At 37.2% G+C, this 70,155-nt stretch overlaps 8 protein-coding genes across 15 annotated transcripts; 4 read left to right on the forward strand and 4 right to left on the reverse strand.

Moving 5' to 3' along the window:
* The first annotated feature begins 16,747 nt into the window (after window positions 1-16,747).
* On the forward strand, window positions 16,748-19,777 carry LOC121796207 (histone deacetylase HDT2-like). Its single transcript, XM_042194992.1, has 8 exons — window positions 16,748-16,888; window positions 17,527-17,597; window positions 18,179-18,395; window positions 18,704-18,781; window positions 18,865-19,040; window positions 19,117-19,261; window positions 19,392-19,503; window positions 19,596-19,777. The coding sequence occupies exons 1-8, from the start codon at window positions 16,876-16,878 to the stop codon at window positions 19,642-19,644; spliced, it is 861 nt and encodes a 286-aa protein (XP_042050926.1). The 5' UTR covers window positions 16,748-16,875; the 3' UTR covers window positions 19,645-19,777.
* Window positions 19,778-21,890: 2,113 nt separating this feature from the next.
* LOC121796215 (60S acidic ribosomal protein P2A-like) lies at window positions 21,891-23,248 on the reverse strand. The gene is made up of 4 exons (XM_042195002.1): window positions 23,131-23,248; window positions 22,953-23,052; window positions 22,153-22,382; window positions 21,891-22,023 (listed from the first exon to the last, which is right to left on the reverse strand). Exons 2-4 carry the CDS (start codon window positions 23,038-23,040, stop codon window positions 21,997-21,999), a joined length of 345 nt encoding a protein of 114 aa, XP_042050936.1. The 5' UTR covers window positions 23,041-23,052; window positions 23,131-23,248; the 3' UTR covers window positions 21,891-21,996.
* A 1,880-nt stretch (window positions 23,249-25,128) lies between these two features.
* On the forward strand, window positions 25,129-26,841 carry LOC121796224. Of its 3 annotated transcripts, none has more exons than XM_042195019.1 (6): window positions 25,129-25,323; window positions 25,495-25,644; window positions 25,735-25,808; window positions 25,910-26,134; window positions 26,345-26,428; window positions 26,557-26,841. In XM_042195019.1, the coding sequence occupies exons 1-4, from the start codon at window positions 25,317-25,319 to the stop codon at window positions 26,045-26,047; spliced, it is 369 nt and encodes a 122-aa protein (XP_042050953.1). In that variant the 5' UTR covers window positions 25,129-25,316; the 3' UTR covers window positions 26,048-26,134; window positions 26,345-26,428; window positions 26,557-26,841. The 3 variants fall into 3 exon arrangements, with proteins under 3 accessions (XP_042050953.1, XP_042050961.1, XP_042050948.1); XM_042195027.1 differs by having other exon boundaries at window positions 25,910-26,039; XM_042195014.1 differs by having other exon boundaries at window positions 25,735-26,841.
* A 1,201-nt stretch (window positions 26,842-28,042) lies between these two features.
* LOC121743140 (alcohol-forming fatty acyl-CoA reductase-like) lies at window positions 28,043-30,568 on the reverse strand. Its single transcript, XM_042136346.1, has 10 exons — window positions 30,379-30,568; window positions 30,194-30,297; window positions 29,900-30,102; window positions 29,721-29,821; window positions 29,442-29,634; window positions 29,190-29,351; window positions 29,004-29,085; window positions 28,665-28,931; window positions 28,451-28,578; window positions 28,043-28,376 (listed from the first exon to the last, which is right to left on the reverse strand). Exons 1-10 carry the CDS (start codon window positions 30,455-30,457, stop codon window positions 28,226-28,228), a joined length of 1,470 nt encoding a protein of 489 aa, XP_041992280.1. The 5' UTR covers window positions 30,458-30,568; the 3' UTR covers window positions 28,043-28,225.
* A 2,372-nt stretch (window positions 30,569-32,940) lies between these two features.
* Window positions 32,941-39,394, reverse strand: LOC121743125 (protein HIRA-like). 3 transcript variants are annotated; one of them, XM_042136327.1, is made up of 11 exons: window positions 38,909-39,394; window positions 38,043-38,318; window positions 37,639-37,890; window positions 37,432-37,547; window positions 37,150-37,359; window positions 36,050-37,037; window positions 35,424-35,625; window positions 35,075-35,315; window positions 34,595-34,717; window positions 34,161-34,275; window positions 32,941-33,735 (listed from the first exon to the last, which is right to left on the reverse strand). In XM_042136327.1, the coding sequence occupies exons 1-11, from the start codon at window positions 39,014-39,016 to the stop codon at window positions 33,295-33,297; spliced, it is 3,072 nt and encodes a 1,023-aa protein (XP_041992261.1). In that variant the 5' UTR covers window positions 39,017-39,394; the 3' UTR covers window positions 32,941-33,294. The 3 variants fall into 3 exon arrangements, with proteins under 3 accessions (XP_041992261.1, XP_041992252.1, XP_041992267.1); XM_042136318.1 differs by having other exon boundaries at window positions 37,150-37,547; XM_042136333.1 differs by lacking the exon at window positions 38,909-39,394 and having other exon boundaries at window positions 37,150-37,547; window positions 37,639-37,893; window positions 38,043-38,179.
* A 7,294-nt stretch (window positions 39,395-46,688) lies between these two features.
* On the forward strand, window positions 46,689-49,628 carry LOC121743142 (pentatricopeptide repeat-containing protein At2g27610). Its single transcript, XM_042136361.1, has one exon. It carries the CDS (start codon window positions 46,850-46,852, stop codon window positions 49,466-49,468), a length of 2,619 nt encoding a protein of 872 aa, XP_041992295.1. The 5' UTR covers window positions 46,689-46,849; the 3' UTR covers window positions 49,469-49,628.
* A 16-nt stretch (window positions 49,629-49,644) lies between these two features.
* On the reverse strand, window positions 49,645-54,290 carry LOC121743151 (protein SUPPRESSOR OF K(+) TRANSPORT GROWTH DEFECT 1-like). Of its 4 annotated transcripts, none has more exons than XM_042136381.1 (10): window positions 53,042-54,290; window positions 52,349-52,454; window positions 51,954-52,152; window positions 51,401-51,469; window positions 51,238-51,312; window positions 51,048-51,146; window positions 50,771-50,920; window positions 50,450-50,577; window positions 50,218-50,368; window positions 49,645-50,015 (listed from the first exon to the last, which is right to left on the reverse strand). In XM_042136381.1, the coding sequence occupies exons 1-8, from the start codon at window positions 53,511-53,513 to the stop codon at window positions 50,551-50,553; spliced, it is 1,197 nt and encodes a 398-aa protein (XP_041992315.1). In that variant the 5' UTR covers window positions 53,514-54,290; the 3' UTR covers window positions 49,645-50,015; window positions 50,218-50,368; window positions 50,450-50,550. The 4 variants fall into 4 exon arrangements, with proteins under 4 accessions (XP_041992315.1, XP_041992306.1, XP_041992323.1 ...); XM_042136372.1 differs by having other exon boundaries at window positions 50,218-50,373; XM_042136389.1 differs by having other exon boundaries at window positions 50,218-50,324; window positions 50,409-50,577.
* LOC121743177 (protein-lysine N-methyltransferase EFM3-like) lies at window positions 54,269-56,426 on the forward strand. The gene is made up of 2 exons (XM_042136407.1): window positions 54,269-54,402; window positions 55,219-56,426. The coding sequence occupies exon 2, from the start codon at window positions 55,499-55,501 to the stop codon at window positions 56,093-56,095; it is 597 nt and encodes a 198-aa protein (XP_041992341.1). The 5' UTR covers window positions 54,269-54,402; window positions 55,219-55,498; the 3' UTR covers window positions 56,096-56,426.
* Window positions 56,427-70,155: the final 13,729 nt, after the last annotated feature.

Genomic DNA, 70,155 nt, shown 5'->3' on the forward strand with positions numbered 1-70,155 from the left:
CTCAACATAAGTACTATGTAACAACAAACGTAATAGTTGGTGAAGCTCGAGAACTAGTACTTTCCTAGAAACTAGTTTTCTGAGTTTAGAATTACTATGATAAATGTAAGTAGACCAAGTCACCTCTCTCGTTCGTAGAAGGGTCAAAATAGATACAAAAATGGTAGGTAACTGTTACGGACGTTCTCCGTAACGAGGCCGGATGGCTAACTTCTCGGAGAGATAAGGTGATCGAACCTTCGACGTGCTCGAAGGAAAGCTCACGAATTGCTGATTTTCGGACGTTCTCCGATGAACAACAATTTGGAAACGAAATATGATATTCTTGTTACTCAAGACAAGTTTGTGGAAAATAATATATTCATTGAATGATTAGAATGATAACAAGCTCTCCTATTTATAATACTAGAATACTACTACTCTAACTTAATGAACAAGAAACAAATATCTAAACAAATATGGGAAAGATATGGTGAATAAGGGAAAACTAAATAATTAGAAGATCCTAAGAGATATGATAGATATGATCGTATCAACTCCCCCACGGTTGAAATCCACCTTGTCCTCAAGGTGGAAACCACAAAGCAACGACGAGAGTTGAAAGCAAAAGCTTTGGCGAGGCGTCTCCTCCTGGATCAAACACATATCGAACAACTGAATATCTCCCTTTATCACCTCCATAAAAAATCAACAAAGGAGACCCACTGTGGTCAGAAAAATTCCATGCCAAAACAAAAAGCTTGTCAACGCTTCCAAGAATGCTCAAACATGACGTGTCATTGCGCGGAGGGATCAACCTCGCATCGGTGTCGAGCGATGTTGATCGAGGATTCAGACGTGTAGCATCCCTAACATGCAAATCCCCATAGATAAAGGCAATCTCTTTCAAATGTATTGGAAAGGACGGTGCAACTTTATTTCCAACTAATGCACACAGATAAGCACCACCATTTTCACTAAAACAATTCTCAACAACATCGTGAGATGTCATTCGAGCAGCATCGAGAGATGCGACGACCTTCTTAACTTCATCAGTGGAATCGTCCTCCTCTACATCGTCTAACAATGCCTCTTCCTCCTTCTCTTTACTCATATCGGGGCTGCGCGGTGGGTAAATTTCCGCAAAAGATGAAACTTGTTGGTCGTCGAGTCTGCCATCTCTACCTTCCCTAGATCCCCGATTCTCACTAGGCAAGCAACGATCCATGAGTTTCCTTGCTACCGTCTCTAATATGGAGTTCTCTGAATCACAATGCTCCTCCTCTAATATGGAGTCCTCTAAATCACAAGGCTCTGCATCTAATATGGAGTCCTTTGAATCACAAAGCCTCTCGTCGCCGTCTAGTGTTGGCGAATGCGTGTGAGTAACGACCTCTCCATAACATCTGCCATCATCTACCTCCCTCCGCAAGCAATGCGGCAGTGGTGGCTGTGGCAAAGGTCGGAAGTTTACAAACCCACGGTCAAGGGGATCCACATGTGTTGGTGGTTCATGTGACGAGTATTCCTGCTGTTTCGGCGGGTCCCAACAGGTGGGCTGACCGTAAGTCGGTGCCCCGTAGGGTGTGGTTGATTCCCGCTGCGGCTGCCACCTTCTCGGCGGATCCCAGCAATTAGGTAGGGGCTGTTCATATGCCGAGTACCCACGGAGAGTGTGTTGTCCCTGTGTCTCCCGACAGGTAGGCTGAATGGACGCACATGTGTTGTGCTGTCGTCGATAGGGATCCGGCTGTTCATAGGGGGGAAATCTCATTGGGTTTCGGCGACCAGGGTGGTGCGACATCCGGCGAGCAGGTAGCGGCTCATATGCTGCCCGGCCGAACTGTTGCCGATGGCGCGGAGGGTCCCAGGGAGGCAGCGAATAGTACGGCAGGTCTTGAGCCGGCTGTGGAGGTGGCTCCGGCCGCGGACGAGTGCGAATCTCTCTGCGAAAATCGTAGGACGCCTGCTGTGCATACGTTGCTTTAGACGCAAGCAAGTTTGTCCTACGCCGTTCGATTTTGTCACAACGTGTTTCCAACCTGGTGATAGCGGCATCCAATTGATCGAATAGGTGTTCATAACGCCCCAATCCGGTGTAGTTGCGTGACATGATGACGTTGAACGGCGGCGGTGAAGCTCGGTAGTGGGAGGTGATCGGGGCAGGTCCTGTGACTGTTTTTTTTTTTTTTTGGGAATATGGATGAACTAAGACGGGGGATGAGCACGGGATGAAAGCACCAGTTGTTACGGACGTTCTCCGTAACGAGGCCGGATGGCTAACTTCTCGGAGAGATAAGGTGATCGAACCTTCGACGTGCTCGAAGGAAAGCTCACGAATTGCTGATTTTCGGACGTTCTCCGATGAACAACAATTTGGAAACGAAATATGATATTCTTGTTACTCAAGACAAGTTTGTGGAAAATAATATATTCATTGAATGATTAGAATGATAACAAGCTCTCCTATTTATAATACTAGAATACTACTACTCTAACTTAATGAACAAGAAACAAATATCTAAACAAATATGGGAAAGATATGGTGAATAAGGGAAAACTAAATAATTAGAAGATCCTAAGAGATATGATAGATATGATCGTATCAGTAACCAAGACATAACTTTCTTGTCTTTGACTTCAGATGCGATGGGGAATATAACCACCCAAATATTCCATACACATTTGTCCAAGTACACGATTTAAAATCTTAATATGACACAAAAAATTCGAGTAATATTGTCACGTTTAAAACTCTAGATGAATAGTATTGTATTTATACTACGAAAGTCCAAATCATAGGAAAAGGATAGAGATAGCTCAGTTTTGATATTTCAGGTCGCATTATAATTTCTCACTTTGATTAAAACGCCCTAAATTGTATTGGACTAGGCTTTGAAATTGATGAGCCCAGAAATTTCTGACATATTTTGGGCCCGATTCCAGCTGCAAAGAGACCCATTCTATTCCAAAAGCGGGGAGCAAACATATTTCAATTCAATCTTTGCTATAGTAGTACAGTTGGGGATGTTCGGTTGGCAAAATTAAATCTCATGATTAAATATGTATCATGTTTGGTTCATAAGATTGAACCCTTATGGATAGTCTCATGATAATTAGTCATAGTCTCCCCCTCCAACTAAAATAATCTCACTACTTAATCTTAAATGGATAGTCTCGTGATATTAGTCATGACAACCGAACGCCACCTAAGGGGTTGTTCGGTTTGCAAGATTGTATCCGGGATTAAATTTGTAGTATGTTTGGTTCAAAAGATTCAATCTCATAACTCAATCCTAGATGGATAATCATGGGATAATCAGTCATAGCTAACCCTCTATGACTAAAATAATCTCGCAACTTAATCTTAGATTATATCTTGATACTATTTTATTTTAGAAACCGAACACCACCTAAATATTATGGAGTAAATTACTTTGGTAATAAAAAAATGAAAATTATTGATATTTAAAAATAAAAATAAAAATAAAATTAAATGGGTAAGATTTTGTTTTATTTTACAGGTGATATGGCCCCCGACAACAACCTGACCATATTAACTATCAGAGCACCCTGCTATCGTCGCCTTCTAGTGGAGCCACGCCCAAACGTGGGCTCGACATGGTCATTCCTCTTCTTCCCACTTTTGCTCAAGCTTCGTCTCTTCTTGCTTCTGCCACCACCGCTCTTGTAGCCGAGCCAGAGGAACGTAGTCCAGTGACATCTACGCCATCCCTTCCCACTTTTGCCTCCTTCCATCTACGCCACCACCGTCTGAAACCTCAAAATCGGAGACGAAAAAGAGATGGAGAAATTAAAAACCCTTCAAAATCTAAGTTCAATTTCTCTTCTTTTCCTTTTCAAGTGCGAGAGCTTGTTTATGAGCAAGTTTGGTGTGACCATAAAGTATTATTCACCGGGAACTTTCCATTGATTTTCCGCCTCGTCCGCCCTCGCCCTCCATGTTGCCGCCTTCCTCCCCCTCACCCTCCACTCCCTTTCCAGTTTCCATGGCGCTTCTCTCCGCCACTATCTTCGCTGGGATCCTTGCTGTAGCGGTGCTCCTGCTCCCATGTACACCACCCCCTTCGAGTGCCTCCTTCGCTTCCCCTCGGCGTGCACCCCTCCAACTGCGTCTTCTTTTGGTCCTATATCTATTACCTCCCACGTTTCCTCGCGCTCCGCACCTTCATCCCCATCTTCCGATATCGCCGCCTCTCTGGCTTGAATTCTCCCGATTCTTCTAGGTGGAGACTATATATTCCGATCACATTCTTCCAAATAATTTAAATATTCTAATTAAAACTGCTAATCAAGTAAAAACTCACTTAATTAGCTTTGACAGTTGATTTTTAACGGCTCCGTCCAAAATGGATTAAATCTGGACCGTTTTCATTTATTCGGGATTCAATAAGTCAAAAGATAATATTTTGAACCAAAATCGTAAAATCAATATATATTTAGGACCAAAAATGGTCTTCAGTCTAAATAAAATGAATTTTGTTCTATGGTTTTAGTGTGAAGAATAATTGTATGATTCCTAAGCTTAAACTTATGGTAAAATACATTTATAATCAACCGTAACGTTTAATATATGTAATCAGTAGAGTCATATTACTGTATTTTTGATTGGCTGTGCTATACTATGATTTTTTGTGATCGGGAGTGGACTGTTAATGTTGGGCCACACGGTTTACTGTCAGCCCGTTGCGGCTGTACCGCGCCTGGGCTGTCAAGCTGATTTAATATAATCCCACCGTCTCATTTTAACGTACTCCCTCCGTCCCCGATTAATTGTCACTCTTTTTCATTTTAGTCCGTCCTTCAATAATTGTCACGCTTCATTTTTAGAGATGAAAAGTAAAATATGACCATAGATGAAGCAACAACCAGGATTTTAATTGATGAGATTCTGGGCATATCGCCTATTTGTGTGTGTATCCACAACGCCAATGCGGTAAAATTGGAAAAGAAATAATTGGAAAAGGCTATACGTAGCCATTAAATGAATATTTAAAGACGAAAACCGAAACAAAAGGAAAGTGGAAAACTACTTTGAATCCGGTGTGCTTCAATACAGACAGGCGACAGCCATTCTCTCTAATCGGTCAAAATTACTGCAACAATCCCTCTAATTCCTAGCGATCTGATTAAGGCGATGAACTGAAGATTCTCAAAATATTAGATTTGTTTGGGTTGATTGTTAATTAGATTAATCAATTCACCCTCAATGGCGTCGCTCAAAGATATGAATTTCAACGCCACCGCCTCTTTTCGGGGACTTTCCAAGGCGCAAATGTCATTCCGAAGTAATCTCGCCCGCCGCCATGATGAAGGTTTAGGAGGCGAAAGTTTGGCCGTCGTGAAAATATTGGAGAGAAGGGGATTATTGAATATCGACTTAAACGTCGCGCCGCCCGAGGCTGCTGATTTCGATTTGGCGGCGGAACACGGAAATGAACCGGAAACTCCGCCGCCAGCCGATGCTTCCGCAAAAAAAGGCGGGGTGAATTTCAATGAGGAGATGAAGGGGAGAAAGAGGCGTTGGGTTGCGCTGCTCGGAGTTGCAGAGAGTGCGCTGCGCGAGAAAAAGGAAGAAGAAATCAGGAACAGGGAGAGGATTTTGGTGGAGGAGCGGTGTGGCGGCGGTGGTGCGATCGACGAGGGGGAGGGCGGTGGCGATGCCGTGGAAGTACAGTGACTCGGTGCTGGGGTCGGGAATTGCTTCGTCATAGCAGAAACAGAAAATCTGCCACCGTGTTTTGTACAAACCGGAAGTCCAGGTGATTGTGCCACACCATATTTTACTGCGCAGGAAACTTCGTTTGATTTCCATAAACAACATTGGTGTTTAAAAGCGTCCTAATCTGGATTAATTTTGAATTTTTAAAGAATGTTTATTGATTGTTCAATTTGGTTTGTGTCGCTTGATTCCGTCATCAATGGGAATTTTTTTTGGTGGGTATGATTAATAACGATTTAACTCGATTATAAATATCCCACAAAGTTCACTCCCTCATTTCTTAATTTGGGATGATTATATCGATACATTTAATTTTATTTTTTTACCGTGCAACATGACATGCTTATTTTACTTAAGAAAAGGTTAGAATTCTAATTCTATCCTACTAGCCATAAGACACGTCCAAATCCATTTAAATGAGTTAAGCGGTTTAGTGAGGGCTGGCATTGAGAAAATCGGGTTTCTAGGCGAGTTTGCCTTTAAAATAAAGAAAATGTACTCATTTTGTTATCTATTCCATATATGGGAAAAACGACAATGAAACTGACGTATCTATAAGTAAAAACGCCAATGGTACTGGCGTGTCTATACGTAAAGACGCCAACACAGTTGGCGTTTAACAATGCCTTCGTATTTTGCTCGTATTTTCTTCAAATACAGTTAAGTTAAAACACGCCAACTAGGTTAGGGTATTACGTGATAAAACGCCAACAAAGTTGACGTGTTTAATAGTTATAGACGCCTATGGAATTGGCGTGTTTAAGTTATTCTCCAAGGTATACGCGCCAGTGCGATTGGCGTGTTTCATAAAACCGCCAGTCCTGTAGGCGTGTTTTAAAAAACGCCAACTCTGCCGGCGAGTCTTTACAGAATGTTGCATTCCGTCGTGGGAAAAAGGCCAAAAATTCTCCCAAGGTATACACACCATTGCGATTGGCGTGTTTTCCTAAAAAACGCCAACCATGTTGGCATGTTTCAAAAAACGCCAACTCCGTCGGCGAGTCTATATAGAATGTTGTCTTCCGTCATGGAAAAAAAGAACAAGAATTCTCCAAGTTATACACGTCATTGAGATTGGCGTTTTTGGTCACACTATATAACACGCCAAATTTGACGGCGTCTTTGGTCAGACTAGTTGAATGAAATTGCAAGTTTCCGTTTTTCATCCCGATAAATAAGTATAACAAGAGGATGTATCAAATTATCAACATAAATAAGTTTAAAAAGAGGATGTATCAAATTACTAATATAAAGAGTTCAACTCAATGAAAAAACACGAATATCAATTGCATCATCAAATACAAATAGTTGGGGTTTAGTTTAATCATCTCGTCGTTTCCGCATAAACAAGCCTTGTATCCCCTTCCCAATTCTGGATGTAGATCTTGGGATCCTAGAGGGAGGAGTATCTTGAACAACAGCGTTCTCTAGATCCACCCCAAAAAAATCATCTCGCACAGACGACCGCGGTGGAGAAGCGTGGACATCACTGAGGCCAATATCTTCTCCTGTACCACCGGTGTGGCTGACAGAATGTCGGCCTCGAACTGCAAATCTAGGTGGAGGTGGATCCACAAAATCGTCATCGAAGTCATGTACTAATTGAGATGACGACTCTCCGCAGGAAGTTTTCTTCTTGGTTCGTCGTTTTCCCTTTTGCCTTACGGGGACGTCCATGCCCATTGCAGAGCGCTGTGAAGGACGGTAGTCCATCAGCTCAGCCTCACCGGATATCTGCAGTCCATCTTCAACCATCCTTGAAATGGTTTCCAAAGCCGGATGTTCTGACATATCTTGGCCACTTAGAAAGTGGCGTATGTTGTGAAGTGTCTCCACCTACAATTTTCAAAGTTAATTACATATTATAATATGAATTGAAATAATTAATATTTTTTGCAACTTACCGCGAAGTTATGAGAAGATGCCGTTTCGTGGAAGCCCTCTTCAGCATGCACGCCAGGTTTGGTTAAATACACCACAGTTATTTGGCGAAACCAATTCATATATTCATCGGTTGCAGTAGGCTCCATTGAGTACTCCAAATCACTCCACACCATGTTCTCTCTATTATCCCAAGCCTGTATATGAATGGCGTGCCACTCTGCCCAATTCCGGCCAGATTTGCCGCGTCGATCTTGTTTCGCAAAATCAGTTCCATGGAACCGGTCGACAAGCGGGATATACGGTTGGACAATCCCAAATTGTCACAACACTCGCTGTGGACAATGTGGCTCAACCATATTCCAGCAAATAAGCGTTGTGATCGACGTCCATATAGGACGACCGACAACACAAACATCCGGTAGATTTCGCGTGTCATACGGCATCCAAATAAACTACATATGAAACAAATTTAGTCAAAACAAATTCAATCAAAACAGCAAACAAACAACAATTTAGGTTACGTAAATTACTTAATTGGCGTGCATTCTGGAGAACTGATCTCTAAAAGTTTCAATGCAATGTTCGGGTGCTCTTACATAAGAGGCCGGACCAGTCCATCTACAAAAATTAAATTATGAGTGAATAACAGGGAAATTAATAAAAAATATGCTTAAAAAAGTAATTAGTGAACAACTTACGCAACTGCACGTGGTACGTAGTCTATGGACACGGGATTTAGCAACTTCGGTCTAATAATTGGGATTCTCTCCCAAGCCCACAGCTGTAACAAAGTAACAGCTCCCCCGACATCGGTCCTCTTACCGAGTGCAGCTTCACATAGATTGTGGTACAAGCATGCAACAGTCGCACCACCCCAGCTATATCTACCACATTGTTCTACATCCATAAAAAATTGAAGGTAGAAGAATGGAATTTTATTACCGGAGGCGTTCGGGATCAATAGACCACCAAGTAACAGCAGACAATACACACGAGCATGTTGATTGTATATGTAGTGGTCTTGTTCATCACCACCCAACTCAACCCTTAGTTGATTAGATAAGTTTGTCTACTTCCATGTCATTTCTTTCAAATCAACTGCATCTGGAATAAAGCCAAGAAAATTCAGACAAACTTCCTTCCAATAGTTGACATCCTTAGTGGGGATGTAACCCGTCAGAGCATCACCGTCAGTTTTGAGGCCCCATAAGACCTCCACGTCTTCTAAGGTCACAGTCGCTTCATCGACTGGAAAGTGAAACGTGTGAGTCTCTGGCCTCCAACGTTCAATCAATGCGGTGATAAGATGGTGGCCAATGTCTTTCGGTTTACCACACCTTAACATCCCGCCGAACCCCATCCCGTCTATAACCGCCAAAACACGAGGATGTATGGGAACATCCTATATGATTCCTTCGTATCTTCTGCAGCGTACGTCTTCTGATAGCACCCCTGCTCATAAGTTATTAGAGGCGTGTTGTCTCTGCAGATATAATACGGAGGGGTCCTCAGGACCACACAAGAGTGTTCGACGAGCACTTAAAGATGATGTCATAGTTCACCTACACAGCATTCACAATTCAAATGAAACTATTTCAATACTTGGATACTATTTAAGTCAATATCACAAAATGGAATACCAATGTCAAATAATGCATAATACAGAAATACACAAATTCCCCTCCACAACATTACACAACATTATAACTCAAATCACCTACACATAATTAATAATTCTAACTAAACAACATACATCAAGCTAAACACCACTTTAAAACCCATATAAACCAAATCAAATTGCCCAAATTTTAAGCTAAAACAACACTACGATTTAGGTGATAAAATTGCTCAAATTTTAATCAAACATAAACCCTAACTAAACACCAACATCTCAACTATTAATCCACAATAATGCTAATCAAGCCAATATGCTAACAAATATTTCAACTCAACTCACAACCCATTACAAACCCTATCTAACTATCCAACAATTACTCTAATAATGTAAAAGATAAGCATACTAACCGAAAAGTATACGAAAATGGGGAAGAATAGCACCAATTGATGGACGGAGAGCGAAATCACGGAGAAGAGGGCGAAATCGCGACGAAGAGGCGCTGCTTTGGATGAAATCGCGAGCTGTGTGGTGTGAGTTTCACGATTTGGGGGAGGATGGTTGATATATTGTTTTGTAAAAACCCGCCAACCAAATTGGCGTTTTTCAATTGAGTCACGCCATCGACGTTGGCGTTTTATTATAAAACACGCCACCGAAGTTGGCGTTTCTGTGTTCATAAACACGCCATCTAAGTTGGCATGTTATTTTAAAACACGCCATCTAAGTTGGCGTGTTATTTTAAAACATGCCATCGAAGTTGGCGTTTCTACTTTAAACACGCCCTCCACATTGGCGTGTTTTAACAAATACTGTATTTCACTACAATACGACGCCATACGGTTCTTAATTGTAAAACGCCAATGCGGGTGACGTCTTCACTTATAAACACGCCAATGTGGGCGGCGTTTTTCCCATATGTGGAATAGATAACAAAATGGGTACATTTACGTTATTTTAAACGTAAAGTTCCCTATAAACGTGTTTTTCCCGGCTGGCAGTCCACCTAATTAATACTACTACTAATAACATTAGTCTGGCTGAGTCGTACTCCCCGTCCCTGTCCCACTACAATTGAGGCGCTTCTTTTCCACTGTTGTTTGCGAAGATGATAATAAATAATTAGAGTGGATAGAAAGTAAAATAAGATAGAGAATAATATAGAAGAGAATTGTATATACATTATTCTCTTATTTACTTTACTTTCTCTCCACCCTAACTATTTATTATATCATTTTTGCAAAACAAAGCCCGAAATAGTAACGCCTTACTTGTAGTGGGACAGAGAGAATATTATTTTTTGGGATGTCTTTCCGTCACAAATAAAATGACGCTTTTTTTAGCACGTACCGTATTTTGGAAAAATATTACTCCCTCTGTCCCACAAGTAAAGTCCTATTTTGTCATTTCGATCCGTCCCACAATATGAGTCATATTTCACTTTTACCATAAATGATAAGTAGGTCCCACATTCCACCAACTTATTCCACTCACATTTTATTATAAAAGTAATAGTATATATAAGTGAGACTCATATTTCACTAACTTATTCAACCCACTTTTCTTTATATTTTTTAAGACTCGTGTCATAACTAAATAGGACTCCTATTGCGGGACGAATGGAGTAATAAACAGTTAAAGTGGAGAGAAAGTAATATAAGACATAGAATAATATAGAGGAGAGTCTCTTCTACATTATTTTATCTCCACTTTAACAATTTATTATCATTTTTTCAAAACAAGTACGAAAAAAAATTTGTCATCTTAGCTAGAACATATATAGTAGAAAATAAAAAAAACAATTCACTGTCTATTTATTGGGATTATGATATATTCCCTCTATCCTTAAAAATTAGATTAACTTATAAATGACACATGTTTTAATGTACAATCGTAAAGTCAGAGAGAGGGAAAAAAGTTGTGGAAAGAGTGTTAGTGGATTGTGTGGTCCATATATAAATGATGTGTATGATTATTACTATATGTTGAAAACTTTCTATATTTAGACTTTGTCTAATTTTGGAGGATGGTTCAAAATGATAAACTAGTCTATTTTTTTTAGGACGAATGAAATATAAGTTTGTTTGATGATTTTTTTTTTAAAATCAACTCATCGAGAATATAGATCAAATGGTTTTGCATAATAACCGACCAAAATATTTCTATAATATCACGTTCATTGTATGAAGATTAATTATCATCTCAAATATTATTTGTATTTATTAAAAAATAATTAAAATTTGAAATGGTGTGATACGCATATAATTCTCGTTGCTTGTTTCATGAACAACGAAGAACCAACTAAGAATATGGCGAAATACTTGATAAGGGTGGATGAATGACGCCATAAACGGGAGAAGGAATCGTCTAATAAGTCGTAGATGGAATGATTAACAATATAAATGAGTGTGAAATTTTGTTTGATAAATTGGATAAAAGCCTCAATGAACTGAAAGTTTAAGAGATAATACATAATAATATTAGTTGTGACTTTTTGGTCCAACAATAGAATCTTAATATAGGCAAAAACAATCTTTAACATAATGACAAATAAAACTTAAAAAAATAAACTAGAATGAAATAAACTAAAAGAGAAAGTTTAATTAGTAGAAGAAAATAATATAAAACTCAATTAATATTGGTCTAACAACTTTTCATTTACTTATTCTTAGAAAACTCTAATTTATAAACGAAATACTATAAATTAAAGCTAATTAATTATAACCATATATGCATCAATTTTATGTGCCACATACAACACATGTTTAATTATATAAAACAAGCTATAATGGCCAGTGTTATTAATAAGATTATTGAAAATTCTCATTCCGATTTAGCTAAGAATGGGTGGGTAGGTACGGTATACCTTACCGAAACCATCATACCGTATACCTTACCGAAAATTCGGTATGAGAAAAAAATCATATTTTTACCTTACCAAAATTTTCGGTATACCGAACTTCGGTATACCTTATTTTCGGTATGACGAAGTTCAATACCGATACCATACCTCATTTTCGGTATGCCATACCTAAATTCGGTATACCATACTTTTGCGGTATACCAGAGTTTTACGGTATATCGGACTACGATATGACATACCAAAATCTCATTATCTTGCAGATAATTCTAAATACAAAAACAATGAAAATAATATTTCAAAGTACTTAGAAAATATCTAATTTGATAAAACTCAAATATATTCAAATAATGTTAAAAAAAAACTGCAACAATTAAACTCCACGCAATTACACCATGTTCAATCATGTCACGAACTTAAGTAATAGTATCTTAATATCATCTTCATTTCTTGTAGCCTCCATTGTCCTTCAATTTCTCATCATAAACCTGCATTTGTGAAGTTTTAAACAATTTTCAGTAAACTAAATTATTAACTCAATAAACCATATGAAATAATGCATATATATATTACTTGCCACAATCTAAATAGACTTGGATGCATCAATAATAAACAAACCACATAGACACAACTCTTTTTTAAAAATGAACATTAAAATCATGATTCACAATTTTTAACTATAGCGAATAAAATTACATAGATCCAATTTAAGAAATGACAAGTTAAAGAGCTTTAACATGTATACATATTTAGTAAAGATTAAACTTTGACCTCCGTTCATCTTCTTGGCTCAAGTTCATCAATTAGAAGATAAAAGTGGATCCCCTAGCAACTGTTCATCTTCTTGGCTCAAGTTTGCATCTACAAAAAACATGAATGTGTTTTATATATATATATATAAGACAAAAAAAAATAATATAGTATATTAAAGAAACACTTACTCTTTTCAATATCTTCAATTTCTCGGTACAAACCAAGATCATCGTCAGTTGGATCCTTATATAAGCTGAAATCATCTGCCTTGAGCCAATCATTGGTACACACCAATGCCTCCACCATTCTTGGACTCAAACTGGTTCTAAAAGGATCCACAACCCTTTTACCCAAGCTAAAAGCAGATTCACTAGCAACTGTTGAGCTTGGAATTGCAAAGATATCCTTTGCGATGAGTGAAAGGATTGGATACTTAGTTCCATTTACTTTCCACCAGTCCAAAAGATTAAAAGAAATATTAGACCGCTGCTCCATCTCATCGGCAAGGTACTTATCTACTTCGTTGGATATTTGTTTAAGCTGGTCTTGAGAAACTTCTTCTTGCACTCCATTATAAATGTCATCAAAAAGATGCAAACCACATTGGTCAATGGTGTCATTATCGTCCGCATGTTCAAGGAGCGGCCTCTAGGTGGACAACGTATCATTCACTCCTTTATACTCTACCCACAAAGTTATCAAATCATTTTTGAATTGGTCACATAACTCTTGAAGCTCTTGTTCATCCACTCTGCTCTTGACTGTTAATTTCTTAACGCTAACTTTTAGCGTTTTAAGCTTGTTCCTCGGATCTAGGACATTGGCAATAAAAATCAATGGATTCATTTTATTCCAATCCCCCCAATATTTGTCAAATTTGACCTTCATTGCTTTTGTAACCTTTGAAAGAGTCGGATCCGAATCATCATGACACTTTTTCTCGATCTCAATTTGTAGAGCAAACATTGAAAGTGAAATCAAATGAGATGTGAGAGTTTTTGATGCACTTAACTCAAAAGTAGCATCATAGAAATTTTTGAGGAAGTGTACAAATGCTTTTGCATTATCCCAATCCTCTGCAATTGGATGCCCCATCCTTTCTTTACCATTTTCATCTTTCTCGCGAAAGTATTTCATAAATGGAACCCATTCTTCGGCCATCCTTTCAAATACCATTCTATACTTCAATACAATGTCAAGCATTTTTATAGGTTGAATTCCACGGTTTCCACCTAGTTTTCACATCCATGAGTACCGTTGACACACTAAAAAACTTGGCTAATATCGCAAACTCCCTAAATTTGCTCAATCTAGAAGGAGAAGAATGAAGAAACACAACTGCATTCCTAATAGACTTGATTGAATAATTGAGCTCTTTCAAGCTATCCTTAACAATCAAGTTCAGTATATGACAAGCACATCTCAAGTGCAAATATTTCCCATCAAACATCAAAGTTTTTTTAATTCTCATTCTTCTTTTCAAGTAATCAATCGCACTGTCATTGGAAGATGCATTATCAACTACAATCGAAAATACTTTTTCTATCCCCATTCTCTCAAACAAATCTCAATCATCTTGCCAATTTCTTCCCCTACATGACTTGTAATTTTTGTAAAGTTAATTATACTCTTGTGCAACATCCAATCACTATCTAAAAAGTGAGCTGTAATAACCATATAATTTATGTTTTGAATCGAAGTCCAAGTATCAGTGGTAATACTCACCCTTAATCTATTAAGCACATTTTGAATCTTCTTCTTCTCCTCTAAAAATAAGGTATAAACCGTACCTGCAACTTTCTTTCTGTCAGGAATTCGAAATCTAGGTTGTGCTTCATGCAGCAGAGCAACAAATCCCTTCCCCTCAACAGCTCGAAAGGATAATTCATTTATAATAACATATTCAGTGAGCTTCAGTTCACACTTTTTCTGATTAAAAGTGTGAGCAACTATTTGACTCCGTTGCCCCATAGTCTCATTCGTCAACATAGTTTGACCTTTCTCACAACAGCCATCATATAGTGGATACTTCTTACACCTCTTCACTAAATGATTTTTCAATCCACTAGTACTCCCACTAACAACTGGTATTTCGGTTTTGTAATAGTTGCATTTCCATATTTGTTGTGTCGTGCCATTACTCAATTTCCTTGTTGCTTTTACGCAGTGATCCCAATATGGGCTTCTGCTTTTTCTTGTAGGAGGCAGAAGAGATTTTTCTACCGAATCTTCTATTGCTCGCTTTCGACTTGTACCATCATCATTTGTTGAATTATCGAGTGTCTTTGGTGGTTCAGAAGCAGGTGGATTTGAAAGCGGATTGGGAGATTCAAATTCCATCTTGATAAAATAACAACAAACAATAAAGTTTTAATTAAACTATGATCGGTAACTAAACTTAACTATGAGAAATAATTACCTAAATTAAATGATGAGAAATATGAACAATATGGCCTACTGATGCAATTTTTGATACATGAAATACATGTATCATTCATTAATGAATTTTTTTCTACTATTTATTCTATTCTTCATATTAGCAGAAGAGAAAGAATGATAATGAGATATTTGTATAGGATGATAATGAGATGTTTGTATTGATAGAAATAAATACAAATAAGAAACGTATTTTATCATCCACAGAACATATAATATAAATCCAATGTCACCACTAAAAGTTGGAATAAGAAAAAAGTAAAATAATTACTCCATGTTTCTATTGTAGCGCCAACTGTTAATATTAAATTTTGAATACAATTTTTATTTCTCTTTTTATTCGCAGCTATGATTCATATTCATGTAATCCATGTATTGAAGAATGCAGATTAGGCAACTGCTTAATATCTACGAAGAGAAAATAGTCTCAATTATGGGCAGTTTATTCATAATGCACAAAAATTTAAATAAACAAACTACAATCTTTAAAAGAAAAGATATGAGACCTTGACTGACAAGAGCGGGAAGGGTCGGCAACAGCGAGTTGTGAAGATGGATCCATGATGGAAGGTCCCAACTCCGAAGAACGAAAGGAGTAAGGCTCTCTTGTAGCGTGAATGTGAATATGTGATTGCAGGAGGAAGATGGTAGATTAGGGTTTAATGGTTGTGAATATAATATGCGTAGTACTTATATTTAACTAAAATCATATATTTGTTTGAAACTAATTGATTCAAGGATATCAAGTTTTCCTAATTGATTTATTTGATTTTATATTTACATGATTAGCCGTCAACTCTAATGACACAAGATTTGATTTCTACATGTAAATATTTATTTGTTTGGTAAAAGTATATATTTACTTGATATAATTTGGCATATATATATATATATATATATTGATATAAGTATATACCGAATTATGGCATATACCATATTTTCGATATATACCTAAAATTATGGTATATATCGTATTTTCGGTATACCCCGATATATGAAAATTCATACATTTACCGTACCGAAATAAAATATCATATCTTACCGAAAATCCAGTATTTTCGGTAATTTTTCGGTACGATAAGGGCGATATTTCAGTATTTTTACTCAGTCGCTAAGATAAATGAAGGAGATCATTCAAAAAAAGAAAGAAAGAAATCTTATTTTAATAATGATCCATCTTGACAATTTATGAGTTTACACATGAATATATACTCGATGAGTTATTAACAAAATGTGAGTAATCAAATATTAATCATATTTTACAATATTAATATCATAACAATAGTATAATTAAGTTTAATTGATACTCCTATTTTGGTAAATAATGCTGTGTTCTTAAGCTCGCATCTAACGGTATTTTACAAAGCGATATTCAATTTTTAGTGGGCCTGTCATAAAAAGCCCAATATTCAACAAGTCATAATTAATAAAAAAAGGAAAAAAAAATACAGCTACACGCCTACACATACATTCCATTCACAATTCACAACCCTAATATCCCTTTGCTGCCTATAAAACCCTCCCTAAACCCTCTCTTCTTCCTCACCGCTATCATATCTTCAGTTTCCTAATACTTTTACGTTCTTCAAATTTTAATAAATAACAATGGAGTTTTGGGGTAAGTTTCGCTTGCAGTGTCCTATCTTCTCTATAATTATACTTTCGATGGATCCATCAGCTTTCTTTTATGTTTGTATTTATGTTTAATTTTGTTTGAAATTATTTTACTATACTTGTTTTATTTCTGTTACGCTGTTTGTATTTGTATTTGTATTTGTATCTGTATTTGTATTTTTGTATTTGTGTTTGTGTTATTTTTATTTTTTTCTGTGTAAAGCTTGATTTTTGGGTTTTACTTCTATCACGGTCATGTTTGTATTTATGTTTAATTTTTGAAATCATGTTATTTTTTCAAGAAATCCCAATTTTTGGGCGACGCTATATTTATGTTATATATATTTGTTTGTGTTTGTTTTGTTTTATTTTTTCTGTGTAAAGTTAGAGTTTTTGGGTTCAGTTCTATCATGTTATAGCCAGGGTAGAACTGTTATTATGTTTGTTTTTTGGAGTTAGAGGTATGTTTCGGTCCTTATTTTAAGATTTTGTGTTAACAGCTATGTTTGGGAATATTTTATTGATCGTATATTGCATTAACTCTAGTGAAAGTGTTCCCTTTTGAAAATATTTGGACACAATTTTGTTGGATTTTAATTTTTTTATTTGTGTTCTAATTGTAACTATGATTATGTTGTTTAGGAGTTGAAGTTAAGGCTGGCGAGAAACTCAAGGTTGAACCTGAGTTGGGAAAGTTGATTCATATTTCACAAGTAAGAAAATTGTACTATATACTATGATTATGTGTATAGTTCAAGGTTGATCTTTTATTCTATATTTATCATTTTAATGTTCATTTATCTGCAATGTGTTGAGGAAAGAAAATTAGTAATTGCCTCGTGTATATATGTATAGTTCAAGATTTACCTTTATATTTATCATTTTAATGTTCATTTATACCCCTTAATGGGTGAGGTAAGAAAATTAGTAATTGCCTTGTGTATATATGTATAGTTCAAGATTTGCGTTTTATTGTAGTATCTTTATCATTTTAATGTTCATTTATAAGCTGCCATGGAGGAGCTAAAAAATTAGTAACTGCACTATGTATAATTTACCTTTATATTTATCATTTTAATGTTCATTTATAGGCCTCAATGGGTGAGCTAAGAAAGTTAATAATTGCTTGATGTATATATGTATAGTTCAAGATTTACCTTTTATTGAATAGTTATCATTTTAATGTTCATTTGTAGGCCTCAATGGGAGAGCTATGAAATTAGTAGTAATTGCTCTATGTATACATTTATAGTTTCAGATTTACCATATTTATCATTTTAATGTTCTTATATAGGCTGCAATGGGCGAGGTAAAAGATGTTAAAGGCGCCAAAAATGTTCATCTGCGTATGAAAATTGATGATAAGGATTTCATCATTGGATCCCTTGCTGCTGAGAATCGACCACAAGTGATGTTTGATCTGGTCTTTGAGAAGGAATTTGAACTTTCCCATGACTTGAAGAGTGGCAGCGTCTACTTTATTGGTTACATTGCTGATGATCCCGTATCAGGTGCAGTATGATATTAGTTTTTTAAGTACTCCCTCCGTCTCATAATAGATGTCACACTTTCCTTTTTAGATTGTCCCACAAAAGATGTCACATTTCCTTTTTGGAAAAAGTTCGCTCTCATATTAATATAAATATATTATTTTCTCTTTCTACTTAACACACTAAACAGCACATCCTAAAATCCTGTGACGTCTACTATGGGGCGGAGTGTGACATCTACTATGGGAAGGAGGGAGTATTAATTCTCTCTTAAAATATGTCATGTTTGTGTCTACAATGTCGTTACTGTTGGTTCTTTGATTTTGTAGAAGGTGAAGATTATTCTGAATTCGATGATGAATCTGATGATGAGGAATTGCCGATTGAAGCTCCTGCTAAGGAAAATGGTATTGTACTATCTTTTTGAATGACCTTTGTGGCTTCTTATGAATCTATTTCATTTCAACTCAATTGGTTTTTCTTCATATAGGTACCGCAATGGCTAAAGCTCTGGATACAAAGCCTGCTGGAAAAGCAAAGAAAGAAGAGAAGAAAGAGGAGAAGGTAGAATTGAAAGTGGAGGAAGAGAATGCTAGTGATGATGATGATGATGATGAAGATGATAGTGATGCTGACAAGGCCCTTGATGATAGTGACCTCTCTGGCGTATGTCCTTATCCTTACTAGTATGTTTTTGTATTAATGCTTGATTTGCTCATACATTTTGGTTTCTGGCATTCAGGATTCTGACGATGAAGAAGACGATGAAGACTCAAGTGAGGAAGATTCGCCACCAAAGGCAAACCTGTCCAACAAGAAGAGACCTGCACCCGTCGAGAAAGCTCCTGCAGCCAAGAAAGTTAAAGCAGCCACTCCTGATACACCAGGTTTGCTTTCAACTTATTTACATAATTTCTTCTTGTGCAATGCGTGCTGAGTGTTGCATCAAAGTTTCTTGATTGTCATGTAAATATGAGGGTATCTGAAAACATACATTTGTTGATTGCCTTTTTGTAGGTAAAAAGGGCAAGACTGCTACTCCTATCCCTGCAAAATCTGCTGGAAAAACCCCTAACAAACAGAGCCCAAAATCTGGAGGCCAAGCTAATGGCAACAAATCATTTAACAAGTAAGTTTACTGAGGAAAACACTCTATTTCTTATTTGAGATAATGTTATTTTTGTTGCTGAGTACTTATGTTGGTTTCTCAATAATTTGCAGAAACTTCTCTTCTGGGAAGAAAGGGAAGGGTAAGTTCGGAGGCAAATGAAGCAGTCAATGCATTTTGAACAATTATTTTGCTACTTTATTATATGAGGGGAATGGTTGGATGTCTGCTAGATCGTGATTTGATCTAATTTTTGGGAAATTTACCTTTTTTTATTTATTATTATTTTGATTCATCCGTGTTTTATATTATCTCATCTTTACTTTAGTGGTTTTTAAGCGTATTTTATTTACTACTAATATTAATTTGAATAAAGCTATATGGCTATATTATGGCCAGTCATAAATTGATTAAATATTAAAAAAATTGATTTTTTTTCTAATTTTCGGTTTAATACTACTTGATTTTACTTTTATATTTTTTTTCATTATTTGTTGCTCAACATGTTATTGTTACTCTTTCGTAGTTTTTGCTCAATTTATTACTACTGTCATTTCTTGATTGTTGCTCAACGTATACAGTAATTCGTGATATTAATGTGTTTTACATAATGAAATTCAAAGATAAGTACCAACTCACAAGTTCATTTACACGCATATAAGATTATATTGATAATTCTAATTTTTTTATATATGTAAATAGACTAAATTAACTCTTTATGGCCGGCCATAATATGGCTATTTAGCATCACTCTATTAATTTACTTAGTATTAAACAGAACTCGGGCTACAAAATTATAAGTAGGTTTAAACCGGTAAAAAATTCCTTTAAATTTTACTTTATGGGAAACTATTACTTAACTGCCGACGTGGGTTTCTTTTAAGGATTTTAGACAAAAAAAATAATTGAAATCAGTATTTCATCTTGTGATTTAATATAAAGTCCATGTTTTTGTAACTTTTATCCTCGTTCAATTGAATTTAACAAAACGTTTTTCCATTTTGATTTTGTTCAACAAAAGTACTCCTTTTACTCTTTTTGGTTTTCTCAAATTTTACTCATTTTCCCTCAATCTCTTCTAATTTTGTCTAGTTACGTATAGGGAATATTAAACTTTATAAATTAGAATATTTTCGTGAAGAGAGAGTATCCATCTCACGAAATAATTACTACTAGTTCGTATTTACGGCTTCATGAATATTAGCACACGAAATTGGTATCTCAATTATTTTAAGTAAGTAGTAGTTCGATTTTTTATCGCCTTTAAAGAATATTTGCACACGAAATTGGGTTGCCATTTTTTTAGAATAATTACTTTACTCTCTGATCTAGTACCTCCATTCTTGAAAATAGAAACTTTTGATACGTATGAGTTTAAATGCACAATTGAAAGAATAAGAGAAGAATTGGTAAAGTAAGAGAGAAGGAGAAAAAATGAGTACAATAAGAGAGAATAAGAGTAAAAGTAATGGAAATATAGTTAATTGATTGTGGAGTCCACTTTCTAAAATAGAAAGTTTAGAAAACTTTTATTTTAAAGGAATGGACCAAAATAGAAACAATTTATATTTTTAAATAACGGAGGTTATCTTTCAGTCATTATTCATCATTCTATGTTTAAATATGTCAATAAATTATGTATTCATCATTAGTTCTATATATCATTATATTTTAGGGAATCTATCACCTTTTCTTATACACATGCTCACAATTTCTTATTTTCTTCATGTGTTTTTGCTCGAATAGTCTTTAAAACTTGCTCAACATACTTGTCATTAAAACTTGCTCATCATCACATAAGGCTATAGGAAATAGAACATTATGACCCTTAACCAAGTTGGCCATGATCAAGCCTTTAATTTAAAGCCTATTCTTTGTTAGCCCTTTATACTATTTGATTAAATTTTTTTAATTTTAGTGTTAATTTGAGATTTTGAAATTCCAAATTCAAGTAAGGATCAAGTGAGGAGGAAAAGACGCTAAAGAGTAAAAAGTGTGTTTTTAGAGTGGGAGAAAAAATTGTGAAGACGAAAAATATAAAATGCAAGACAATGATAGAGAAAACCTTTGAAAAGGTTAAAATGAACAAAAAAGTTCTGTAGTAAAAAAGTGGAGAAAAATTATACAGATTCTAAATGTTTTGTACAAAACATTTTAGTTGGTGATGCAGGATCATGAAAGCTATACACATTTAATGTTTTGAGCTACTTAGACAAATTAACTCTATCATTACCAAATAACTCACTTTATAACCTTGGAAAACTAAGGTAAATAAAAATATTCCAAAGAACATATCCAATTCCACAATTGCACTTCAAATCTGATAAAAATGGGAAGCCAAAATCATTAAAATAAAGTTAATTTCCTTCCTAAAAACCACTAAAATGGCAAGAGCATGGAAACATAAATAACAAAACCATGAAAGATGTATAAATCTTAAACCCAAGAACACTATCCGGATACAAAATTCCAATGCCAAAATCATATCAGAAAATTTCTCTGCATTTGCAAATCCTAGTCAAAGAGCCCGAAGCCCATGTCCTGAAACAGAAAAAGAAAAAAAAATAAAAAATTCAGGTCAGATAAACAATCTTGTGATCACATTTCTTCTAGAAAAGGATGAGAAGAAAGACATTTGGAATTATAATGCATCCGTATTACTATACTTACATCGTCAGACTCTTCTTTCTCTTCGACCTTTTCTTCTTTCTTCGCCTCGGCAGCAGCAGGTGCAGCACCACCGCCTGCACCACCAGTAGCAGCGGAAACAGCTACCCCACCACCACCTGCAGGCACTGAAGCCAATTTTTCCCTCCCGGCAGCAATCAGCTCAGTGATATCTTTTCCGGCAACTTGAGACAACAACAGCTCAATTCTTTCCTCATCACAATCAGCCCCAACTGGAAAAATAAAGAAATGAAGCTCAAATACTGAAACGCATCACTAGCACATCGCATAATTAAAGATAAGGCCACCAAAGTCATGATGCTTATATTTCTTCTCAAAAATTTCAAGAACTTCATCTACTAGTTATCACTAAACAGATTATAATGTGTTGTGACTCATCATTAATATCAATTACGGAATCCATTAATCGATTCCACGCCATTCTATTTCTAAGTAATACAAAGATCAAACAAACAACACAAAAAACAATCCACACCTAACCAAGATTAAACCCTAAATAAGAAAACTGACAAACATTATTGATCAAAAAGCAAGTAATTCTTTTCAATAACACTATCCTAAAGAAATGATAAAACCTGAATATAATAATTATACACATTGGTAATAAGCACAACACAATCACTACTTAACTGCAGTCAATCAAAACAAAGCAGCACACAACAGACTATATGCTCGTAAAAAAGAAATAGTATATCAAAAATTGACAATGAGCAAATAATACGACAATTAGATCGCCAATAAATTAAAACAATTGTATGATTAGCAGAAGCGAAGCAACGAACCAGAGCTCAAAATGCCCTTCACATCCTCAGCTGAGGGAGATGCGGTGCCACCAAGGACGGCCAACAAGTAAGCTGCGACAACCTTCATTGCTATTCAAGACTAAAAACACACAAAAATTAGAGACACCACAGCGAAGAACAATGTATAATTAGAGAGAGAAGACGCATCCATATTCACCTGACAAATTAGTCACAGACAAATGCTGAAAATCAAAGCTGCTGCTGCTACGTTTTCAGTTTACACACAGGGGAAATCTATTTAGGGTTTGGGCGATTTCGGGCCAGTATTGATATTGGGCTTTTTTTGTTTGGGCCGAACTATCAAGCTGGAATAATTATTTCTACAAAACTTGCAAACATTTCCCTTCCGATTCATTATATCTAAAAGACTAAAGTCCCAAAATGGTCCCTAACATTTGGCGTTTTTTTTATTTTGGTTCAAAACTCTTTTGAATTATTCAGTCCCTCACATTTGAAATCGGACCACATTTAGTCCTAAATTGACGGAATGATTAAAATTTGACGGAATGTAACAGTCAACGCCATTTTAATTAATTTTGACGTGATTAAGTTTTATAAAAATTCGATTTTTTTTCTTTTTGAAATAAATGCAAATTTGGTTAAAAATTGATTTAATAAAATAAATATTAAACACTCTTCGTCTCTCTCTCTCATTTCCATTCATCTTCTTCGTCTCTCTCTCTCATTTCCATTTATCTTCTTCGTCTGAGGCAGGCAATAACCGCGAGAAACCCTAGTTCTCGGAAGAACATCAAGTAACCCCAACTCCCCAACCATGGACCGTTCGAACCGAAGCAGAGAGACCGGTGAGAGTGGCGGTGGACGTGACCTCCGATTCCGGTACGAATTTTGCCATTGCAAGAATCGGGCTTCGCTGAGAATCGTCAACACCAATGGAAAACCAACAAGGGGGAAGCTATACTTTGTTTGTGAGAGAAAAGATTGTCGTTTTTCAAGTGGTGTGAGCCAATCGACGAAGACGCCGCCGTGACATCTGCAATGCCGCTGCCGGAGACCGAAAGTGAGAGTTTTAGTTTGATTTTGTCATCAATCGAGGAGAATAATAGGGCAATAGAGAAGTTACGTAGTGTTGTGATGTATGGATTTTGTTTCTTTGTTGTGGTGTTTGTTTGTATATTAGGGTTCAAGTAATGAAATTTCGTTTCCAATGGTGAATCAAATCTGGAATCTTTATCAAATTGCGTTTCTTGGTGTTTGAAGGGCAAGAATGTCTCGGGTGCACGCTCAATGCTCCATGAGGATTCCAGAACTAATACCCGGTCGGGTGATTTCGCTCTAATAAAACACCCGGCAGGGTGAAATTTGTAAGGCATGCGGAGTCCAGAAGCTTCGCCCGGTCGGGCGTTTGGAACTCCAACTGCAAATTGGCAGTTACTGGAGCAGTTCGGCTGGAAAGAAGAAAAGATGGGAGACGGTTCAGAAGAGTGGGGAAAGTTTTGGAGGACGAAAATTGAGAGCAAAAAGGTTGGATTTTGGAAAGAAAATTGAGGAGAGAATTAGACGCAACTGGAGAACAAGGATTGTCACCATATTTGTTATCACGAGGATCGCCGAAGCAACGGTGATACGAGTCATACACGTACCAACTCATTGCGAACTACTTTGGAATCGCCGGCGAAAATCGGGTTGAACCGCCGGCGAAATCTAGGGTTCCAAGTGTCGATTGGAATTTGTGCAGAAAGAACCCTAATATATTCGAATGTTGAGAAGAGTTTAGGGAAGGAAGAGTTGCGTCGAAATGGATGAAGGCTGCGTCGTTCGCATTTCAGTATAACTATGTTTTATTTTTATTTTTTTATTTGCAGGTTGAATATTTTAATTTATTTTACATTTTGCATTTTTAAGTTTTAGGTTAATTAGGTTGATTATGTATTAGCCCTAAATAAAACATAGTTATAAATCATAATCCGGTCAAAATTGATTTAAATTGCGTTGACCGTCAAATTTTAACCATTCCGTCAATTTAGGACTAAATGTGGTCCGATTTCAAATGTGAGGGACCGAATAATTCAAAAGATAATGTTTTGGACCAAAATAAAAAAACGCCAAATGTTAGGGACCATTTTGAGACTTTAATCTATCTAAAACCCGAATTCAAGGAATATTTCACAAATTGTATTTGTTCCACAAATTGTTTAATTGTGTCAGTGACCGGAGGTTATTTTCCGTCGCGCGCTATAATTTATATTTTCCGATCAGTATTTGCAACTCATATTATATTTCTGCATTGATTCGCTTTGTTTGTTTGTATTTATCCAATTGAGTTGCTTGTTATCAGAGGCATTTCATCGAGCAGCTCGTGTACTATAACGAGCTCCCGCCATGGATGGTAAGTTATCTCTTTCACTCTCCTTTTGATTCATTTTTTCGGCTTGAATGAAGTTAATCACTAATTTAACATTTTGAGAAGATGGAGAATGTTGAGAAAATATTGTTAACTGGACTGATTTGATTGGGAAAACTTGTTGAACGTTGTTGCGTTTTATGTATATTTCTGCAGTTGATTCGAAGCCTGGCATGGAGGAAACTATACTGGTCGGTGATGATCTGATGATGGGGCCGCCTTCACCGATAATTTCTTCGGAGATAGCATCACATGTGCTCGAGGGAGTTGATCTCTGTGATGGCATTTTGCGGAATTTGTTTCTTTGTAACGTCTTCGTTCCATTTTTAGACTTGGCATAAATTAGTAAGTATGGATGATCTTGAATTTTCGATTTTGATTGGTTGTGTGTCGTAGGTCTGCAAATTAATGATATTGAGCCCTTCTGTCAAGATGAGATTGCATTGTACAAGCAATGTGCTGAGAGGAGGGTGGGTTGTAGAGATAAAACTGTTGTGCTTTATTTATTTATTTATTTTTCTCTAGTAGAGTTTTTGAGCCAATTTTTAGGAGAGAAACTCCACTTTTGTAGGATAAGGAGCTTAGACAGAGGCTGCAAGATAGTGAGCGGAAACTAGGGATGTCTATGCCTTTGAATCTGGCAAACGAAAGATCTACTCAGTTGGAGGCAGAAGCAACTCAACTGGAGAGATATGGCAATTGTCAGTGAAATTCTTCTACTTTGCATTAGTTGATCAGATTAGGTCTTGAAAAAATTGGAATTGTTTCGGAAGACATACAAATGCATTCTTCCCCTGTAAGTGTTCTTTATTGTGAGCTAAGAGTAGCATTATAGTTGTACTGGCTCGCCTTTGCAGATCCTCTTGATCTAGCACTAATTAGTCTTTCAATCACAAGTATATTCACGTCTACTTTTTAGTTTGTCCAAAGACCATGATAGAATTGTTGTTTGTATTTTGCTGGGGTGAATTTTATTGATTCATACATTCTTCCTTTGTATCCATAGACGCCTAATTTTGGCAAGTGGAGTCGAAGGCATGGAAGGATTTAGACAAAGATGGAGTCTCCATGGCCGTCTTACTGATACTAAGTAAGGCCTTCCGATCCTGAACCTTCTCGAGTCAACGATGGTGGCATTGACATGTGTTATGTAAATGAAGGACTCTGCACAAGTTTAACTGCCAATGTGTAACTTTTTTTATGTATGTTGTCATGTAGGAAGCGGTTGGAAGCCCTGAAGCTAGGGATAAGAGTAGAAAGAAAGATGAAACCGTTGGAGAATCGAGTACAAAGAAGAGATGGTTTTTTTGGTGAACATGACCTCCATATTGTCAACCTAAGTGATGGAGGAATTTATTAACAGCTCAAACCGAGTATTCTTTCATCCATTTTGTTGTATAATATAGGAAGTGAGAGTATTCTCAGCATAGCATAGCTTTCCAGTTAGCAATGCTTCCATGAAGAAAAATACATTTTAGAAGAATATAAAAGTAAATTGCGATCTTCCTATTATGGCATCTCTATATGCTATTCTTGTGTCTTCAAAGTTCATTTTGTCAAGAATCAAGAGGAATGAATGTATATCGGCTAGGCAAATTGTTGAAATTTCAAAGTGAGATTACACTCATTGCTGAAGCTGATTACAAAAATAGGGGTATGCAGTGTTAGATACGCCTATATTCATCACCACAGTTGTTAATTATTTTGATGAGATATTTGCATTTCTGTGTGACTTGTAATATGCTGCGAACATCCTCTTCATAAGAACAAGTGATACAATAGCATTGTTATCTTTGATGTGCTCTGCCAGACAAGTCTCACTCCGACCATCGATCCAGCCACCACCTGTCTGATACAGAAATGAAATTGAAACACGTGCTTGGTAGCCATATGTTCCAAAGGCTCCATCCTCCCCAGGCATCAACCTGCAATATTTTTTTTGATTAAAACACCAATCTTCACTTCAAATATATTTCCTTGGATGTGATTATTAACTAATTATTACTAGCAACATTGCTAATGTATGTGCATCTTTACACTTAAAAGGAAAAGGCAGACCTTCCAGAAATTCTCAACAGCCAAAGTCGAGCAATAGCCAAAGAGGGGTTTCAGAATAGTTTCATAGAATAGATGTGTCTAGATTAGATCTCACTAATTGCGTCGTTGCCACAAGCACAAAGATGCTTTCACTGTGCTACTTACTTTGATGCGAATACGGTTGCTCAACACTGAGTGAAACGATGCCCTCGAGAGTCGTGGCTCAATTGGGGACGAAGGAAGACGGATGAGGCGAAACAAGGACAAAATGGATTGTAGAGACGAGAGGGGGCAGCGGTCGGGCAACAGAGGAGACCACCCAACCAGATGATGCGAGGACCAAGGCACCCGAATGGATGAAGCTTGATGACTGGCAGGAGAAGAACCTGACCAGGTGGCCCTAGCTGCTCGGCCGGGTAGCCAATTGTATATGTGTTCACTCGGCCTGGTGACGCATGCAGATGGAGGTTCAAAGGTGCCAAGTGGGAGCCCTAATTCACAACACCATCCTTATCTTTTTTTCTTATCATATTTTGTTTATTTCCATTTCTTGTTGTTTGAGCTTCGGTATTGCAATGCAAGTATTGGGAACGCCATTTCATGGATCAAGGGTTCATATCACTTAGTTAGAAGTCATATAAGTTCTTTTTTGTACACAAAAAAAAGATGTCTAAGGATGCTTTTCCATTCCATTCCAAATCAATCAATCCCTTTGGTTTGGACAGTAAACGTTTACATGTGTAGCTTGAAAGAAAATGACAGACTACAAAATACCAACTTGATACACACTAACAGAAACTAAAAATTGGAATTGATACATGACAGATAAATTGTACTACTTGTGAATCGGTCAGTTTCTGAAGACACGTTTGACCACTCCCGGAATGTGAGTGTTCATGAAATAATCATCCCAATTTATGGTTTTGGGGTCAAAATAGAACATCTCAGTCTCCAGCTCTTTTGCTGCACTTCGGAGTTTCTCAGTGTTCATGTCATCATAGCTGCAGTGCACGCAAGATAAGCTTAGCTTTATAATCAATTTGGTTATGTTATGTTATGTTACATTTTCACTCACAATGCTTTGAAGAACAAGTAAGGTGCGTAGAGGTCGATGAGCCTCATCACGAACTTGATCTTTCTGTATTTCTCTATGTACGTCTGTTGGAAATACTGGCAGCAAGCCGTGTTCAGCATTTGCAGCCCCTGATCACACACAACACAATCACTATGTCAAATTATAAATACAGATATATTATAAAAGAGAATCAAGCAGATTGATTGTGTTAAACCTTCAAAGGTAGTAAATAACGGAGCCTCATGTATCTCTGGAAACTCTCCATAGTGTTGAAAACAGTCATCTTTCTGACCACGATAGGGTTCCCATTTTTGTCAATCCACGGATGTGCACTGAAGTACCCAAGCCCGTAGCTCTGCAGCGACGCGTACTCCACTGGGTTTGACACTGATGATCCCACGTGGTAAACGCTCTCGTTTGCTTGGTCGGCATGAGCCACCATAGCCACCACTATTGCATTCACCACCATGTCTGCCGGAATCTTTTAGAAGAAAAAAATCATCAAGTTTTAGCTATTTAACCTATCTTAAATAAAAGCTTGTTTATTACTTACCACATCAACAACAGTTGTGGGGTCGCCAAGAAAACATGTCAGTCTTCCTTTACCGTATCCCACAGCCAAGCTGTCAATAGTCCTAACCATTCCAATAACACATTGTTCAAAAATAGTTTAGGATACAAAAAACATTATTTGTAATTGTAATTGTAATTGTATTTGTATTCGTATTTGTATTTATACCTGACCCCTTCAACCCAACCTGGGAAAGGCTCTTTGTAAGTACTAGTAACAATTGTGGGACGAATTATTACAAGAGGTATGTTTTCTTTCAACTCTCCCAACAACATCTCTCCCATCGCTTTTGTGAACACATATGTATTTGGCCATCCAAACTTCCTTGCTCTGCAAATTCATTCATAAAATATACTACTCCTTTCAGTTATAGTAATAGAGAAGAAAGAAAATCTATATTTATTAAGTATATGCAATGACCTTTGAATTCCCAAGTGTTTCATTGATGATTTGATGTAGTCTTCATCATAATTATGAGCCTTGAGCTGTTTTAGTGTTTCGTCTATCAATTTCTTCTCCGCCTCAACATCGAGTCCGCGTGTTCCATTCAGCGTCTCTCCCATCATACAAGGGTTTTCCAGTATCAGTCCCTCCCGTTCGCCAGATACATAAGCTGCAATCAATATAATGTATGTGGTAAATACAATCATATTATGTACTCCATAAAAAAAGGGTAGGTCTTTGATAGTAAGTACTAACCGGTTGATACATGAACCAAAATCTTCAATTTTTTGCATTTTTTGGAGAAATTTAAAACGTGCCTGGCTCCAAGGGTATTTATTCCAAGTGAGACATCATATCTGCATGCAAAATCTCAAATTAATTTCATGTAAAGAATGAAAAATATTTTAGTTAACGTTGAATGATTACTTAATTACCTTTCATCAAAATTTGTGGTTGCGGCTAGGTTAACCACAACATCAATTTCAGTCAACATTTCCTCCAACAACGATAAATCATTCACACCCAAATTCTCGAAGGTGATATCTCCAGCTACAACTCTAACCTTTTCTGCAATTAGGCTACTCAAATTTGCCCCATTTTTCTCTTTCAAAACTTTGAATAACTCCTTTCCTATAATCTGCACATGCATGTATACATAAATTGACTGAATCATAGTTATGAAATCTGTTGAGAATAAAGTAGTTAGTAGTATACTAGTAATTAATTACCTCGTTGCTGAAACGTAGCATGGCTGCGTTTGTGTCGGAAGCCCTCAACAGAAGATAGAGTTTCTTGACATGTGGTTGTACTCTCAGTATCTTCTCAACAAAAACTACATCCATATCAAATTAGACATTAACATTTTTTCACGTTTGTGTTGTGTGTGTGTGTATGAGAGAGAAAGAGCACTTACTCTTTGCTAGAAAGCCAGTGGCTCCAGTGACAAGAATGGACCTGTTTTCTAGGAATTGTAGAATGCTTCCCAACTCCATTGAACAAGCAAGATGATTGAATAAGCCAAATTGCCTATGGAGTACCAAAAATGAAAGGCTTATATAAATATCTATACAAATTGGGGTATGCAATTATGATATAAGCTAGGGTAACAGTTTATGGTTTTTTGGTGGACATAAAAGATGTACAATATATATATAACAGTTTGTGGTTTTTTGAGGGGCCAAACATAAATGGTTTGAGTGCACGCAAAAGTCAGAGTAGTTTTCTTTTGTTAAATTTAATTTCACTCATCATTATACTATATCATGGGAAATTATACAGGTATATACCCTATACTTGTTTCATTTCTGCAAAGTTCAACATCTGCAAAAGTTTGGGCTCAATATATAATTAATAATATGCATGTGTCTATTTCTTGGTTTTCAGATCCTCCAACCTCAATGGTAGTTATTTTTTGGTTGGATGGTTGCAACCTACTCCTATTCCTCCCACTATTGGTATAATAAACAAAACACATAATTATATATGTTGTTCGATTGCATATTTGAAATCTTGTTTAAGTTGATGCTACACAAATGAGATACAAAGACATACTTCATTTTTTTTAATATAAACACGTGTATAAATTGTAATATTGCATGTGTATACCAGTATATTATCCTAAAACCATACATGGTGGAGTATATACTATGCCAATTAGAAACCGAATAATGTGTCTCCATGTCACCGAATTGATTATAAATTAATCCAATTGTGTTTGTATCAGCATGCAAGAATGAGTACTTCATATTTTTACTTTTATGAAGCGACATATATTACTACTTATTAGTCCTACTCCCTTCATCCCACAAAAATATGCACTCTTTCCTCCGTCCCACAAGCAGGGGCGGACGCAGAAATGAATACAACTAGGAGCTAAATTTTCAAAATTAAATTTAAAAATAAATTTTCAAGTAATTTAGACTATCAATAGGGGCTTTTATAATATAATATGTGTGAAATATGAACATATTTTGAAACTTTACAATAGAATTTTTTTAGAAAAATGGATTCATTAGGGGCTAAAGCCCTCCCCCTTTATATGTAGAGGCATTTCACTTTATATGTAGAGCCCTTCCCCCCTACCCACAAAATATGCACTTTCTAATTTTGGAAAGTCTTTTCTCTCTCTAATGAGGTGGGGTCATTTTCTACTAATAATACTTTAATTAGTTTAGGATTATCTTTGAATATTTTTCTAAGACTTTGGAGTATACTACACAGTACACATGATAAAGTAATTACGTGTTAAGATATGATAAAGTAATTACGTGTTAAGATAGATACCTATTACTACTAATAAATGCATGCAGATTCTGTTTGAGGGTATAATAAATGCAAATTATTGGGCATTTGGGTCTGCAAATTCTTTAGCTCCTAATTTTATGAAGTTTTGTTTTACAACGTGTAATGAATTTTTATTTATTTATTGCTAGAGCATACAACTATTTAATCTGCAGAATTTAAATACCCAGTATGCATTTTGTATAAAAGGGAATTTTGGTTGACGATTGTAATTATTTTCTGATCACTGTATTCATGTGGGGAATTGTATAGATGTATAAATAGACAGATTATTTATCTTAATTTACTTCCGGTTTTGATATATACTATAAAAGGGATTCTTATTCTGTTAACCTTCAAAATATCTGTTCAAAATTGCTATATTTGTCGAAGCTTACATTAATAAGTAAACATGCTATCGCTTATCTTCATTTTGAGGGGCACTAGATGTTTCATGTTTGGTATTTTTAATTACTGATTTGAAAGAGAAAATTAGAGGGGTATTACCCAGAGTGGGAAGAGGTGCAAAAGTCAGTGAATGCAAATTGTGAAATTTCCATACTAGGAAACCATGTGTTGCAAATAATCACAGGCAGCCAAAATAGACTTAGATCCAGTGTTCAAATTAATCAATTAATTTCCGAGAAAACTATCACAACAATAAAGCGTGCAGATAATCTCATAATCAACCAATTTGTATTTAGCTGGCTGATGTGACTCTTAGTAATAATTAAATTAATTTCTGTCCCATAATGTCGTTAAGTAATGGCGTTAGGTGAGCAATATTTGTTAGCACTCGGCGATCTATACTTTGCCAAAACTGATTGATTTGAGTTGTAAAAGCTAATGCATGTGATGTTGAGCCTAGAAATTCAAAAATTAATGCCCAACAAGTTATTGAACAATTAACATAAAAGCCAAGAAGATCTATGTACCACAATTAATTAAGTTAATTTAAAATCTTACACCACCCAACAAGTTATTGAGCAATGTAAACTAGAGTTGAGAAGAAGCTCGGCAATTTCAAATTTCTCTATGTTGATAATTCAGACATTAAATTTAGAAATCAATACAGATGAAAAGTGAAACAAACACTGCAAATTTACTTGCAGAAGCAGTCAGAGCTCTGATGGGGCTCGAATGCTTCTGCTTCCCTTGTCGTAGGGAGGACGACTTAATCAGCAAACATTATGCGTTTTAGAGACATATCTCACTCACGGCAAGATTTAGAGTAGAATTTACTTTACAACCTACTCGAAAATGGGGAAGCCTAACGCAATCAACTTTACATAGAAAAATTAGTTGGATGTATAACAATTAGAAGAAACTAGAATAATGAAGAATGAAGAAGATCTAGTCTTCTCAAGTACCTCAATCAGCTGGAGCTTCAAATGCAGAAGCTCTTGTAGATCACGAGCAGATAATCACCATAATCTACGACATGAGTCCGTGCAAAATTCTTAGATCTGCGAGCAGAGCAGATAAAGACAGGAGATCCACATTATGATTTAGTATTTGGTCAGCACAAACGGACGTTTTGAAGCCAAGATCAAGAGTCCTGTTTTGTAGATGGGGCAGCATTTTCCACTTGATCTGAGACAGGGATGTCTATATTCATTTCATCTGTTGTTTGTGACGTAGTTTTAACAGAATCTGCTTGAGATTCTCTCGTCATTGTCACAACATCCATTTCATCAGTATACTGCAGAGTAGGATCCGCTGTGGTAGCAGCTGGCTCGAGAACATTCTCACAAGTGGCTGCTGGATAACAATCTTCTCTCTCTATTGTAGGAGAGTTGGAATCCATTGCATCTTTTGTGGGATGGGATGGTGAAGTCGGTTGTGGTCGATTCTTCTGCTCAGAGTTTGTCTCAATGGTGGCATATTCAGAAAGGAGATCCATGAACTCGTTGAGTAACCGTTGGACTTTCCTGTTGGATGCCATAGCCGGAAGAATGTCTTCGCGGAGAAGCTTGTGCTTATCCATACCCTGACAAACCAATAGAGAAAAGCAAATCAAAAGATGTATTCACATACAAGTAACCTTTTCGTTCCCGTTCTTCTGCATGTTAACTGATCATAATTATCTTTTAGGGCATGGCAAATACTACTAAAAAGAAACAAGCATATGTCGCAAATCTATTTCAGTAGTAGACGACATCACGATCTGGAAAAAAATAGTGTCACATTGGCTCTCCTTTGCAAGCGGCTCTATTTCAGATTCATGAAAATAAGAGAAAAAGAAGATTTACGCATCACCAAAGAAACTGATGAAGACCGCATGGCAAAAAAATAATTACTCGGCAGCAACCAATCAACAGAGAAACAAATGAGAAATCTCAAGCCATTTTCTGGCTTATTCAGAAGATAAACTGTGTTGAAAATAAGCAATGTTCATAAAAAAGGGGGCCTTACAAGAATAGAAGGGTCCCACACTGGTGATTTTGCATCCGATCCAGATTCAGCCATTCCAAGGGGGGGTCCAAGAAAGTTCTCACAAACTTCTCTTAGGCGGGACTCATCTGCCTCTCTGCATTTACCAAAACAGTAAGGCTATGAAATGCGTTACAAGCATAAAATGATGCACAGCAAGATAAGTACTAATTGGCATAATCCTATTCCTAAAATTTCCACTTATAATTGTTCTCTATATAAGGTTATCAATAGCTAGAAATTGAAACACAACAATCTCATTTTTTTCTGTTTTGGTTATACCACTATCACGAATATTTATGCTCACTATGAAGGAAAATAAAAAATAACAAACATATTTATCCTGAGACTTACTATAAACTACCACAGGGAAGATCTTACAGGTAGTGTGGACAAGTAGGAACAGCACAGCATACCTTGCTAAAAAGCGAACATACGACAGAAGACATTGGCAATATTCATTGGGAGAATTCAAAGCCAAAGCAGATGCCAGCTGAGCTTCCAAATGAGCACGCGTTTGCATTCCATCATCAGTCACTCTGTATTACAATAACATCCCAAGGTGAATGATATGCAAAACATTATAAGGTTTAAATAGAAGAGATACAAAAAACCATGTATGAAACCAAGAAGCATGGCTTGCTAATAACAAAAGAAAAGAACCTTAGCTGTAAAAGGAAAATTCCAATGCTAGTATCTTTACATAAATTTGTCAAAAACTACTAAATAACAGGTCAATAAAAGTGACATTTGCACACAATTGCTTTTTTCCTGAATGTTTCTAAAGGTGAGTCAGGTCAGCAACCAATTAAATGAAAAGCCAGACAATTATCTTCATTGAAAGGCAGACAAATTTCATGGAAAACTGTTTAAAGAAATAAACATTGCGTAAAAACCTGCTCCACCCTGGTTTCCGTGCCAGGTATTTCCGGACATCAACCTGTAACGCAGCCAGCTCACCGCTAAGTGCCGAACCTAGGGTCCATGAGCTAGAGAAATTTGATGCAGGAAAACAATCATCTGCAACTCTCAGCCAACACTTAAGACTCATGTCAAAAAGATATGCATGGCGTGTAGCCAAGACAACAAGGGGAGATCCAGATGTGGATAGTTTTGCAGATATAACTTTGACAGTACCTAGATGAACAAAAAGAAGAGAAACATTAGAATTATATTCTTACATGATTAACAAAATCACACAGCTACAGTTTCAGCTTCACAGTTAAAATTAGATTTCATGCTTACCAGCATCGGATTTTAGGTCTGTCGTTACCAGTGAAGCTAAGGAATCCTGAAGTAGACATGTCTTGTTGAAAAGATCCCAAACATACAAGGACGCCTTCCTTGTGACAACTAACAACTTCCAGAATTCATCGCAATCAATAAATACTGCTCCAGAACCCATCATCAGGGTTGGCATGGCTCGCCTCCCACATCTTGTGTAAACCTTCACAATGATGAATATTTCCAATCAATAAATAGAGCAGATATTCATCACATCATTCATGTGGGAAAAAAACGTGTGCACGACAAACTAGGTTCACATGTGTTGTAGACACTGAATTATTACAGAAACAGAAACCTTAATCCCTAATACAAGAACATTGGCACAGATCAACTGACATTGAAAACATTCTGCAAATAGTTTGCATATAGTACTATTTCAGTACTTTTTTGTAGCGACATAATGGACATTTGAAAAGATATTATTCTTAATAGCTAACAGCATGTAAGCACACCATTATTGTAAGCCCACCACATATGAACTTTGGGTATGAAACGGAAGAACGAGGGGCAAACTATATAACCATATAGAATGCATTGCATAAGAAATCTTCAATAACGTGGAAGTGGGAACTGAAGTTATAAACCTGGAGTGATCCATCTTCACAACCAACAGCCCAGAAGTTCGAATTTCCAGACAAGACAGTGACCTTCCCAGAGATCCTATCGGACCAAAGATTCTGAGAGCCTCGTGTACAGGAAAGTTCTGTTTCTCTGATCATTAAAGTGTTTCCTGCTCCCACAATGTCATTAACTGCATGCTCTCTTGGACAGGCTTCTAAGCAAATTGCATCTTCCCCTTGTTTCTTTTCAAATACTCGTATTGAAAGAATACTACCAGAAGGTAGTTGACTAACATGCTCGACATTAGTGCATGTTTCTTTACTACCAGAGGCTGGAACCTTCTCAATAATCAAGTTCTCACTAATAGATGCTCTAGCAGTGAGACCAGAACACTCTCTTATATCAGCACTCCCACCTATAACCTTTCTTATTGAACCTTCTCGAGTACCATTACCAGTATGTATCTCTCCATTATTATCCTTGTTATGATCTAAAGAATTCACAACTAACTGAAGACCTTCTGAGTGATCACCAATAGATGTTCTCTCGTGATGGGCAGTAACACCAACTGCTTCCGGTATTATCCTTTTCCGACCATCAGGGCATCTATATTCTTTCTGATTTACAGGATTTGACATCCGAGCAGAGACCACCTTGTTCGACACATCACCGATAGCATCATCAGTTTTCTTTCTATCATTTACAACAGTCTTATTAATTTTTTTAGTAACCCCTAAATCAACAGAAGGTCTCAAAGATGCCTGACTCTCTGGAACAACTGCACGTATCTTTTTACTCAGAGTTTGCTTCACAGATGCTGCTTCAAGCAATAACTGAGCTGGAGTCTCAGCTAAGTTACCCTGACGACCTCTGGCATCGCCATAGCGATTCCTCTTAAAATCATCTAGTTCAGCATCAGTTAATTTATATCCAATTTCACTCGCATCAAAATGAAATGTCGCCACTGTCCCATCCAAGGAACAAGCAAATATTGAGTACCCGTCAGGGCTCCTGTAATCACAGGAAAATTGAGAAACTGGTAAGTGCATGTATGACCAGAATGTAAATATAACAAAGACAGCATAACTAGAGGAATAAGAAATGCTTGCTGAATTTAAGTTACCAGGTGAGGTCCACCACACTTTGAGCGAAGAAATGCTTAGCCACAAAAAGAGGTCTAGGGCTAACTGTAGTCCACAGAGTTATGGTGCGGTCCTGACTTCCTATTGCAATAACATTATATGGCTGTAATTCTTTTCCTTCAACCTTTGAAGAACCATTGCTCCAACCAACCAATGAAGTTTTTAAGTCCTCGGAATTGGACAGAGTCCTCCTAAACATTGAATGATTGAACTTAGCAACAATGATTGGTGCACTATGTCCTAAAAAGTCAAACGTGGCAGACCATTCCCCTCTCTCGAGAACAGGTGCAGAATGCCTGGGCTTCTGAAAACCATGTGTCGTTGTTATAAAATGACCGCACGGTGACCAGCCAAGCCGTCTGAAGAAGGTGGAACCAAGCTGAAAATAAAAATTCGAATATAGCATGTAAATGGCGGGTAGAAGGAAAATGAACAATTACTATATGTTTTACCGCCATTTGTTGACTTACAGATTTAGCCCAGTGACCATCAGTTCTATGAACAAGGCTCCAATCACTTGTTCGCCATATTATGACAGTCTTGTCATCTGATTGACTAGCTATAAATGACCCAATAGGATCCCAGGCTACACCTTTTACAAGACTAGAATGACCACGAAGAACTGCAGTGCAGATTCCGGTACTCATGTCCCAAACATGAATGGTATTGTCCAGACTCCCACTGGCCAATGTTGAGTCATCAGGAGACCAATTAAGATCCACCTACTTTAAGCATAGAACAAAATCAACACAATGATTAGAGCACACACCCAATCATAACGAACAAAAGGTGGCAATCCCTACAAGATTTAGCTACCAACAAACACAATGATATGACATTGTAAGCCAAAATATCTTTATGGAACTTGTATTACCACATCAGCAGTGTGACCTCTCAAAGTCATCGTAACTTTCCAGTTCTCAACATCAGGCGGCTCTCCACTGCCGAACTCTGCGGTTCCCGAGCCAGGCTTCCGCTCATGAACTAGAATAACTTGATCATCTGATCCAGATGCAATATACCTTCCGTGCTTAGCCCATCTAACACAGTTAACAGACCCAAAATGATCCCGCAGTGTTGCAAGAAGCTTTGAAGCTGAATCATCATTTTGCTTCTCTCTGCCAACATATTTTGTGTTCCAAATGTGAACCTGAAAAATTCATGGATCACAATATTAAGAGAGGTCCAGCAGAATTTCACTATAATATGTCAGAAGCAACTAGAGTTATTGTATCATTCCAAATTCAGACACAGCAAATGGGAACACTAAAATGATAAACCACGAATTCATCTGTGATTTGACATTGTAGATTACAAGTTCAAACACATATCAGCCTACTGTATATATGTCAATAAACAAAATACTCCTAATAGTTGTAATCCACAGAATGCCCCTCAGGATAAGTTTTCTTGATCACATTCTCTGCAGGTCCAATGATACTTGCTGGTCCAAGATTCATAAAAGTTCTTCATGACTATGTCAATTTGAATACATTGTAAAACAGGTCACACTGCTTTAGAATCGTTTGATTGAACATCATGCTCAAGAACGATTAATTGAACATCAAACATCATATTCAAGAATGCATTAACACTGTGAATGTTCATAATTTCTCATTACGCTGCAACTTTAACTTCCAAGTTCCAATATTTTAACAGAACACTAGCAGCTAAAAAGAATGCTGAACTTCAAAACTGCAGTATAGAAGATAATGAATACATAGAGAGGAATTAACATGCCTTATGATCACCACCACCAGTGGCAAACCTGAGGCCACCAGGCTGAATATCAATGGAGAATATCTGAGAGGTGCCATGCTTAATCCAACTAGGTTTCTCCGCGATCATCTTTAATTACTCCGACAAACTTCACCTAAGAAACGTAATTAATTTTAGAAGAACAATAGAGAATTGAACAAGGGTTTTTCTCTCTCACACTTAAAACCCTGAAAATCCAACTAAGTTCATGCCTTGCAACTCAAACAGATCATAATGAGTAGCATAGAACAGTGAAAAAGGCGCAAAAATCCCCAAACTGGTGACGCCCTCAAACCCAGAAATTCAATTCAAGTATCGAACAAATTCATCAGAGCATGAAATTCGAAATTAGTATTCGGCGGAATATTCCTTGCCAATTTCAGGGGGTAAAAGGAAAAAAGTAAACGTTTTCCAGTAATTGGAAATTAATTAGGAAAGGTATTGAAATTTTGGTGACCAGAGAAAAAACCCTACTAAGAATTTGTGTCGGTAAAGTAATTCAGTGCAAAATCTATACTAATATAAAGTGACAGTTTAATGAAAAGTCAAAAATGCCCTTTTTGGCGGGAAACTATGAAACATAATAATTTATCCTTTTAGTCATTTTGTGGACATGTTATTGATGGCAGAATTTGTGTTCACACTAACATTAATTGATTAGATGGTTATAGTCCACCCAATATCAATTATTGATTGAATAAGTCCTCAAAGTTAAGAGGAAAATTAAATATCGACGTGATTACACAAACTTCCACAGATGATAAATTTAGTAAATGATTGATAATAATAATAGTAGTAGTAGTAATAATAATAATAATAATAAAAAAATCAGAATAAAAACTTAAAAAGAAGTCATTTCGATTCTTTAAATTCCACAAGGACCACTCTATGAAATTCCATTACAATTTGTTTTAGTACATAAAATAGAAAAGAATAGGGAAATTAATAAGAAGATATAAGATGTTGGCAATTTGTTTTAGTTACAATTTGTTTTCGCTTTTTGACTACTCCAATAATTATACTTCTACCATTAAACCCTATAATTATTTACAAGATCATTTATTTTTTGTGCCGTTTAATTTTTGCATTTTGAATGGGAGTTATACTATTATAGCCTACAATACGCTATTTAATGATATACTATACCGATTATGTATCGAGTAATTGCAAAATTAATTATGACATGAATAGGCTATCGAATACTATCACTATTTATTTATGCCCAATTTTAAAAAATGATAAACAATTTATATTATAGTGGGTCGGTAAATATTCGAACTTTTAATGTATTTTAAAAATTCACCATTTTTTATAATTCAGATATACAAATTTTTTATTTATCTTATTTTTCGATACAAATTTCGGGGGAGAAGTCTATAAAGCTTATATGATAAATTAAGCATTGGGGTAATAAAAACATCATTTTTTTTATTTGGATCTTAACTAATTTCAATTTGCAAATTTCGATTTCTGCACCAACTTTAATGAAACAAAAATTAAATAAACCGAATTCAACATATTTGAATTCAATTTTCAGATAAAATCATAAAACACTGAATATGCATGTATTTACATGCCTATTACAATCTATACTAATCTAAAGTGACAGTTTAATGAAAAGTCAAAAATGTCCTTTTGGCGAGAAACTGTGAAGCCTAATTTTTACCCTTTTAGTCATTTTGTGGGAATGTTGTTAATTGCAGAATTTGTGTTCACACTATATATGTATATGGGTTGTGTATGTGGCAGCGTGTATCTATAATAAAAGGTAGCATCTATTGGACAAAAAAATGGTGAAATGAACTGCTTTAATTTAATGTGTTGAAATTACTTTATAAATATATATTCTAGGTGGGAGAGTAGATGTGGAGGCGTGGGTTTAGTCTATTCGGGTTTAGTTTGGGCTTTTTTGTGTATTTAATAATATGGGCTTTTAATAATATAGTAGAATTTTAAATTGAACACATTTTTAAAATTACATTTGGATTGTTATTGTATATAATAGTATATATTTTTAAAATTATTTAAATATATTAATTTAATTTAATGTGTTGAAATTACTTTATAAATATATATTTACATTCAAGATATATATATATATATATATATATAGGGATATATTCATTTCCTTTTTGCATATTTTCTCTTTTTTCCTTTTTGATCTCAGACCCACGATTTTGTCATCCGACGGTTAGATTAGTGTCACGTGTCAGTTAATAATGCAGATTTTCTGTTGAATAATGCACACTGACTAATAATGCACCATTATAGTGTAATAATGCAGATTTTCAGTTGAATAATGCACACTGATTAATAATGCATCATTATAGTGTAATAATGCAGATCATCTAGACCGTTGATGAATGAGATCTAACGGCTCATATTAAGAAGAATAAAGGATCTAAGGGATGAATAGGAGAATAACGCTTCCATATATATATATATATATATATATATATAGAGAGAGAGAGAGAGGGTCATGTTAAAATATAAACTCTTTATAATACAAACTATACAAACTTTAATCCTACTCACTTAATACAATTAATCAACGGTTAATATAAGAGATTTTTCTAATGTCAACTTTTTGTCATCGAAAAATCAGAATTTGGACACCCCCGTCGACAGAATTTGTACACTCCGTACATCCCCCGGTGACATAATTTGTACATTCCGTTGACATCGACCCCCGGTGACATAATTTGTACAGTCCGTTGACATCGACCCCTGTTGACATAAATTGTACACTCCGGTGACATAATTTGTACAGTCCGTTGACATAGTTTGTAGTTTGTATCAAAGATAGAGAGTTTGTATTTGATCACACCTCTAGAGAGAGAAATATATTTATATTTAAATTACTATAAGTAGTATACATAGTTATAATTGAGTTGATTTTGATTTATTCCACTACCTAAGATATTGTTATTTATGACTGAGTTCTATTTCTTTTTTTATGATTCTCAAAATATTATGTTTTTGAATATTATCATGCATTATTGAAATTAGTATTGATAAAAGTGAATTTATTATTTGTGAAAAATATGATTTTTGTATTTGTTTGCTCATGTCTTCTTAATTCTAAAAAACATGTTTTAAATCATGAACTAAAAAATTCTATTAATTCTATATATCTTCCTAAACCATGAATTCTATTAATTTGTTGTACTTTAAAATGTTGATTTTTTTTGTAGTACATTTAATTTAACTTGAATGGTGGTAATAGTCTATAAATCATGCATATACCTGTTAGATTTTAATATAGATGTAAGATTTCAATTTTTGAGAGATTTCAAATTGGGTTCTCCAACAGAGAAGAAATAGAAAAAAAGATATTATATTGATAATAATTCAACATACTATGGTGGAGCAATGGAAATTGTGATGATTTTTTTTCCTTTTAATAAATTGCGGTGTTAAATTAATCGAGAGGACATAACAGAATGACATTTTAATAGCCTTCTCATTTACTTCTATTTTTTCCTTTTTTTTCTTTTTTCTTTTGGACCACTTTTTTTAATTAGTATTTGGGTTAGCTTGGATAAAATGATGTGCGCTCGAATTAACTCACATAATTTTGTGGACGTGAGCGGCTGGCCGATGTCGCCCGCGACGCCTCGGGCGGCCACAGAGAATGGAAAGAAGGATAGAAGAGGCAATTAAAAAAAATCAAGGGAGAGAAACATGGATTAACTTAAATTTTTTATTTAAATAACTAGGTAGAATATAGTTTTTTGATTAAAACTATTGAGCTATTTATTTTTTCAAATTATATAATTTATTCCTCTTTAATTCGTAGTCGCACATTTTCCTTTACTTGCATATCTTATTCTAACTAACACGTACTATTTGATCTTTAGTCGCACATCTTCTATTTATCGTTTATTTTATTTTATTTTGCTCCACTCATATCAAATTAAAATTGTGTAGCATCATTTGTCGAATATGAAATATTTCATTTAGAAGGGATTTAGAGAAGTACTACATTTTTCTTTTTGTTATTGTTTATAGTACATTTTTTTTTGTTATTGTTTAACACATATTCTTAATTATAAACATCATTATATTTTTTATGATCTTTTTTTAATCTACTTACCTAAGAATTTATCTTTAATATTTAAAAATTTTATGTCCCGTGCATAGCACGGGTGATAACACTAGTTCAGGAAGAAAAGACAGGCAAATTTTCAATGAGATTGCCAAAAAAAATAACCTATTAACGGTCCAATTTGTTTACAGAATGCACCAAAACCCCTGAAAAGGGGGGCGAATCTAAATATCTAATCATCCAGCCAACGAGAAAATTATTAGTATTTGATTTACTTCTGTTTAGTCATATCATTTATAAAAATAACTTATTAAATTATACTGTAATTATTATATTATTTTTTAATTATCCCATGATGTTAAAATTTTGATGAAATTTATCATTTAAGTACTTTTTGTTAACGACCGGATAAAATTAGCATTGTTTATATTATGATGATTGATTTTAGATTATTAGTATGTAATTGATGAAGATATAATGATGAAAAAGTACAAAAGTCACAACAAATTTTACCAAAAATTTAATTGTATAAAACAATTGAGAAATATATAAAAGTTGTGATTCTAAGTAGTTACTTTTATAAGTTATGAGATTGAACAGAAGTCAACCAAAAATATGACTTTAAATATTTTTCCTTTTTAACATAGTAATACAATTTTCTTAATGTATTTTAGCCAAATAAATTGATTCCTATGTATCCTCAACGCGTTCTATTCTTTTTAATTTTATTACAATCAAATTATTGAATTAGAAGAATGTAAATGAGATCATTGAAATCAATTAGTAATAATATAGTCACTTATTTATTTAAAATTAATTATATTAGTCATGATATAATCACAACAACTATCACCACCATTCAAAATTATATTTTTCTCAAGAAATTTTTATCAGACTTTACCATTCCCAACTTGGAGAATTCACAATAAATAATTTAATAACACTATGTAAAATACATTGAATTATGAACTCCCTTAGTCCCCAAAAAACCATCTTACATTTCTAATTTGGTGTGTCCCACAAAATCATTTCAATTTTATTTTCGACAAGTTTGCCATTCTGTCTCTTAAAAATCATCTCACTCTTTCAATTTGATGTGTCCCACAAAATTAATTCATTTTTATTTTTGACAAATTTCAACCACTTTTTTTCACATCCCTCACATTTTTTAATTTTGTAGTACCAAACCTCGTGATGAACTCAAAGTCTTTATTTTTATAAATCCGATGGAGTATAAAATTTTTGAAAAAAAATGTCATTACTTTTGATTGAATTATATGGTCATCTCATAACTTACAAAAGTAGCTACTTAAACGTTGCACATTTCTCAATTGTCTCATATAATTAAAATTTTAAAAAAATTGTATTTTAAATCATAATTTTAGTTAACTTTTGGATAAATTTAGAGCATCCACATCGGCGAGCAGGGACGCATCCGTCCGTCCGTGCCAGCGGCACTGAGACGCTGTCCGCCGCTCCGCTAGCACGGCGCTGCTCGATGCATCGAGCACGTCCGTGCCAGCGAGCAGGCGACGTGGCGCGTTCTGATTTGCCAACGACATATCCGTTGGAAAATTATTTTTTTATTTTTTAAAAAAATAAAAAATAATACAAAAAAAATATTTTCACAATCCCAAAAAAATGATCGTTTTTTTGCCCGTTTTTCTATATTTTTTTGATTTTTTTTATTTTTTTTCCCCAAAATCATCTATAAATACACACATTCATCATCCATTTTTCACATCAAATCATCTCTCATTCATATTTTTCATACAACTTATCTACACCTTCATCTCTCACTCAAAACCTCAAATGAATTTCACCTATCTCATTGCGGAAGCGGAGCGCAAAGAACAAGAATACTACGAACAACATTGTGCCGCTTATGAAGCATATGTCGCAACGAATACCCCTGCCCCTCCTCCTCAACCAACTAGATCAATTCGCAGCTACATTCATCGTGACCGGGAGGGAGCCCACGAAAGGCTCGTTGCCGACTTTTTTCCGGCCAGTCGCGATTTCCGGAAGATTACTTTAGGCGTCGTTTTTGCATGTCAAAGCGCTTGTTTATGCGTATTGTCAACACACTGTCCGCCCGTGTAGAATACTTCCAAACAGGTCTAGATGCAGCCGGTCGGCAAAGTCTCTCGGCGTTGCAGAAGTGTACATGTGCCATCCGACAACTCGCTACTGGGCAAACAGCCGACCTCTTCGACGAGTATTTGCGTGTCGGTGAGTCCACTGGAATGCTTTGTCTTAAAATTTGTTGCGAGGGCGTTCGTTCAGCTTTCGGTGATGAATTCCTTCGGGCACCCACCACCGATGATTGCCAACGGTTGCTTCGTCTTCACGGAACAGTCCATGGCTTTCCCGGTATGCTTGGCAGTATTGACTGCATGCATTGGAGGTGGAAGAATTGCCCGACTGCTTGGAGGGGGCAACACAAAGGCGGTGGCCCAACACTTATCCTTGAAGCGGTCGCCGACTACCGCCTATGGATTTGGCATGCATGTTTCGGTGTTGCCGGATCCAACAACGGCTTGAACGTGCTCTATTCTTCACCCCTCTTCAATGATGCGTTGAATGGTGTAGCACCGGCGATCGACTTCACCGTCAATAGAAATGTATACCACATGAGTTACTATCTCGCCGATGGTATCTATCCAAGGTGGTTGACTTTCGTGAAGACTCTCAACACCCCGCAAGACCCGAGACGAGTTCTTTTTGCGCAGCATCAAGAGTCCGCACGGAAAGACGTCGAAAGAGCCTTTGGGGTCCTTCAAGCCCGATTCAACATTGTGAAGGCCCCGTCTCGGCTGCGGTACGTGAAAAATATCGCCGACACCATGTACACGTGTATTATCTTACACAACATGATTATAGCCGACGAAGGACCGAGAGCGGCTAGCTTTTACGACGAGGATGAAGCCGGAACCTCAAGCGAGAGGTCTCCCCCTCGCCGAGGTGTGCATACGACGGGGGGTGAGAGGATCGAAACAAAGCACACAATGCGCGATACCCGAACCCACATTGAGCTACAAGAAGGCCTAATCAAACACATTTGGGCGAAATTCGGCCACGAGTAGTGGTTTTTTAATTATGTAATTTTTATTTTTTATGATTTTAATTATGTAAATTTTATTTTTTAGGATTTTAATTATGTAATTTTAAATTTTTAATGTATTTTGTAATATTATTCCGGGTATTTTTAATGTATTTTAATTTTGTGGAAATGTTTTTATTTAAATTGAATAATGGAATGGTGGGACCCTTGTGCTCGTCCTTGCGGAAGAGCACGGATGTGAGTGTTGTGCTCTTGCCTAAGAGCAGGCAGAAAAACTGGGTCTGGGCCCACAACCGTGCTCGTTGGCAAGAGCACGGATGTGGATGCTCTTAGCATTATTTTATTATTATATTTGATTTTTAATAATTATTAATTAATTAGATAATACATAACAAAAAAATTACAAAAGTTACAATGTTATCAAAATCTTGATTGTCTGGTATAAAAGTTACCATCTTAATTAGCTACTTTTATAAGCTAAAAAATAACTATAAATTAATCAAAAATTGTGATCTAATAGTAAAAGATAACTCTCCCAAAATTTATATTGAGTTTTTATTCGCTTACGTGGAAAGTAAAATATGGAGAGTAAAATTGGGATTTCAACCGAACCTCGTCGTTAACCCCCAAAATTTGAAAATTAGCTCAGCTCAGCAGAGTTCATGACCAGACCTCCGAGTTCCAGCTACATTACTGATTTTGAGAAGCGTTTCTACCACATCAATCTTTACATTGATGTCTGCTAATTATTACTCTCTTAATTCTAATTTTGAGATAGATCTTCTGGCTATAATATAAATAAAAAACTGCCATGATAATCCGTAGTTCATGTGCAAAGAATCTCAAGCATCTGTCCAAATTTCCCTGCATATTTCGATCCTTTAATTACTTCCACCCTTCTTCAGTTGTAGTGGGTTTGGAAAACTACCATGGGTCGTCGGAATTTTCACGTTTCAAGAACGCGCAGAACCCGTTTGATGAATTTCGGCAGAGAGATGTTTCGTATTACAACCATTTGCTGTTTGATTACTCGCGCGATGGCCTAAATCAAAAAGCGTTGGAAACATATGCGTTTATGAATCGTTCCGGTGTTTTGGCTGATGGGAGCAGCTTATCTTGCATTTTAAAGGCTTCTACGAGCTTGCAAGATTATGATTTTGGTAGGCAGTTACACTGCCACAGTGTTAAAAATGGGTTCTTTAAGGATGTCAGTGTCGGAACCTCTCTTGTTGATATGCATATCAAAAATGGAAATTTAGATGATGGGAAGAGAGTGTTTGATGAGATCAGGATGAAGAATGTAGTGACTTGGACTTCGTTGCTTACGGGCTATGCTATCAAAAGGATGACACGAAAGGTCGTACAAGTTTTCAGCTTGATGAAATCTGAGGGTGTCAAACCTAATCCTTTCACATTTGCCACTGTTCTTGGTGCTTTGGCAGATGAAGGTGCAGTAGGGGTTGGAGCTCAGTTGCACGGTATGACTGTCAAGAACGGGTTTGATTCGAGCCGAGAGGTGGGGAATGCTTTGGTTAGTCTGTATTCAAAGTCTGGAATGAGTAGAGAGGCTAGGTGTGTGTTTGACGGAACTGACTGTAGGGATGCAGTCTCTTGGAATGGGATGATTGCAGGTCTTATGATGAACGGGTTCGACTTGGATGCCTTCGGGCTGTTCTATAGAATGAGGGTTGCCGGTGTAGAATTCACCGAAACAACTTTTGCCACTGCTCTTAAGCTTTGTTCAAACCTTAAAGAATTAGGTTTTGCCCGGCAGATCCACTGCCAGGCCGTCAGGCGTGGGTTTGGTAGTTTCGACAATGTCAGAACAGCTCTCATGGCATGCTACACGAAAGGACGTGAGATGGATGATGCAATGAAGATGTTTACATTGATAGGTGCAGTTCAAAGTGTGGTGTCATGGACAGCGATTATTGGAGGATACATGAAAAATGGTCGAACATTAGAAGCAACTGATATGTTTCTCCAGATGCGAAGAGAAGCCGTGAGGCCTAATCACTACACTTATTCTACAATTCTTGCAGCCCTTCCAGCTAATTCTTTGTCTCAGGTGCATGCGGAGATCATCAAAACCAATTACTCAAACTCACCTTCAGTAGGAACAGCATTGCTTAACGCATATATTAAAATAAGCAAGACTGATGATGCAGGGAAAGTTTTTCGGCAAATAGAAGAGAAGGACATTGTTGCTTGGTCTGCAATGTTAGTTGCGTATGCTCAGCAAGACGATACTGAAGGAGCTGTAAGGTTTTATGGTCAGTTAGCCAAGGAAGGTGCCTGGCCAAATGAGTTCACTTTCTCTACTATAATAAATGCATGTGCGACACAGTCGGCAGCTACAGATCAAGGAAAGCAGTTTCATGCAAGCTCAATCAAATCTGGCTACAACAAGACTCTAATTGTAAGCAGTGCCCTTGTTACTATGTATGCCAAAAAAGGGGATATTGAGAGTGCCAATCAAGTCTTCAAGAGGCAGCAGGAAAGAGACTTAGTTTCCTGGAACTCGATGATCTCGGGGTATGCACAACATGGTTATGGGGAAAAAGCGCTCGGTGTGTTTAAGGAAATGCAAAAGAGGAACTTAGAGATGGATGACATCACATTTATCGGTGTAATTTCTGCCTGCACCCACACAGGATTGGTAAGTGAAGGTGAAGCATATTTTGATATGATGGTAAACAAACTTCACATTTCTCCCACCATGGAGATATATTCGTGCGTGGTTGATTTGTACAGCAGAGCTGGGATGTTAGACAAAGCTATGGCGCTTATTACTGGAATGCCGTTTCCTGCTGGTGCAACTGTTTGGCGCACTCTTTTGGCTGCATGCCGAGTTCATCGAAATATAGAGATGGGGAAATTTGCAGCTGAAAAACTCATTTCTTGTAAACCACATGACTCGGCTGCATATGTTTTATTAGCTAACTTATATGCTGCCTCAGGAAACTGGCAAGATAGGTCTAAAGTGAGAAAATTGATGGATGATAGGAAAGTTAGAAAAGAAACTGGTTATAGCTGGATTGAAGTGAAGAAAAAGACGTATGCTTTTATGGCTAGCGATGTTTCACATCCTCTATCTGATCAAATTTATAGGAAACTTGGAGATCTGGGCATTCGTTTGAGGGATGCAGGATATCAGCCAGATACGAATTACGTGCTTCACGATATTGAAGAGGAACAGAAAGAATCCATCCTTTCTCGGCACAGTGAGAGGCTGGCTATTGCGTTTGGATTGATTTCACTACCTCATGGCGTTCCGATACGGATCATAAAGAACCTCAGGGTCTGTGGTGACTGCCATACGGTGATTAAGCTAATTTCAAGAATAGAAGCCAGAGAAATTATTGTAAGGGATTCAAATAGATTCCACCACTTTAGCAAAGGCTTATGTTCTTGTGGGGATTACTGGTAGCACTTTTAAAATTTACAAGTAATAAGGAATTTAGGGAGAGTTTTATGTTGAAAAATATAGGTAAAGATGTACTATTCCTTTTTTGTGTTTGTTTGGTCAAGTATCATTTCGAGTAGAAAACATAAATTACATACTGAATTTTATTAGAAACTTGGTTACATTTTGATGAGCTGGAATACAATTGTGAAGTAGTCCATGTATTAACATATCACCATAAGTTTGTAGTGACATCCATTTAGAGCAATTGAGACACAGAAAGAGATAGGGATCCCATTTACATATTGGTTGCAACAGTTTTATTTGGTCAATTGCTGGTTGGTTCTAATCTAACAACTTATTCTATGATTTTGTTGAGTCTCTTCTAGCCATAGCAGAATAAGTGAATAAGACTTGGTTTGGTGGCTTCCTCCATCACGACCATCATCCACCACTGTCGATCAGAAAACATGAAAAATGGAGGAACGGCGACATGCAACAGCAGTCTCATGTCATCTCCATCACTTTGCTGGTGGAATGATATCAATTTACCACAAGGAGAAAATGTCACCTGCAGATGCCATCTATCATTACAAATTTATGATATATGATATGAATCTCTTTCTAAACACAAATATGGAATATACGAAGCAATCCATATGCAATGCCAAACTAGTACTAATAATTAAAATAAGATGATCCAAAATTGCAACTTAATAAGTCAATGGGGAAGAAGAAAAAAGCCATCATGTAATGCCACCGCATTTAGTTACCTCACATGAACACACCATATTGACATCGTTTGTTGGAGTAGTTTTAATGTTTGTACATAACATAAGTACAGCAATTTGAGAAGCCTCGGCTCATTTTCTGGACCATGCTGGAGGAAAATGAAAAGTCGTCTAACCTTTCCCCTTTGATGAGCTAATCTGAATGCAGTAAAAAATCATACGTAGTAACATACAAAAAGTCACCAGGTACACAAGTTGTAGCCGGCTAAAGCACCTCAAGTTCGTTAGCCTTCCTCGCCAAATTCCTTTGTGAATCTCTCATGCACATCGAGATCAGATTTGTTCACAGTTGGTCTTTGCCTTGCAAGCACCTTGTCAAAGTCTGTTTTTGATATAGGAGGTCTACAAACGCAGGGCAGTATAGAGAGCATTTAGTTTCTAATGAGGAGAAAGAGGCTCAAACAGAAATACATACATCCAAATATATTTCTGTTAATAGATTACAACTATACCGACATACATTTACTCGCATTGTAACATCATTATGTTTTACACAGATTACAATATACACATGTGCTTCCACTAAAGTTGATACCTGTGCAGCAAGTCCTTTTGCAGCAAGCTCCTGCATGGTTATCTGGATGGCTCCTGGTTGCTTAGGTCCACATGGCACCCATGCACCACTAGGTGTCTTAACGAAGAACATTGCATCTTGTGTTTTTCGTACAGGCTCAAATAAGACGTCCTTAACCAATTAAAGTCATTCATACCATTCTAAGTCATAAAAAGATATGTGCAGGTTTAAATGACAACGGCAGCACTCAAAATATAGCACATAGCTTATCTAAACATCATTTTAGTTGCAGACTTACACAAACAGCAATATCAGAACCAGAAAAACCTTCTGTCTTACGAGCTAGGCTTTCAAAGTCACTATCGTTCAAGTTATGAGGAGTATCTCCTAAATGCACCTGCAAGTGTAACAGGCCACAAGATTATTTTAATCTTCAATAAATAATTCTATTTACTGTTCCATTAGTGAGATGAAAGAATGCTTCTTACCTTGAACATGTGCTGACGTGCCTTCACATCTGGTAGTGGGATATAAATACGCTTGTCAAACCGCCGCCTTATAGCCTATAGGAAATAAATATATGAATACAAAAATAATGAAGTTGAATGAAAAATATCCATTTTCTACCATCAGTATGCAACTAACTATTACCTGATCAAGAGCATAAGGAGTATTAGTGGCAGCAAGAACAAGAACTTTGTCATCATTGTGTCCCACCCCCTGATGTATATAAGATAAAAATAGAACTGGAAAATTGTCAAAAGTTCATTTCAAATGATATAGGCAAATCAAAACCACCACAGAAAAAATATCAAAGGGTGCAGGAGAGAGATAAGAATCCTAGGAATATAAAATTAATTACTATCTTCTAAATACATTGTAAGCTGAACATGGCATAAAACAATGTTCCCAAGTTGATATAGAATGTTTGTAACGACGGAGACCAACAAGAAATCCAGGATAGTAATGAATGAAAAAAATCCATATAAAACCTCCCTAACTTTGGTTCTAATAACCCAAAATAAAACGGAATCTTCAACATAGACCTAACTTGCAATAATGACATGCCATTTCCAAATATCTCAAATGTAGCAACAATTAGAAACCTCAAAATGTACAAAAGTAAGTACTATTTCATTTAGAGATTAGAGGCCTGAAGCCAATCAACAAGTTCCGAAGTCATATCTGATGAAGCAGCAATTACCTGCATCTGCACAAGCAATTCTGTTTTGATTCGCCTAGATGCTTCACTTTCATTTCCTTCTCCACGCTGTCCACAGAGGGAATCTATTTCATCAATAAATATGATCGAGGGAGAACTTTCACGTGCCATTTGGAAGAGATTAGAGACTAGCTTTTCACTTTCACCCATCCATTTTGAAACCAAGTCTGAAGAAGAAACACTGAAAGGAAAGAGCATATACCACTTACTAACTTTACATCTACTTGATCATTGAAAATGAATAAAGGAAAGTTTGAACATATGCACGCCTTTTCACAAAACTGGATAACAGATTTATCAAGTAACAATGCTAAGTTCACATCCATTTATCTATGAACGGCAAGCAGAAAATACATATATCGAGGAAGACAAATGACCTGAAAAATGTGGAGTCAGCTTCAGTGGCAACAGCCTTGGCCAAGTATGACTTTCCTGTTCCAGGAGGACCATACAAAAGAAAAGCCCTCCAAGGGCGCCTCTTACCTAAACACACAAAGAGAAGCACATTAAGTATAACAAGCTAGGCATACATTAAATGGTCATGCTCCAAACTGAATGTGCTTCCTCTTCCGTATACATGGTACAGAATATGAACTTTTGAAGTTGGTACGCACAAGTATTACTATTTCAAAGTTATTCAAACTGCACCAGCATTAATACGAACAAAAGGTTAAATGTTTATTCGACAAGGATAAACCATCTCTATGATATAGTCTCCCTCATACTATTGTCCATTGTAAGAATGAAAACAGCATAAGAAGAAAGCATCTCAAAATTTATAACTTAAGCAGGCAGGTAATAATGAATTACATTCACAGAACATAAACAATTCAATCAATTAGAACTAACAGCCATGTCACCAGTTACCCTAAAACCACAGGCCCCCCAAAATTATGCTTTCGACCATATTTTCTTCATAAAAACGCATCTTTACAGTTCAAAGCCACAACAACCTGTGAAAAGGATAGATATTAACCAGGCAACACACAAACAACACCACAAAGCAATCACTTATCACACATTACACTCCTTCGATGCAGACACATCAAAACACAATCGTGAAATTATACCAGTAAAAAACTGCGGGAACTTCACGGGGAGAATCACAGCCTCCTGCAGTGCCTGCTTCGCGCTCTCCAATCCAGCCACATCATTCCACTTAACATTAGGCTTCTCCCTAACAATAGCCGAGTTCAGCCCCGCCCGAAGCTTCTCCTTATCGCCATCCTCCCCCTCACCGTCCTTCCCGCCCTTGGGCTTGGACTTTGGCCGCGTCGCCACGGCCGCATCGCCATTCGCGGCGGGGCCCGATCCTCCCTCGTCGAGCACGCCGCGGATCTCCTCCGCCCGGCGCAAGTACTCGGTGAACTTCTGTGTGATGGCCTCCTTGATCTTAGGGTTTTTCTCGTACTTGAGGTGCGTCCTGAAATACTCCAGCGCGTTCATATACAGCGGGAAGGCCTTGGCATAGTTTCCGGCGTTGTCCTCGGCGACTGCCTGCCGGACATACTCGATCGCTTGCTCCTTGAAATTGCTATACATCGTCGCCGATCATAAATAATTGAGCTTTTCCGGCGTTCGAATTCGTCGATTTCAGCTCGAATTCGCGTAGGGTTGTGGTGAATGGAAAGATGATGAATTGAAAAAGTAAAAGAACAAAATTGGGGTTTTCTTGGATTGAATCACCAGCTGGAGAGGCCTCCGAAGACCGAATTTGAGAGCATCTCGCATCCAGCTCCTCATCCGCCGCAAGACGGCCGCGATCGCCGCCCTCGACTCAGGACTCTACTCCGAAGCCGTTAGACACTTCACGAAAATCCTTGACGGGCGCCGGGGCGCGCCGCATGGGTTTCTATCAGAGTGCTACGTCCACCGCGCCTCGGCCTTTTGATCGGCCGGACGAATCGCAGATGCCATCGCCGATTGCAACAGAGCCCTAGCGCTGGACACGTCTTGCATCAAGGCGCTGGCCATTAGAGCAGCATTGTCGAATCGATAAGGTGCTTGCCGGATAGCCTCCACGATCTGGAGCATTTGAAATTATTGTACAATTCGATTTTGCGTGACCGGAAATTGCTAGGGCCTGCTTGGAAGCGGCAGAAGGTTCAATACAGAGAAATTCCAGGGAAATTGTGCTCGTTGGCAGCTAAAATCCAGCAGCTGAAGCAGAGGCTAGCCGGAGGAGAGAGCGGAAACGTGGATTATTACGCGTTGATGGGATTGAGGAGAGGTTGCTCGAGATCGGAATTGGAAAGAGCGACGAAGAGTGGAAGCGGAGGTGGTGAATGGTGGAGGCAGAGACGGTGAAGAGGCGTCAGGAAGAGGTGGCAGCGAAGTGGAGGGTGGAGGTGGAGGCGGAGGCGGCGTGAACGTGAGAATTTGAGAGAGAAGATTGACTTTTAAGAGTGAAGCGCAAATCATTTGGAGGGAGGTAAAATGAAATTTTTGAGAGATGGTTAAATGATAGTTTAATAAATCTATAATTATTAGAAGGGAAATAATAAGAAAAATGAAGAGAATAAATATAAAAAGGTGTAAAACCCTTATTCCGAAAAATTCGCATGTCTCGGACCCATATTTCGAAAGGTAAGTGAATTGAATCCCTTATCTCGAAAGGTCAGCGAATTTAAACCCATATTTCGAAATTTATCTTTGCTTTTTTGTAGTGTTATTTCGTAAGTCAAATGTTTTTGTAAGTTGATTAGAAGAGACTAATCAGATAAATGGAAAAAAAATATTTTTTCAATTTTAGGAATCAATAAAGTATTAATAAAGCCTATAAAATAAAGAGTGAACCTCAAAAACAGTCCCTGGAATATGCGTTTATCTCACCCTTAGTCTCTAGACTTTCAAAATATCCTCAGACAACCTGGACTAAGCGTTTATCTCGAAAATGATCATTTTGGCATTTTTTCAATCAAAAATACCCGTTTGGGAGTTTGGGCATTTTGGTCATTTAAATTGTTTTTACTTTTCAGGCTGTCAACTCATTAATTGATTTGTGCAGGTTGTGTCATAGGTAGATGTCACTTTATATTTCTCTCTCTTGCCTCTCTTTTAAATATGCAGGAAACACACTTCTCTCACCTATATCTCATTCATTCTTCTTCCTCTGCTTCCCCTCTGCAAAATCTCTCTTCCCTTCTTCTTCTTCTTGCTTCCCTCTGCAGCGCTGAGTTTAGTTTTTTGTCTTCATGTCTTCGCTGTCCGTTAAAAACTCGGCTGATGGAGGAGAGAATGGTTGTAGGTGACTCCGATTTGAGTACGAAAAATGTATGTGCCGGCAAAGAGCGATCATCAAAATCATTGTCGTCGCAAGAAAGAAATCAAATGGAATTTTGTACTTCGTTTGCTAGAGAAAGGGCAAAGTTGGAGGCATTTTCGTACTCAATCACGTCGGAGTTTCTTCCATGGAAGGAATGAAGAATATTAAGTCTGGTCAATGGAATTTATTCAAAAATCTACATATATTTTCTCTTGGTGCCTGTAAATTGTAAACTAGAAAATCAAGAAGTGTTGAGAGAGATATGGACAATGGAGAAGAGAACGATATCATTTGCTTGGATGAATCTTTCTTCGTCAACGACAACTACCAAATCGCAAGGTTTACATTTGGGTCACAAATTCTTGAACTCTACTGCCTCCAGTCCGCCTCCGCTGATTTTGATTTGACAGGGCAGATGGTATGGCCTGGAGCAGAGCTCTCGAATAATTATCTCTCGAAGAATTCTGACATTCTGCGAGGGTGTTCTGTTATCGAGCTTGGCTCTGGTGTTGGCATTACGGGGATACTCTGTAGCAGATTTTGTAGGGAGGTAGTTATGACTAACCATAATGATGAGGTTCTTAAGGTCATAACAAGGAATATTGAGTTAGACGACTCTTCCAAGAATTCAACTTGTTTTACCAAATTGAAATCTGCAAAGCTAGAATGGGGAAATTCTGAGCAACTTGATGACATATTGCAGAGGCATCCAGAAGGATTTGATCTTGTTCTTGGAGCTGATATTTGCTTTCAGCCAGCCAGTGTTCCTCTCCTCTTTCATACTGTGAAAAGGCTCCTCAATGTCGGCCTCAAAAAGAAGTGTCGGTTGGTGGTGTTATCCGAAGTGTGTGGATTTTGACTTGGTTGGGCATAGTCAGCGTGTAGGTGGGGTTGGAGGAGAGGAAGAAGTTGATTCTAAAGTATCTCAAAATCACTGTGAAGGTGGAAGTAAAGTGAAAGATTTTATTTTGGTGTTATTTGTTAGGTTTTCGTTGTTAGTTTCATTTGTAGCCATTATGGTGAGTTTGAAGACGTAGGTTTTCACAAGTAGATTGCAGTGCGTGAGTTTGGGAAAAAAATTTGGCGAAGAATTACAGTGCGTGAACTTGGGGAAAAATTTGATGTGTTCAAAGCAATGTAATTTGATTATGTGTTCTAAGTATGAATTTATTTAAGTTTCAAGGTTCAAATGTTGTGATTTGAATAAAAAATTAATTTTTAAATTTGAATATGAAATTAACGATGGATGAAATGAGTATTCATTATTCGATGGGTATTCAATATTCGATGGGTATTCATTCGAAAGTCTGAAATCGAGAAACAAATTGATGGTACCTAGTAAGGAGTAATATAGTGGGTAGGTTCTTAAATGGATCTCGTTGGAAATGTTACTCAAATGAAAAGGATGTTGAAATAATATCAGATGTATATACGACTAAATCAACTATAAAAAATAATATCAAATTGGCTACTTGATAGTAATATCAGACGTAATACAAAAAATAATATCATATCGGGTATTAAAAGAAATATCAGATGTAGTACCTGACAAAGTATTGGGCATTTTTTACTTTTCAAAATTTTAACTTTTTCAATCTATCGGCCCCACCCCGATTTGCATGTACTATCATACTCCTCTGTCCCAACTAAGTTGAGTCGTATTCCTTTTTGGGATGTCCAAACTAAGTTGAGTCATTTCCTTTTTTAATAAAAAAAAAATATTCAATCACTCTTACTTTATTTCACCATCCACTTTACTCTCTCTTTATCTTTCCTACTTTATTCCTTTCTCCTACTTTTCAACACAATTTCTTATTCTCTGTGCCTAAAAGTTTTGTCTCAACTTAGTTGGAACGGAGAGAATATATACACATATACATATATATATATATATATATATATATATATATATATATATATTAAGAAATGGAGGTAATGTAGTGTTGACATGTAGAGAGGGAGAGAGGAATTTGAGTGAATTTTGAGAAACCCTTCCATCTTCACACCATTTTCAACCCTTCGTCTTTCCTCTCACCTCACATCAACCCTTCATTTTCCCTTTCACCTTACTCTTTCACCTGCTACAACATTCCATTTTATAGTAGTATATCTTTTATTTTAGAGTGAACTTCAAAAACAGTCCCTGGATTATGCGTTTATCTCTCCCTTTGGTTGTTCTTAGTATTGTATAGTCGAAAGAATCTTTTCAATTATTTACCCTTCTTTTTAATATATATATATTTTTGGTAAAGTTAATATTTTTTAGAGTGAACTGCACCAAATAACCCTAACTTTTGCACTTGTTGCACCAGTGACCTCTAACAAAAAAATAGCATCAGAGGGGTTTAACAAAATATATAATCACAAATGAGGTTTTTTCGGACGATAACACCCTCAGGCCCTAAAAGGGCATTTTTGACAAATTACCCACCCTGATGACGCCGCCCTACATGCAACCTGACACAACGACATCTGATTTGACTTAAAGTTGGTTGTTTCCCTATTCGAGGAACAATGCAGCAACTCTTCGTCTCCTACACGCCACATTAGTAGTACTTGCATTGTTATATTGAAAGTATTCCCTCCATTTTTCACTCTAGCTTTTTCGCTCCACTTCACTCTATTTCACTCAAATTCACCCGCAATTAGACTCGTCATTTGCATCAATGTCGCTAAAACGGAAGCGAGGTGGTTCCTCTAGGGACATCCTCTTCACGGAGTTCCTCACGGCGAAAAAACCGAACTGCCACCACCGCCACCGCCACCAGAACCTAGACATGCACCACCGGAGGTAATCAATGTAGACCCAAAAACCTGGGACATCCGCGATCCCGAGTTGGATTTCTTGTTACGGTAAGTTGTGTTTAAAAAATTTACAAATCGTCCTAGATTTCCATCAAGAGATTCACTCTGTGATTTACGGTTCTGAAATTGAAATTTTTGGGAATTTCTTTTGATGTCGTGGCATTTGGTGCTCTGAATTTTGTGATTATATGTTTAATTTGTTGGTTAAATTGTGTTTTTTATAACCCTAACAGAGGAGCATCCCAGGAGGTTTTCAACTGTTTTTCATCACGGTGGTTCCATATTCGAAGTCAATAAACATAAGAAGTATGTTGGGGTCGTTTGGCATTCTTTGACTTTTGCAACATTAACCAGTTTGAGCTCTTAGATCTGTCAAGTATGGTGCTGAAGTTGAAGTATGATATGAAAACCGTTTGCGAGTTTTATTACTGTCATCCAAAGCATAGTCATGATTGTATGGACGTTGACATAGGAGGGTCGTTGCTGCCTATTATTGAGGATCCACAGTTGGATGTTTTTCTCAAAGTGGCGGCTACTAGCACAAAGCTAGTACACATTTACATCGTCGAGATTACACGGGTGGCTGCCTTACTGAAATAGTGAAAGGAAGAAGCGGATGAGTTTTTTAAATATCGTAAAGCGTGTAAAACATCTGGAGTTGTCATTGAAGAGATTGAAGAAACTGATCTAATTGTGCCGAAGCCTAAGCCTAACCGAAAAGTAAGAGACAGCAGCAGGAGCAGATGAAACCCTTGAAGGAGACCAGACCATTGATGATTGAGTGGTACCCTAGGGACGTTAAGTTCGAAGGGTATCTTACAAAAAGTTTAGAAGACGTCCGTCAACAATGGAAAAAGGACGACGAGGCAGCTCGTAAGAATTTGATGGAAGTATTTGAATCTTGTAGTAGTAAAGACCACAACCCGAAGCTGTTGTGATTGAGGTTGCAGAGATGGTAGAAGTTGGAGTTGTTGGAGAAGGAGACGTCCATGCACGTGTGGCAGAGGTTTGTTTGTGATTTATGATTTACAACACAATTTGGAACTACGTTTGTGATTTATGGTTTATGTTTTGCCGATTGTAGGATGTCCCCATTTCATGGCCGCCGTCATCTGTTGAGCATTTAATGCCAAGTCCTCCAGCGGGGCAATGCCAAGTTACAGAATCTATAACCGAAACAGTAGTTGTTGATGTACTTTTTATTAGCACTAAAAATACCTGGAAGTATACAGGGTAAATCTAATATAGCTAAATGTCAGTACCGGGATATCAAACACGGGGAATATAATTGCAACTGACTATCATGTACTAAGCGTCAAATACTATCTAGAGAAATAAGAGAATTTTGGATTTTTGAAAATAAAACAATTTAAAGCAAGTAAACGTCTAATTGCAAATAAATCACAAAGATAAAAGATAAGAGAATTCCAGGGATGTGCGTTCACTGTTATGGTTATACAAATTCCAACTATAACACCCTAGCACAATTCTTACTTTGATAGAACGAGTCACCTAGCTTATGCTCATGCGATGCAAACGTTGATTACAAACACTAGGGTTGTCAATCCTAGATACGTAACTTCTAAAAGCTCCTAAGACCCTTAAAAAGTCCTCACTCTCAATTAACAGTACCGTTTTAAAGGAAGCTAATTGTAGTGTCTACTAAGTGGATCTAACTCGCCAACCTCCTCTCACAATTATGTTGCAAGTTATATTAAATCATCCAAGATTGTGTCACTCAGTCATGAAGCATCATTATTCACTTAGAGAAGAAATAAAGTAAAAATAAAATGGATATTAAATAGAAAATGAATTGTATAACCAAAGTCATTACTAACTGATAAGGTTCGTTTCATGCATTGGTTTTAGATCTAAATTCTGTGTTTTCGGTGCACTAATGTATGTTTCTAAGTTCAGGTGCGTAATAAATCTGCCGGACCTAGGAGTTTGTGCTAATTGACCTGGCAGATGCAAAAGAGATGAATTTTGAAGTGAAATATCAGGAGTCGTCACTCGGACCTAGGAGAATCAGGAAGTTGGCGACATGAGCAGAATGGAGCAATAGCAGACTTTAAAAAGATCCTATTCAGGGACACAAGCATCAATTCACCAAGAAGATGCCCTAGGGATCAGAGCCTTGCCAATATAAAGCGCTCAACATTGAAGAAGAAGAAGAAGAGACTTTTCCTAGATCACTTTTAGGGAGGCTCCTAGCTCACTCACTTAGCTCCACACTTCAGAAACACATTTCAGTTGCTGCGCACTTGGAGATGAGGTGATTTCTGGCCAGCGTGGTGGTTCTAATTGTTTTGTCCCTAAGTTCACATGTCCGCAATATGTTTTCACTTATACTTCTTGAACTTAGGACCCGTAGGACTCTCACCTATATACACTGTAATCCCCTAGCCCCATTACAATCTAATGAAAGACCTTAAAGAACTGTTCTGTGTCAGCCGATCTCAAGGCATCAGTAGTATGGCAAAATGATGAGCGAATGATCCTAACATCCTTGGTGAGGAATGAGTGATCGAGTGAATCCAAAGGATGTTAAGGACTAAGGCTATCTTGACGAACTGACAACCTGGCCAGATAGAAGAAAGGAGGGAGGGGGGGGGGGAATCTGAGGCTGTAGAGGCTTGAATTGACCTTAATCTTATGGGGACGACTGGTAGAAAATAATACCAGTTTATGTATTTATGTGTCGATGTGTTTTTTTCTTTGTATTGTTGTTTTCTGTATGTCTGTTTGTGTCTGTTTTCTTTGTTCAAATCTTTTTGCGTCAAGGTCTAGGAGTTTATGTCTTTATCTTTTCCGTAGGGTCGGTTAAAAGAGGAACCATGCATTGAAACCTGCCTTATTTCTTTTTCTTGTCTTTTATACTTGAGGGCAAGTATGCTTTAAGTGTAAGCAGTTTGATAAGGCTCGTTTCATGCATTGGTTTTAGATCTAAATTATGTGTTTTCGGTGCACTAATGTATGTTTCTAAGTTCAGGTGCGTAATAAATCTGCCGGACCTAGGAGTTTGTGCTAATTGACCTGGCAGATGCAAAAGAGATGAATTTGGAAGTGAAATATCAGGGGTCGTCGCTCGGACCTAGGAGAATCAGGAAGTTGGCGACATGAGCAGAATGGAGAAAGAGCAGACTTAAAAAAAGATCTAATTCAGGGACACAAGCGTCAATTCACTAAGAAGATGCCCTAGGGATCATAGCCTTACCTATATAAAAAGCTCAACATTGAAGAAGAAGAAGAAGATACTTTTCCCATATCACTTTTAGGGAGGCTCCTAGCTCACTCACTTAGATCCACACTTCAGAAACACATTTCAGTTGCTGCGCACTTGGAGATGGGGTGATTTCCGGCTACCGTGGTGGTTCTAGTTGTTTTGCTGCTGTGTAACACCGCCTTGCGAAGGCGAAGAAACAATATTTTACATTTGATTTGTTTAATTCTCTTTCCATTTCAAGTACTCGTAGGTTTTTGTTTAGTAATTTATGTCTCTGACTTAGATCTGCTGGAATCAAGCTCAGTTTTATATATTATGGAAGTTTCTGTTGGTTCTGTTGGATCTCGTGAAGTTGACGCTTGTTTGCTGCTTTTCTTTTTCGCATTTGTTATTTGTTGGATGTTTGGAGTTGGGATATGTTGGTTTGTTGTTGGAATTGTTGGATCCGATTATGGAGACGTTGGGTTTGGATCGCTTGGATCTGGAAGGGATTGTGAGTCGGAGTTGTGGATCTGATACGTGGTGAATTGAATTTGCATGATTATGGCATTTTTACTGTTGTTCTCGCATCTGCTAGGCCCAGTAGTTTAGATCTGTTGAGTTTAGCATTTAATTCCTTGTTTAATTTCAGATCTGGAACTTGTTGGGTTTTTATGATGTTTATTACTCTGTTTTATTCTGTTTTCCCGATTGGATTCCTGAAGAAGATGAAGTTTGTTAGTAGTTAGGATCAAATCTGCGATCTTTCTGTTCTCTCTGCCTTGTCCTTTTACTTTTCTGCAGCTTTTCCAGAACCTGGACACTTAGGAAAATTTGGTCCCCACTTTCTGTGCTAGTTTGTTCGGTCATTTTAGGAAAGTCAATTTAGTCTCCAGTTCGTTGATTTTGTCTCGCAAGTTGATTTTACATTTTGAGTCATGCATGTGCCGTACGCACCCGTTTCCTGGACCTAGTAGATAGAGTAGTTAGCTTTCATTTCCTAAGTCCAGTAGTTTAAAATTCTTGACCCACTTGTTGCGTGGCAGCAGCCGAACCCTCCCAAAACCCCCCAAATGCATGCTAACTCATCCGTCCTCGTGGGATCGATCCTTTACTTCTCTATACTAGCCAATAGTGTAGTGGGTTGAGGTTTTTGAAGCGGGAAAGTGTGTGTCCAACGACCGAATTCTGAAGGTTCCACGATCTCCTAGACCCTGTGATCTAGCGAATCCTTTAGACCTAGGGGTTTGTGATATATCAATAGCACAGCGCACTATTCTCTGCTACTTTCAAATGGCACCGTTGTCGGGGAACGATGGCGTTTTTTATGTTTGTGTTTATAGGTTTTGGCGTATATAGTTTTGATTGGTTTGTTTTTCCTTTTCTTTTCAGTTTATGAGTAGAGGCTCAAGGTTTGGACACTGTAACAACTCACCCGGTTGGAGAGACGCCCAAACTAGTTGGCAGGTCAAGAAAGCAGTATCCTCTGTCACCACCAGATCAGGGTTAACAACAGGAGATCCAATCCAATTGAGTTCGGAAAGTGACGAAGACCCAACCTCACCAATCAAAGAAAAAGGAGAGTCATCTTCAGACTCAGGAAGAGAAGAAGGTGTTATCATGGCGGCTGAGATAACGACCCCGACATTGGCTCACTCAACGCCCATCTAAATGGCGAACCATCCCAAGCCATTATTATTACCACAACCAAGCGGACGATTGATATCAAAACAAACGAGTTGGCCGTGATGCCGCATTTCTATGGGCAAAAGATTGAGTGCCCATATGAATTTCTCCATGAGATCTGCAAACTTTGCAGTATTCAGAAAAGGCCCCCAAATTACATGTTGCGCGCACTCCCATTTGCACTGAAGGGTGAGGTCAACACATGGTTATTAAGGTTACCGGCCAATTCTTTCTCTCGAACAAGACGAATGCCATCAAGAAGGAAATTCTAGCGTGCAGACAGGATTATGATGAGTCCTTGAGCCAGTATTGGTCACGTTTCAAGGGATTGCTCTATTCTTGCCCCAACAACCGAATGTGCGAAGCAGAGGTCTACAAAATTTTCTACGAAGGGGCGAATCCAGAGTCCAAGGATTTGCTAAACTCTTCGAGCGGGGGGAATTTCACAAAGAAACGTGTGAGCGAGACCAGAGAAATTTTGGGAAGATTGATCGATGCGAAGAAGGTGTATGACTCCCCTCGTACTATCCTTTGAAAGGGAAATATGGATGCAGTGAATGTGCAAAATGATGATAGGATGGACGCTAGGATGGATAAGCTGAAGAAGACAATTCTGACCGCCTTAGGAAAAAAAATCCGCCGGACCCAGCCGAAAAGGCCAAGCAAATGCCGGGCCCAGAGGAATGATACCATTGCTATGGTCAGCCAGGAGATGGAGAAATTCAAGCTCAGGTAAATGCGATGGGAAGCTGGAATCTGAATGGAAGTTGGAACCTAGGGAAGCAAAAGGATACCCTATGGAGGGACCACCCAAACTTTAGATGGTCTGATAACGACCCAAATTTGCCACCCTAACAACAGAACACCAACTATTCGTACCTTCAGGAGCGGCAACCCAACTGGGCCAACAGAAATCAGGAGTGGCAGAACAATTGGGGCAACCAGAATCAGGGCGACCAGTCTAACTGGGTCAATAGGAATCAAAACAATCCAGCAAACTCCTATGTGCCACCACACCAGAGGAATTACCAGAGCAACAACCAGAACTCAACCCAATTACCAATGGAATCAAAGGTATCAAGGGTCGAGTCATCAATACAACAACAATTAGGGAGGTCAAGGAAATTTCCGTCCAAATCAGGGACATGGACCAAACCACCATCAAGGACCGAATACCAGTCAGCCAAAATCCAAACAATCGAAGAGCCTCGATGAGATGGTGAACGATTTGGTCAGCTCACAACAACACATGCAAAATAATATGCAGTCCAACAATGATGTAGTACATAAGCTTCAAGACGCTCAAGTGGAACACAAGGTAGCCATGGACATGCTGGCGAAGCAGCTATCTCAGATCGCGACTTCCCTAAGTGAGATGCGCGGAAACGAAGGACGGATTCCTGCCATAGTCAAGCCACCGGACAGGGCGAACATCAGTCAGATCACACTCAGGTCTGGAAGAGAGTATAAAGGTCCGACAATGAAGATTGATGAGTGAGCAAGGAAAAGGATAACCCAACCCCACAGAAGAAAGAAACTGAAATAGGGGAAGCTAGAACAGAGGATGATATCCAGATTGGAGACTTGGGGAAACCAGTACCCTGAATGGCTGGCCTGTTCTTCCAAGACCCAGAAACTGAGGTGGAAGTTGAAGAAATGAAGAAAGAGATGGGAGAGTCCTCCAAGGGAGATTCCAGCAATACGGTCAAACAAGTGAAGCCTTTTTCCCTACCGAGGGGAGGCCAAAAAGAAAAAAAAGATGATCCAGTAGACTTCATGGAAACCTTCGGCAAGCTGGAAATCAACCTGCCTTTTCTCTTGGCCTTGAAGCTGCCTATTTTCAGTAAATTCATCAAGGAGTTTATCGCCGGGAAGACCAAACCCAATGGCAAAATAGTGATCGGAGAAACTGTGTCAATAGTGATTCAGAAGCGGAGGATGCCGTGGAAACGCACTGACCCATGTATGTTCACTCTTCCCATTTCAATCTGGAACATTAGAAGTTGACGCTTGTTTGCTGCTTTTCTTTTTCGTATTTGTTGTTTGTTGGATGTTTGGAGTTGGGATCTGTTGGTTTGTTGTTGGAATTTTTGAATCTGATTATGGAGATGTTGGGTTTGGATCGGTTGGATCTAGAAGGGATTGTAAGTCGGAGTTGTGGATCTGATACATGGTGAATTGAATTTGCATGATTATGGCATTTTTACTGTTGTTCTCGCATCTGCTAGGCCCAGTAGTTTACATCTGTTGAGTTTAGCCTTTAATTCCTTGTTTAATTTCAGATTTGGAACTTGCTCTATTTTTATGATGTTTATTAATCTGTTTTATTCTATTTTCCCTATTAGATTCCTGAAGAAGATGAAGTTTGTTAGTAGTTAGGATCAAATCTGCGATATGTCTGTTCTCTCTGCCTTGTCCTTTTACTTTTCTGTAGCTTTTCCAGAACCTGGACACTTAGGGAAATTTGGTTCCCACTTTCTGTGCTAGTTTGTTCGGTCATTTTAGGAAATTCAGTATAGTCTCCAGTTCGTTGATTTTGTCTCGCAAGTTGATTTTACATTTTGAGTCATGCATGTGCCGTACGCACCCGTTTCCTGGACCCAGTAGATAGAGTAGTTAGCTTTCATTTCCTAAGTCCAGTAGTTTAAAATTCTTGACCCACTTGTTGCGTGGCAGCAGCCGAACCATCCTAAAACCCTCCAAATGCATGCTAACTCATCCGTCCTCGTAGGATCGGTCCTGTACTTCTCTATACTAGCCAATAGTGTAGTGGGTTGAGGTTTTTGAAGCGGGAAAGTGTGTGTCCAACGACCAAATTCTGAAGGTTCCACGATCCCCTAGACCCTATGATCTAGCGAATCCTCTGGACCTAGGGGTTTGTGATATATCAATAGCACAACGCACTATTCTGCAACTTTCACTAACACATCCAAAGAATCCTATGAATTTAATTACACATAATTGAATAAGCTAAAAACATAGATTGAAGTGAAGACAAAATGAAGATAAGTGCTAAAGCAAATAAAATCCAAAGGTTGAATCTTTGTAGCTCTTTGATGATCTCTTGCTTCTTTCTCCAACCCCTTGCACAATGAAGAACTTTAAATTTATGCTATGGAATTAATTGGCAAAAAGATGATCTAGATAAAGGATTAGGGTTGGAGGAGGAGCCATGAAGGCTCCCATTTTGGGGGCTATGGAAGGGTGAATATTATGAATTAGGTTATGAGGTATATATAGGCTTGAAAAGGATTCAACTTTGGTAAAAAGTTTCCTCCAAGCAATAGTAAAGATGGAATTTTCGAGCCCCATAGTAGAAGGAAAAGATTTCGCTTCACAAGGTAATGTCTTCTTTCCTTCTTTAAATTTCCGCCTAAACTGCATTTGACAGCTTTGCGCGACCTTCGTAAAATGACTATAACTTTCTCCACAGAACTCTGATTGAGATGATCAGAACTCTGATTGAGATGATCTTGATACCAACGCGAAGCTCTTTCAAAGAAGAAGAGAATGACATATAGAGAATCGTCGGCAAAATGAGTTTTAACACAGGCTATCACTCGCCGCATTTTTGTGGCGGACCGCTGCACCTTGGCCAGCGGTCGCTATGCATTGATTCAAAGTTTCTGACTCTTCGGTGGCAGTCGCCACGCACTTCCCGGCGGTCACCAGGTGTGTCTTCATTCCATGCACAAATTTCCCGAAACAGGCCGCTACAGAAGTGGCGGCTGCTGAGCGCCGACGGTCGCCGGCAGTGTTGCGGCAGTCGCTGGACGCTACCTGAAACTCCAGATTTCCTACTTTGCGTTTTGACTCCCTTTTTATGCTCAAATATGCACATTTCTCACAAAACATGTCAAAATACCAAAATGGATAAAATATGCAAATAATGGACATGTAATGCAACTTTGACATTAAAAACAGACCAAATAATGGCCTTAAAACCATGCAAAATCCGAGCATATCAGTTGTACAACCCGAGGTTGAAGTGATGGAAGAAGTTGGTGTAGTTGGAAAATGAGAACTCCACACACGCGTTGGTTACGACAGATAGGAGTAACTTGCTCGAATCATCCAACCATCGCCAAAGCAAAGAGGTACTATTCATTCAGTATCCATATATGTATTCTCTACCCATACGAAGTGGTTTGTCATATATAACATTATTTGTTGCAGCCCCACCCAGCTGCTCCGAGGCCTAGCACACGTCGGACCAGAGCCAGGACTCAGCCCTAGCGCTGTGGCCGCCGTGGTGATCGAGATTTAATTCCTAATTATTGAAGAAGTGGAAAACTTGATTATGTATAAACTTTAAAAACTTGTTTTGTTTTGTTTTGTTTGGGTGTTCAAGGCTTTTTGCCAAACAATATTATGCCTATGCGTGCGGTTTGTGATGGTTTTTGTGACGACCCGAAAATCACGAAAATTTAAATTAGTTCAAATGCGAAGGAGGTAAGTTATAAATTGCTTCATGTCTTAATTAGTTTAACTTAGTATGTTGGTTTAGTGAGGAAAATTAAATTCTTGAAGTGTCTAGATAGTTTCTTCATATAAATTATTTGTTGTGTGGTGTTTTTATGAAAGTGTGTAGAAAGAATAAAGGAAAGGAAATCAAGAATAAGTAAACAAAAAGGCCAAGGTGCAACAGCCTCTGTTCGAACCCATTCTTCCAGCGAGTTTGAAGTTCAATAAGTGCTTACTACATGCCATTCTCTTAGTCTTCAAAAGAGCTTCGCGTGGATACGTTGAACGTCTCAATCGGAGTTCTGTAGAGAAAGTTATGACCATTCTACGAACATTGCACAATGCAGTCAAAGCTGACAGAAATATAGCCGAAAATTCAAGGAATAAAATAAATTGTGCCCAAATCTCTCATTTATTGTAGGGTACGAAAATTATCAAAGCCAAACCTTTTTCTACCCTATAAATACCTCTTAACCTAATTCATACTCTTCATCTCAGAGCCTCCAATCCTTCCCCCCTCTACACATTCCTCCATTCCATATTCCACACATTATTCATTCATCTTCAATTGGAGCGGAGCTCTGCAGATCTAGGCAAGAGAAGACTGAACATTGAAGATTCAACCTTGGGTTTTATCAATTTCTTTCATGTCTTGTGCTTTTATTATTGTTTTTACTACTTGTCTATGAGTAGTTAAACATCTTTTGTAGTTTTTTATGAAGACTATTATGAACATGTTTCGATTTATTGAATTGAACCTTTTCCTAACTCTTGTGATTATTTAGCTTGTTCTTGTGCTTTTATTGTTTTTTTCTTTGGCCAACTTTAGAACTATGTCCGTCTAACTAGATTAATCGAGAGATAGCTAGTTTTACGTGGTAAAAAGAATTAGTACAACACATAGGTTTATCTGCACTCGAGAGAGGGGGGACCCTTTGTGAGGGCTTGAGTCTTAGGAACTTAAGGAGTTAGAATCTAATCTATCGGAAGGAGACTTTGATAGTTAGAGTCTAATCTACTAGGTAGGTGCTCTCGAGAGAGAGCTTATTCTAGAATCGTGACTTTCCTAATAATCCTAGAGACACATAAAGGTAAAGGTTCTGTGAGATTACTCATCCCTAGGGCGTAGTAGTTGGATCCTAAAATTCTACATTCATTCACCTGCTTTGTATTTTTTGGTTTTTATACTTTCTTTTATTTGTTTATTTTTATGTCTATTTTATAAAACTAAACCCAAAAATGCTCCGTGTCTCTAGGTAGTATATGACGATAGTATATGATAGCTAGTTGCAATCTTGTTCCATGTGTTCGATATCCCAATAGACCTTTAGGTATATTAGATCTACCCTGTAAACTTGTAGGTATTTTTAGTGCTAATAAATAGTGCATCAGAATATAGGGATAACATAGAGTTCTTCAATAGGGATTTGGAAGCATGCTTTGCTAATTTGATTTAGTTTGGGTATTTACTTTACTTGCATAATATATGTCTGGATTGTGAGAAAAATGCATTTTTGGTATAGGATGTTTAGAGAATTAATTATAATGAATTGAACATGGATTTCTAATTAAATTAATGGTATGATTAGAGTATATAGTTGGGTTATCTTAGATAGTAGGAATTTGGAGTTTGCAAGTAGAAATTATGTCGTGGTGAAAGAAACAAAGGAGACAGCTTTTTGTGTCATGTTCTAGAAGAATTTGTCAACTCCAGTTTAACCAAGTAAACGATATCATTTTCTTGCGAAATTTTAACGGAACATACTTGTATGTGTCTTCTGCTATGTGGCCAAAATTCAGCTTCAACCGAATCGAAATGAATTTATAATGAATTTTGTAAGGGACTGCGTTGCTCTGCTAGGTTTGGGTAAAATAGATATTTATGGCTTTTATTTTCATCTGGATCATGTTGAATTTTTGACTTCTTGGTTCTCCGGATTAGTACTTGTGTAAAAATCTTAAGACATGACCAAAGTCGAAATGCTTATGTTTTAACCTTATTCTTTTGGACAAGTGTATGAAGATTATGATTGTTAATGTGAAATCTAGAATGAGAATAGTAGTTTTGACTACTCTAATGTCTTGTGGGATATATGCATAAATACTATGAAATTAAGTTAGAAGATAATGGTTAGTATATTAACACTAATAGCATGGATTAAGTGTATAAATGGATTTATTTGATAACAATATGAATTTGATAGTTTTATGTGAATGTGAAATATACAATGGAAAGTAATGGGAGATAACAAGGACATGGAGAAAGAGCATGAATAAAGTGATTCGTATGTCAACGGTTAGTAGATAAACACTAATAGCATGGATTAAGTGTATAAATGGATTTATTTGATAACAATATGAATTTAATAGTTTTATGTGAATGTGAAATATACAATGGAAGGTAATGGGAGATAACAAGGACATGGAGAACGAGCATGAATAAAGTGATTCGTATGTTGATTCGCATGTCAACGGTGTCTGGCATTTTTTTAATGTGGTATACTCTTCATTAGATTTTAATTCCTGAATTAAGTCTACGAAATTGCATTTATAATAGTGTGTGCTAATAGTAATACAATATTTGATCTGAATATGTTGTTTATGGTGTGAATTATGTGAGTTCTGGATATGTGAATCTGGGATGGAATTGAGAGAGTTGGAATTTAATATGTTAATTTGATATGATCTTGTGCGAAAAGAAGTTGCTGACCTGTTATGTTAAAGATTATTGGAATTAAGAATTTTGATGAAAATGATTG

The sequence above is a fragment of the Salvia splendens genome, chromosome 1 (assembly GCF_004379255.2).
Source record: "Salvia splendens isolate huo1 chromosome 1, SspV2, whole genome shotgun sequence".
NCBI classification, from domain to species: domain Eukaryota; kingdom Viridiplantae; phylum Streptophyta; class Magnoliopsida; order Lamiales; family Lamiaceae; genus Salvia; species Salvia splendens.

Excerpts from the sequence above, each read along its gene's own strand:
- LOC121743142 (XM_042136361.1), top strand. The coding sequence starts at position 46,850 with ATGATAATCCGTAGTTCATGTGCAAAGAATCTCAAGCATCTGTCCAAA.
- LOC121743177 (XM_042136407.1), top strand. The coding sequence starts at position 55,499 with ATGGACAATGGAGAAGAGAACGATATCATTTGCTTGGATGAATCTTTC.
- LOC121743151 (XM_042136381.1), bottom strand. The coding sequence starts at position 53,513 with ATGTATAGCAATTTCAAGGAGCAAGCGATCGAGTATGTCCGGCAGGCA. Across the intron at positions 52,153-52,348 it reads GCTGACTCCACATTTTTCAG|TGTTTCTTCTTCAGACTTGG; the intron begins GTCATTTGTCTT and ends CTTTCCTTTCAG. Across the intron at positions 51,147-51,237 it reads CACGTCAGCACATGTTCAAG|GTGCATTTAGGAGATACTCC; the intron begins GTAAGAAGCATT and ends TTACACTTGCAG.
- LOC121743125 (XM_042136318.1), bottom strand. The coding sequence starts at position 39,016 with ATGATCGCGGAGAAACCTAGTTGGATTAAGCATGGCACCTCTCAGATA. Across the intron at positions 38,319-38,908 it reads CTGGTGGTGGTGATCATAAG|GTTCACATTTGGAACACAAA; the intron begins GCATGTTAATTC and ends TGAATTTTTCAG. Across the intron at positions 35,316-35,423 it reads AGACCTAAAATCCGATGCTG|GTACTGTCAAAGTTATATCT; the intron begins GTAAGCATGAAA and ends TTGTTCATCTAG.
- LOC121796224 (XM_042195014.1), top strand. Across the intron at positions 25,645-25,734 it reads TTTGCGGAATTTGTTTCTTT|GTCTGCAAATTAATGATATT; the intron begins GTAACGTCTTCG and ends TGTGTGTCGTAG.
- LOC121743140 (XM_042136346.1), bottom strand. The coding sequence starts at position 30,457 with ATGGAGTTGGGAAGCATTCTACAATTCCTAGAAAACAGGTCCATTCTT. Across the intron at positions 29,635-29,720 it reads TTTGGTTCATGTATCAACCG|CTTATGTATCTGGCGAACGG; the intron begins GTTAGTACTTAC and ends TATTGATTGCAG. Across the intron at positions 29,352-29,441 it reads AAACACTTGGGAATTCAAAG|AGCAAGGAAGTTTGGATGGC; the intron begins GTCATTGCATAT and ends ATGAATTTGCAG.
- LOC121796215 (XM_042195002.1), bottom strand. The coding sequence starts at position 23,040 with ATGAAGGTTGTCGCAGCTTACTTGTTGGCCGTCCTTGGTGGCACCGCA. Across the intron at positions 22,383-22,952 it reads GAAGGGCATTTTGAGCTCTG|TTGGGGCTGATTGTGATGAG; the intron begins GTTCGTTGCTTC and ends TTATTTTTCCAG. Across the intron at positions 22,024-22,152 it reads AGAAAGAAGAGTCTGACGAT|GACATGGGCTTCGGGCTCTT; the intron begins GTAAGTATAGTA and ends TTTCTGTTTCAG.
- LOC121796207 (XM_042194992.1), top strand. Across the intron at positions 17,598-18,178 it reads AGTTGATTCATATTTCACAA|GCTGCAATGGGCGAGGTAAA; the intron begins GTAAGAAAATTG and ends GTTCTTATATAG. Across the intron at positions 18,782-18,864 it reads AGCTCCTGCTAAGGAAAATG|GTACCGCAATGGCTAAAGCT; the intron begins GTATTGTACTAT and ends TTCTTCATATAG.